At 41.9% G+C, this 72,089-nt stretch overlaps 2 protein-coding genes across 2 annotated transcripts in view; both read right to left on the reverse strand.

Moving 5' to 3' along the window:
- Positions 1–25,943: 25,943 nt before the first annotated feature.
- On the reverse strand, positions 25,944–48,924 carry CDH17 (cadherin 17). The gene is made up of 17 exons (XM_033082555.1): positions 47,169–48,924; positions 44,400–44,498; positions 43,599–43,736; positions 41,812–41,950; positions 40,451–40,609; positions 39,591–39,790; positions 38,401–38,532; positions 37,681–37,831; positions 36,774–36,989; positions 35,458–35,534; positions 34,001–34,192; positions 32,874–33,118; positions 31,022–31,152; positions 29,887–30,123; positions 27,890–28,006; positions 27,667–27,783; positions 25,944–26,749 (listed from the first exon to the last, which is right to left on the reverse strand). The coding sequence occupies exons 1-17, from the start codon at positions 47,211–47,213 to the stop codon at positions 26,643–26,645; spliced, it is 2,502 nt and encodes an 833-aa protein (XP_032938446.1). The 5' UTR covers positions 47,214–48,924; the 3' UTR covers positions 25,944–26,642.
- A 20,570-nt stretch (positions 48,925–69,494) lies between these two features.
- Positions 69,495–72,089, reverse strand: part of GEM (GTP binding protein overexpressed in skeletal muscle) — an 8,304-nt gene continuing 5,709 nt past the window's right edge. Inside the window, exons 4-5 of the mRNA XM_033080954.2 lie at positions 71,598–71,802; positions 69,495–70,006 (exon numbers count right to left, since the gene is read on the reverse strand). Of these exons, the coding sequence (XP_032936845.1) occupies positions 69,729–70,006; positions 71,598–71,802 (483 nt within the window). The 3' untranslated portion in view covers positions 69,495–69,728. The remainder of the gene's footprint in view (positions 70,007–71,597; positions 71,803–72,089) is intronic.

A 72,089-nucleotide genomic window follows, 5' to 3' on the forward strand; every position in this document is an offset into this window, starting at 1 on the left:
GGCACCCAGGAGCTGGGCCCTGCCTTGCTGAGTGGCTGCAGGCATTTGGTACATCACCCCCAGGAATATTATTGTCTGTCAGATTTCTTTGGAGCTGCTTTTAATGATGGATGAAAATCAGAAGAAATTGGCACATTTTACTATACACCACCAAGCTAAGAATAATGTTTTAGTCCATTGCAATTGCAAGCACTGTTGCAAAAGAAAAATGCAAAGGACACATTCTTCCGACTACTTTTCTGTACCGGCACCTGCTGACCCAGAGTGTTTGGCCTCTGTGCTACCAAATCCTTTTGTCCCCAGCATCCAGCTTGCCTGACCCTGGGAGCAGACCCGAACCACATCATCTCCCAATGTGCCTGGTGTCCCTGGTGGGGACAGGCTGGTCCTGTCCAGCCTACATGTCTAGCCAGAGCCAACATCTCAGCCAACAATACATGGAAAATAGCATGAGCTGGACAGAGAGCTGTGCTTTAAAGTGGTGTTAAATAAATGTCCAAAGTGGTGCTTGCATGACTGCCCCCTTCAAGCTCCGTTCAAATTGGTTGTGTGTTGACAGTGGCAGGTCACTAGTTTCCATTGAGATTTCATTGTTGATCAGTGAATGTACAGACTAGCCACAGGGTAATTTCTTCTCCTTATTTAATCAAATGGAAACTTTCAATCCATTTTTGTGTTCACAGAACAGCCATTGCAGTTTATTTAAGTAGGTTAAATATAAACCAAAACCAAAAAACAGCCCAACAGCATAACAATACACTCCCTTTTATTTCTTGATAATAATTGGCAATAATTTATATTGTCTTTATTTTCCTTGGTCTTGTGACTTCTCAGAAGCATTTCCTATAGTGCCCATTGGCATGTGTTTGCTAGTGCACAAAGCTTTCTGATTTAAAGGCTTTGACTTGGTGCTGGGGCTCCAAGGGCAGCAGCTCAGCAATTGCAGCTCCAGCCCAGAGAGAAAAAAAGTGGCACTAACCTCTCCATGCTAAAATCAGGAACAAAACTCTGCTCTCCACGGATTTAAATGGAGCACAATGTGGACAGTTTTATTTTTTCACTAAATATAGACAGCACGTTCTGTCCTCCAGATGTACAGAAATAGGAAAGAAGAAGATGTAGGTTTTATACAGTGGGATTCACTTGAACATAGTGTGATGGAAGGAGGGTGGGGGTGGCTTTTCCAGGGGCACTGGGGAGCTCCCCATGTGGGTCATAGCCACAGTGTGCATCTCATAGGAGCACAGGTCAGGGACACTGTAGTGCATAAAGCATTTACAAAAATTGACTGCCTGGTGCTGTGGGTGACACTGGGATGCAGGTCCAGCAGGACCAGGCAGATCTGCACTAGATGTGCCTGGAAGGTTGGAAAAAATTCCTCTTTGTGGGAGAAGTTTGGGTTGGGAATTTTGTGTTGTTTTCTCATTTTCCCAGTCCCTGTAACAGCTATACACACATGGAAAATCAAAAGGAGGAAGTGAGGGAGCAGGAGGGATGTCATTTACTTGAGGAGCTCTGGAGAAGATTTCTGTCACCACCTGACATGGCTTGGCTCCCTGAGTTCTGTAAAACAGCAGAAATGGGAATAAACTCTTCCCAGCTAGTGAACACTGAGCCATTGCAGAATTAAAAGAAAGTCAAACAGCTCTCAAGAAGATGTGATTGTTTGATAAACAAGAACATTTTATGGTAATCTCTGTATTTACAAACACAAGGATGGGTCAAATGCCTGCTGTAGGAATTTTTTTTCTAGCAGATATTTCCTTTAAAGCCTAGCAGTTAGAAATGCTTGTGCTAAAAATAACTTGCAAAAGGGCTATATCCATTCATGACCTTTCTCTCACAAAATTAAGTATTTTGCAAATATTGCTGGTTTTTAGATCACTCTATTTTTGCAAGGCAATCTAAATGCCTTCATATCAAATCATAGCACCTGTAAATCTCAAAAACCACATAACTTTAGGCACATCTGGGAAAGATTTCAAATGTAATGTCTGATGCTGAAAACTCAAAGGCACCAAAACTGAAGAGGATGTCAAAGACATCTACTTGAGTAACTTTGGTGACAATATGTCCAAATGTACTTATACAAATGGATATGTGTTGACCATTTATGATATTATCCTTGTATACACCATTTGAACTAGCAAAATGTCATTAACAAATGCAAGAAAAATTTACAAAGCCATCATTGAAATATACTGACAGAATTTGATGTTACATCTGTAATCTGTGATTATTTTGATATACTTTGAAGATCAAATTATAACTAAGAAGGTAGATTTTAAAAATCTATCCTGATGGTTTGGGGAAAGTATTTCATTTCAGACATCCTGGCTAGGACAGGTTGCATGCTGCTTAGAGTTTTTCATTATTTTAGAAAAAATGCAGGCAGATGAAAGATAGGATCGAAAGGACAAGAAATATTCCTCTAACTACCATGGTCCACATGCCATAGTCTCACTTCACTCAAAATTCTCATTGTCTTCAGTTCTGCAGTAGAAATTTCATGGAACTGGTGGGAATTCTGCCGGACTATGTAAAAGCCAAGCCACCTCTGTAGTGCTTGCCTGTTTTGTTTGCATTATGTGTTTTAGAAAGTTAATGTTATTGATCTAAAAGACCTTTATAAAAAGTTGCCACTGTAAACAGATGTTGAGTTCAGCTCCGAATCTGTAGTGCACAATAGCCCATGACAATTAAAATTGAATATCCTCAAAGAATCAACAGTTTTGTGTAACACATTGGAAAAGTCCATTAATACAGAAAAACGCTGAACAAGACTAGACATAATGATCTTCTCAGATTTGACACAGTGCTTTTTTTGTTTAGAAAAAGCTATTTTGGATTACCCTGCCCTTTCACAATATTTTCTGCATCCAACTGTTAAGGTATTTGTTGTTAGTTCTAATGTTTTGCTGTGAGGATTCTGTGTATACTTTTAACAGTTTTGTTGTTAAACAACTATATCACAGTTTATATGAACAAGTTTAGGAGTTAAGTCTGAGTCTTGCTAGAGAGCTCTACAATAAGATTAATGGGATGAGTAAGATAAATGCTAATTTCAAAATTGCAAATTGCATGCTTTGATGCAGCTGATGACTCAAGAACATTACCACTCATTTTAATGTTGCGTGTAGGCAAAAAGAATTACTGTTCCAAATATAGAAACCTTGGGAAAATATCACCCATTTGAAAAGGGACCTACTGTATCAGGAGATTGATATCTATGTTTCCTACCTATGTTTCCATGGTAACACTGCCATTGTGTACAGACATGAGTATTCCCTGTTTGAGTAATGTTGCCTGGTGTTAACAGTGAGCAGGCAATGTGCCATCACATGCTGTGTTCCTCTCCACTCCAGATGTTCAATCATCATAATTAAAACAATATTTTAATGATAAAAATAATACAAATTATGATCACTAAGTTCCTAACAAGCTGCTTCTTATAAATGGTGTGATTTTGGTGAGATGCTGATTTTAGGAAGATTGCAAAGACAAGGATGAGGTTGATGACAAGAAGATGCAGTTATCATTCTTTTTAGGCCCATGTAGATGCTGTAGTACCTCCAACTTTGTCTGTAGTGCAAATTATTTGAAACAAGATTAATTTCTAAGGGTTAGAGAATAACTGATTTCCCATCCTCATTTATTCTTAGGTGTCTCTTCTTACAGGTATTCTGGTTATGATGGGGGCAGTGATTTTCAGCTTTAGATACAAGTATTGTAAAAATGTAGATTCAATATGCTACAGCTGAGTTCATTAATTCTTCTGCACAGTGATCAGAGGTCAACATTCTCTGTCCAACACCAGCCTCAGCTGCAAGAGAAGCAATGATATGGCAGATGTGCTATTATTGTCACCAACGTTTAGCTAACCATCACTTTCCAAAAAGAATTTGAAACTCAGCCATAAATTGCTTGGATATGTACAACAGAGAAATACAGTGAAAAGGGCGAGAGAGAAACATACCATTCTTCATCCTACTTGTAATCCTGCACAGCTTTCTCCACCTCCTTGTTACCTAATATAGTAGGGAGAGCTCAGCATCTCATGGCTGCTCCTGCCTCCTCCCCACAGCCCTCCAGACTCCTTAGCTCTCACAGCCTGAAAATACGATGCTTAAGAAGATACACCTGCCTGTCCTTTCTCTCTAGCGTGGCCAAACATTTTAAATGAGACTGGTTGATAAAGTGAGGCACTGTTGGTTTGTTAGGCACCACAAAACCTAGTTAATAACATTCAACCAGTATTCCATTGTATATTGGTGTTTCCTTTATGATCAAGAAGATCCGAATTACAGAAGACTTCTCCTTTGAAGAAGCCATTGCTTCCATATTGTCCTTTGTGAAAAGATGAGAACACACTAGTTTGATTGGCAAAAGCATAAAATCAGACAGAATGTACTTATCTGTGCCTGCTTTTTCAATAATCTTCTCCCTGTTGTTTTTCCCACTCATTAGGTAGTATAGAGATAACTTCCTATGAGGTTCTTTTCTTCATGGGAGGAGTGATCTCTTTTGCTGCTGTTCACCAAAGTCACAGGCACAGATTTTGTGGGGTTTTTTCAGTGCCACAGCTCAACATGTGTTTGATGGTCTTTAGTGACTTAAGAGAAAGGATCTCTTCACTAAACACATGGCCAAATCTGCATGGTTGAACAAGGTCAAAATCCAGAGCTTTGGATTCTGACCTGGCTCAGCTGTGCAGTGTCATTATAGCAGTGTCCATGAGCTGCAGGCGAGGGAACACAGAAATGGAATTTGTAGCTATGTTTACCTCATCACAAGGGAAAATACAAGGGAAAATAAAGCAACATTAAAAACAGATCTGGAATAAGTATATGAAAGAAGCACATGTAACAAAAAACCCCCACCAAACCAGAAGAAGGCTCACCAGCAAACAATGATCTTATCTATGAAAGGAAGCAATAGTCCCACAAGTGGTTTTATGCATCATGACACAGAGTTGACTTGGTGAAGCTCCAAGAGTTTATGTACAAACACTTACAGTAATGTACTCCCAAAATGTTTGCAAGGGTTTTGTTTGCACTTTTCACCTCGGCCACTTTTCACCTTGGCCACAGCACGTCCCCAGGAGGAGGGGAGCATGGCTGTGTGCCAGTGGCACTGGGGAGGCACTGGGAGCAGGCACAGGGGAGGCCAGCTGCCCAGAGAAGGATGCTGGCCTGAGATCCCTGACCTGACCCTGAGAAAGGAGTTGGTAAGTGAAAAGATACTACAATGGGGAGAAGGAAGCTACGAGTCATTGCAAGAGTGTTTTTGCCACAAGCTGAGGTCCTTTCCACTGACTCCTCTCCAGAAGAGAGCTCAGCATGACCTGAGCTGGGCAGAGTAAAGGGGAGTGGTGGGAGAAGTCTCAGACGCGAGGCACAAGGGAGTGTGTATGATTTGCTGTGGGATGAAGGACTTGTGCCAAGAAGGTCCAGTGACATATGGGAATGGAGCAACCCCAGGAAAGAAGCAGCAGCAAACTGGCCACAGGGTTGAATGCATTTAGAGATTTCTGTCCTATAGTTTTGGGGTTTACAAACTAGTTCATATTTCAGTGCCCTGGTATTTGATTCTGAGATGGAAGAGAAAGTCCTTCACTAGCCTGACTACCCCACTGGCTTTTCCTTGGAGGCCCACAGTGGTACAAAGTCCTAAAGAGTGAAAAAGGTGATTGTACTCTTTGACTTTTCTAGCTTGCCTTGAGACTGCACAGGACTTCAACTCAAACAGGATGAAAGGCTTGGTATCTGGTTATAGGATTCCCAAAGTTAATATCTTCTGCTGTCTGAGACACAGGAAAGGGGAAGCTCTCGTCTCTCTGCCCTGTCATGGTACCAGAGAGCCAGGGGAGGAAACTCTCTGTTCCTATTCCACCACAGTCTGGTGCAGAGGTAGGCATGACTTTCACCAATAATTGATAAAACAGTGGCTGAACCATAAAATTTATCTCAACAACCTTGGTTGCTCCTTCTGAAATATATAGAATTATCAATCATATTATGATAAAGCACTTAAGTACAGCAGCATCCCCAGACACATCTTGGGCAGCATTGCAACTGGCTTTGTACAAACATTAACTTAAGCATTGCCTGACCCACAGGCTCCTATTTTAAGTAGATCTGAAGAAATAGAAAGAAAAACAGAGGCACACAGATGAAGTGATTTATTTTCCCTGGCCTGTAGTGATCTAAGGTTCAATGCCCTAGTAACAGAGTGCCTCCTTTTAAAGAATGAGTAACATGCAGGAAGATGCTTCTCACATGTTTTTTCAAGCAACAAATCACAGTAAATTAAGCTTCACACTGGTGCATGTATGCAAACCTTTAATTAAATTCCAAAACACATTTTGTTTACAAAAGTCTTTACATGCTTAATTTTCTTAGGGTTTCGGGGGTTTTTCTGTTAAAAATCATTCACACTCAAAATATTTATTTTCTCTTTAATGGAAAATTGTGAAGTCACAGCACTGAGTGAAGATCAGCAAGCAAATCTTTCTAAACTGCCATACCCTGTGAATAGAGGCCATGGTGCTGGACCAGAAGGTTGAACTGCTTTGCAGAAGATTTTGCAAGGAAAAAGGTCTCTGCATCAGTCCCAAGAAGCCCAGACGTGGATGTTGCAGTCAGTGGAGAAGGAACTGGGAAATACATTTTTTTTCACATGTATGCCACACTGACAGAAACCAGTACTCAAATGTACAGCTCCAATGCCACCCTGAGGCTGGGATACCTTAGGATGGCTGGTACAGCACAGCTCACAATGGGCCTTGCTGCCCTTTAAGTCTCCTGAGAAATGGGCCAGAGGGAGGCACAAATGGGAGGGAGATGTTCTGCACCAACACATACAGCCATGTGTCAGCCCCTGGGAGCTCAGAGCATTGGCACAAAACACCCCTAGTGCCAGTATCAGTGTCTGTATTTGGGCATCAGTGAAGTTTGTTGTCCCACTGGCTATTTTCTATTTAGCTTTACAACATGACAGTTCTGGCCAGGCCATTGTTCCCACTGTTATTTTTCCACCAGCTGCATGTTGAAAATTGCTCCTCACTATTACACTGAGCCAGAGAACTTCACAGCTGATACAAATCCCATGAATAAAAAATCAGACTAGAAAGAGCAGAAATTGTAGTGTGGTATCATAAAAGACTCACACCAGAGAATGAGCTGTGAGTTAATCCCAGCAGCAATTTCCCTTTGGAGCTCCTGTGGAGAGCACTTTCCACTGTGCACAGTGCACACATGATGGACAGATAAAATTTCAGCCTCATTGCAAATTCTGGGGAAGGTCCTTGATGATCTTGGTGACGCTGAGGTTCTTTGCTCTTTTGGGGGTCGGTATGGTTGGATGATACACGGATAACTGCACGTGCTTTTCATTTTAGTGCACCCCCTGGAGATTTTTGTGTAATGAATGCTTAAAGCACAGCATCACTGAGAGACAGCATCTCCTGATTTGAGGGCAGCTGCTGAGCTGAGGCACATTGCAGTGCAGTTCGTTACAAAGCACCCAGGAGAAATCACCAAAAAAAGGCCAGGAAACTTTAAATTTGGCATTAGACAAACAGAAATGGGCATAATAAACTTTTCAGAGCTATCTCACTTTTTCAGAAGGATGAAACAGCAAGTCAGTGATGACAGGACATTAACTGAACAACTAAAAGAGGCCTTTTTCAGTGGAGCTCATCTATGAAATGCTGGCTGTGCTGTACACAGCCTATGACCTGATGCTGACCCCAAGCACAGATCAGTACTACTGCTTTTCTGTGGAAATCACGTTCTAAATATCAAAAGGAGCGTGAGGACAAGAAAAAAATAGAAATTAATTTACTCCACTCATGGCTGGATGTTTTTTAATGACATGAGCAGGGTGTTATAAACCAGGAATGATCTGATGGTGCTCAGCAATGATTCATCTGTTCAGCAGAGATTACAAACAAAAGAGACCTCTGGCTTTGTTGCTGTTGCTGGCCAGTGCCAGGATAAACAGTGATGTCCATTGACACAAAGAAAAGAAATATGTAAAGAGAAGGATTTGCAAAACAGGCTCTCTGCCTTCCTCTACTGAATATTGCTGTCAACAGTTCTGGGTGCAAAAACCCCTATGGATTACCTCTGTGCTGTGCTGCTGCTGTGTCATTGCGAGTGGTGGCAACACACACACGGTGCAGACTTGAAATCAGGTGCAGATACTAAAGCCTGGTTTGGTCTGCTGAGGGCTCCTGTCAGTCTGTAAAACCCCAAGCTCTGCCTCTTCTGCCTCCCTGGTGCTGATGTTTTTCCTTTCATGGGTGATGTTTATGGAAAACTACTGACTCCTTCCCATTGTGCAGGTGCAAGCTCTTCTTGGAGGAGGCCATCAGCGACAAAAAGAGACATCACTTATTCTAATTGGGTTGTAACATCCCCAAGGCACAGACCAGGGACTGTCCCTGTGATCCTGGGAGCTCTAACAAAATCCAAAGCTCTGGTGGGAATGGTATCTCTGGTGCTTGGAGAAGAGGCAGCACTGGCACAAAGGAGTGCCTGTGGTGTGACACTGATCATGATATGTTGTTTTATGAAGCTTTGCTTTATTCAGGCGTGTTTCTTGGGTTTCTCTCTGAAACACGGACTCAAGGAAAAATGCTACGATAAACATACCAATTATAAGGGATAAATATTGAAAAGATTTAAAGATTTCTGTTGGCAGAGAAAGCACCTGCCAATTTTAAACAATTAGAGGGATAAGAGACGATTCTGCTCACATTGTTAAATAGAACCACAAGTTGATTACTGAACAGCTCTCTTGGTTTTAAGCAGCTACAGACCCATAAATATTTCTGCCAAGGCTTGTCATCTCCACAGCAGTTACCACTGCTGCTCAGCCCAGCAGCAGTTCCACGAAGGTTTGCAAGGGCAGTGTTTGTGCCATCCAGCCAAGCTCAGGGAAGGAGCTACATGACAGCATTTGTTCTTTCCACTCAGTGAGATTTGCAAAGTAGCCACTGCTCTTGTCAGGGCAGTCACCCACTGTCCATCCCATGCTGGATGGGATCCTGTCCAGTTCATGGCATGGCTCACTGTGCTGAGCTGTGTACTGAGCTGGTGAGACACCCAACCCAATCCTGACCCCCCCTTAATGTCATCATAATCTGAAGCCAAATAGTAGCTGAGCTCCAAGTGTTGTTTAGCTGTGTTTAAATTTTCCATAATAGACATTCTAAAACAAGCTCCCGCTTTCAATGCAGAGTTAAAGATCATTCAGGAGTCACTTGGGGACACTAAGTGGGCATTGTGTCCCTCCTCCCAGCCCCTCAGCTCCTTGGGATGAACACAGTTCTGCACTATGGATGATTTTTCCACTGCATTTACTGGAATGGCCCTGTCATCTACCACTGCCCAGGCACTCTGTTAATAAACTCAAGTAACGCTAATAAATCTTTCTAGAGTTGTGAAGCCAGCTTCTCAGGATGATATGAAATAAATGATGCACTCAGAGCACCAGAAACCTAGAGCTGCTATGTGCAATACCTATTTTCCTGACCTACTCATGTACACAGCTTACATTTAACCACCTTGGCTGCTCCTCCTCAGAAAACCCTGTCAGTGCAGAAGCAATTTTAAAAATTGCTCAACCCACCTCAGGACTGTCAAGATGAAACACAACAAAACATGTTGCTCCAGCTGGGCTACTCCCACTGCCCACAGTGAGGGTGTGAGGATGGGGTCTGTGGTTTGATCCTGCCCCATTGCACTAGTCCTGCAGAGAGGGAGGTGGCAGCTGCCCTGAAAACTGCTGCAGGGTCTTGGTGGAGAAAGGGTTAATGTGAAAAAGCGGAGAGTACACACAGCAATGTGCAGAACAGCAGAAGATAAGTTCTTTCTGCTCCTTTTTCTACTGAACAGAGGTTTTTTTGGGGGGTAACTGAACAATACTGGAAAAAGATATTGGGAATAAAGAAAAGGATGTGAATGGCAACATAAGAACTAGTAATTTTTTTTTTCCCGTGAAAGAACTGTTTTTTCAGTTAAACAATGTCATTCATGTTAAAACTGAAAATTTACATGGAAACATTTTATTTTGGAAAAGGAAAACCTTCAGAAGTTTCTCAGGAAAATGAAGTATTTCAATTGGTTTGGTGGGAGTTTTTTGGGGGTGTTGGTTTTTTGTTTGTTTTTTGGTGTTTCTTTTTGTGGTTTTGTTTGCTTATGTTTTTGTCTGTTTTGTTTTCTGGGTTTTTTTAAATTTCAACAGTCAATTTTAAAAATGCAGTGTTTTTCTTTTACTTCAGGATAATATTTTTTCAAAATATTTGAGGTTTTTCTTAGTGAAAATGCAAAAGTCAATGTGAAATATTCTTATTGACAAAAAAAAAATGGTGCGTTTTCAGCATTTTCATTTACTTTGTGAAAATTTAATGGTGCTCTGTTTCAATTAGATAAAGAAATTCCCCAAAACAAATATTCTGAATCTGTTCTTAAGCTGACTCCTGCTTCAGGATGGGATAAAAAAAGAAATTTGATTTGAGTTTAATTTTAACCTGTGTTCCAGCACTGTGCCCAGGTGGCCAAGAAGGCCAATGGCATCCTGGCCTGTACCAGCAATGGTGTGGCCAGCAGGAGCAGGCAGGGATTGTCCCCCTGTGCTGGGCACTGGTGAGGTCACATCTCAGTGCTGTGTCCAGTTCTGGCCCCTCAGTTCAGGAAGGACATTGAGGAGCTGGAGCGTGTCCAGAGAAGGGCAATGGAGCTGGGGAAGGGTCTGGAGCACAAATCCTGTGAGGAGCAGCTGGGGGAGCTGGGGGTGTTCAGCCTGGAGAAAATGAGGCTCAGGAGTGACAATATTGCTCTCCACAACCACCTGAAAGGAGGATGGAGTCAGGTGGGGGTTGGCCTCTTCTCCCAGGTGACAAGTGACAGGACAAGAGGAAATGGCCTCAAGTTGTGTCAGGGGAGGTTTAGACTGAATATTATGAAACATTTTTCACAGAAAGGGTTATCAAGCATCAGACCAGACTATCCAGGAAAGTGATGGAGTCACCATTCCTGAAGGTATTTTAAAGACATGTAGATGTGGAATTTAGAAACATGGTTCTGTGGTGGACTTGGCAGTGCCAGGTTAACAGTTGGACTGCATGGTCTTAAAGGTCTTTTCCAACCTATATTTTACCATTTTTCTATGATTCCATGTTCCTGAATGCACCTAGGTGTGTTTTAAGTTTAGCGCCTGCTTTGCCAGCAAACTGAAATCTTCTGTAATTCTGTGCCTTCTGTTTCTCCTCTCACCCAGCTCCTGGATGGGTGCTGTCTGGGTGAGTACTTCACATCTTTCTCACTCAGCCTTCTTGTTTCTTTCCTCTTGTTTTCTTTTTCCTTTAGTTGCTATCCCAGATTTCTAGTTGCGATTCCCCTGCTTCCTCTCATGTCATATAATCTTTGACACTTTGACAAGTATTGGTTTGTCTTCTTGTTTTCCTTTGTAAGGCCTGGGCCCAGTGAATCTCAAGTTATTCACACATCTGCAGGTAATGTGAAACATGAGTATATGACTCCTAAGGTCCTGTGTCTGGAGTGGGCACTGGAGCAAAGCCAAGGCTTTTGGACACATCCATTGCTGTGCAAGATGAGGAATACACAGCTGCCTGGTTCCCATCAGCCCTGATGTATATTTATTTGCTTTAAAAGGCACAAACTCTTAGGGAGATGAAATGGAAGAAAAGCAGTGACATATAAAGAAAGAAAAATATTTGCTTCCTGTGCAGATTAGCTTCATCCAAGCTTAGACTTCAAAAAGATTTTGTAACTTTTAAACAAAGCAGTTCTCCTAATCACATGTCTATGATAAAATGATGGTAGCACCTAATCCACTGTGGGCACTAACTTTAGACTGGTTTTGGTATAATTCACTCATGGTACTACTGAAGATATTTACTGTTACAAGGAAAATACATTGTAAAATTATGCACAGCTTATAGTTTTATTATATAATGTATGCAACTATGATTTTTCTGTAACTTTTTCTGTAACAGACAAACTTCCACTGCAAGAAGGTGGTGCTGTGAAGTCTCTAAGGGAATACAGGTTTCTGGCAGTCCCAAAAAAGGGAGGACAGTATGTGTTCCCCCACTGTGGAATGATGTCAGTGGTGCATGCAGTGTTATAGCATAATCACAGGAAATATTTAATATCAGTGGATAAAGCCTAACAGCCAGGTTGACATGGAGAGCTTCTCAGTCAAATGGGAGGAATGAACTGTACTGCTAAAGCTGAACGGAGGTGAGGGGCACTGCTGGCTGCAGAAGGTTGCATTTCCACAAATACAGCATTTAATTCAAGGTCTAGGGAGAGCTGCAGAGCTCTGGTTAAAGCAGGCTGACTGCTCACATGAAGGGATTCTTGTGGTGTTCATGCCACCAGCAGCAAGGGCCTGCCTCCTCCTCTAGGAACACACAGGACCACGAAGCACAGTGTCCTGCCTCTCAGCAGCCCTGTAGGGTGCAATCCTTCATTGCAGGGATCCTGCTGCATGTATACCCGGCAAATTTCTTGTTCCAGTGCTAGTACTGGGATGACATGCCAGTCTTGGTCTTCTGAGTCATAAAAGCCAAATTCTATCATCTACATTAATGTTGTTTGTAACTAGTTTAGATTTCCATCTTATGCCACTTTCCCTTATATAGATATTTTTCTTCCCTTGGTGTTTACTCTTTCTTGATATATTTTTAGAAACCTTTTGTATTCCTTTTCTCTTCCCTGCTAAGCAGGCGCCGGTCCCTCCTGCAGGAGAGTCTCCATTAGTCTGGTCATTGTCTCATTTGCTCCTGTTTCAATTAATCCTTCTTGACAGGGGATGCCTGGGAATGACAGCAGTGTTTCAGATACTGTTCTCCCAGTGTGAGACACCAATATTCATAATTTGCTGGTTTCACATATTTGCTTTTCTCGTGGCTGTGTGGCAGCACTGGTTCACACTCATCTAACATCATATCATTAATAGTGGGCTTGCCCCCAAGCCATTCCCATCTGTTGTTTCAGAATCAGCAAAATCATTGTTGATCCCCAAGTGATAGTGCCCTTCACAGTATTAATGTTCAACACATTCCTACTACCTATTTCTCAAGGTGACCTTTTATTCCTTTGTGATACTCTAGTTCTGCATTGTGTTGGCAATCACAGACTCCTTGTGTCTCTAGAAAAGGCCATTGGAAAAATACAGTATTTGCTGAAGCCTCAGAGGAAAATATTTAATTAGATGAAACCAAGTCTGATTTTGTTAAATCCTAACAAGGTACTTCAACCCGGTATTTTCCTTTTCAATATGATCTGCTTTACCTTCTCACTGTGAAAACCTGGTATAATTTTTGATCCCATTTCTATCCTCTACCTTCTGGAGTTATATTAAGCATTTCCCATCTGACAGTGTATCAAAATACCAGCTGACACTCAGTGGAATTAGATCAGTTGGGTTCTAGTTTTTGGTTGCTTTTGGTAGTTTTTGTTGTGGTGGGGGTTTTTTTGTTTGGTTTTTTTTTGTTTTTGTGGGGGTTTTTTGTTGGTTTTTTTTTTATTTTTTGTTTTGTTTTGTTTTTCCAGGGGAAATTCATTCTTCTATCAGCCTGGGATAATTTAACTTTGTAAGCCCATGTGTCTTTCTTCCTGTTCAGCAATTATTTTTGTGTCTTGAATTATTCTTTCTTTTTAGTTATGTTTGTTCTTTAAACCCATGCCTACACCTGAAGTCAGGAGTACTGGTCCTGCCCCAGTACACTACTTTTTCCTTCCTGAAATATCATATTTGCTGTTCTCTACTCATAATTGCAACATTTTTAACTTGATACCAAAACTGTGGCTACCAAAACTTTGGTTCACTGTAACTAATTCTTCTAGAATTTAGGAGACACAAGACCATTATTAGAGTACCTGAAGTTTTGTTTACACCTCAAATGCTATAATTTCCTTTAGTTGCCTTGTTTGTTTCCAACTTTATTCCATTTTTCTTACTGCAAACTAAGTCAATGTATGAATTGAATTTTTAAGTTATTTAGTTCTTACTCCATTGTGGCTCCACTTCGTCTTTCCTTGCTATTTTTCCTTATTATACTACTGAAAATTGTTTTATTTTTCATTTTCATTGCAACATCTAAAATTATGGGTTTTGACTTATTCTTGCTTTACATCTCCATATCTTCATGTACAAAACTTGGTTTTATTTGCTCCTAAGAATTTGTTTGTGGTCTTTAAGGATCACAGATTTATATGCTCATAAGTATTTGTATTCTGTAAAGACTATTCCTAATGTCTTCTTTGAGAGGATACTCAGTCAATTAAGTCTGGAGCACTTTGTATCTCAGTAAGTTGGTCTGTCCCTACAAGTAGTTTTAGAATCTTTGACTTAAAGAAATACCAAGATTAATCCTCATTCTGGTCTCTGAGTTTTTCAGTTCAGTCAGCTTCACCCTTTTTCTTTTTTTAAATCAAAGTTCATTATTTAGTGCTTGTAAATTTACTTCATTGACCTATATTTGACAGTCTTTCCAGAAAATATGAATGTTTTATATTATACCTAAAGTTATATTTTATGACCACCCCTTTTACAATTTCCTCCTATTTATGGAAGTCAAGTCTAAAATAATATTGCTTTTGTTTGTTCAGCAGCTTTTTGAACGTATCTCCTATAGTATCTCCTAGTATATCTAGGAGCAGCTAAGATCCAGTTCTTCAAGCTGAACTTGGGAAGTTTGTGATTACACCACTTTGAGTCACTACATCCTAAACACTGATTCAGTTTGATGACTAAGACAAACACTGAAGGTCTGCTACCTGCTCTCAGCTCCATTTCTGGAGAGTGTATCTTTTCTGTCTCGCTCTATTTTTGATCAATGTAATTGCTTTTCTGTTTTTCAGTGTAACCATATCCTCTTCATTGCTTTATTTCTGCTTTGTACTCCTGCATAAACTTTTTCTTTTACTCTTCCTTCCTCACTGTTTGTTTTCCTCTCTCTATGCCACACTTCTGCTCCCTTCTCACACGACAGTCCCCTGTCCATACTCAGTGTTACTACTTGCCCATGGGTGCTCTGTTCCATCAGCCACATCAGGTGCATAAATAGTTGCTGCCAGGTTACTCCTCTTGCAATTTATGCCATCTTTCCCATCACATCCATTCCTGGAGTGTCTTGGTTTGAAAAACAGGTGTCTGCTAAGAAAGGCAGGAGCCTCTCTTGAAATGGAAAATGCAAACCCCCTCCCTCCAAATTATTATAATTTTGAAATTAAGGGTTGCTCAAGCAAAGATATGGGAATAGGAATAAGAGTTCTTTACTAGGAAAATTAAAATAGAAATACAGTACTACAAAGAAACAAACTCCAAACCCTGACAAAGTCAGAGTACAACCTGACACCCCGTCAGGCAGGGTGTTGGTAGCAGTCCCATTAAATGGTGTTTGCATCCTCCTGCAGTGACAGATGTGATTCAGTTGAAGGAGTGGTCCTGGAGAAGGTGCAGTTTTCCTGCAAAGGTCCAATGATGTGTGGAAAGGTCCAGTTTTCCTCTGGAATCCAGTGGGTAAAGGCTGCTTTAGTGTTCCAAATCTCAATTTTTATCTAGGTAGAAAATGTTTAGCTCCTTCCCCTGGCTGGAGCATCTCCCAATGTGGAATGATGTAATTTTATCAGTCATGCAGTGGGACTTGATGGCCCACTAACAGAAGATCTCTTCCTGGAGGAAGTATGGGTTGTGGAAAAGACAACGTTGACTGCCCCACCTGGTTTTAACAGATGGTCCATTAGCAAAGGATATCTCCCATGGAGATAGAATACGTACTTTTGGTCACATCCTGTACTGCAACCTAAGACATGGAGATTGCTCTAGTCCTGCTCTAAAAAATTAATTTAAATTGCCATAATTGAATTTCTTCATCCTTACTTTTTTTTCTTCACAGTTGCAGAGAACTCTAAATACCCATTTTATAGCCTTTATTAATTGTTTTCCTCTTGTGTGGCCCAGTCTAGTCAGCCAAAGGAAATGCTTTCCACTCCCTGTGTATTACAGCTAAGTTGCATGACCCTAGAGCTGCCCTCAGCATCCTCACATGTCCTGTAGGTAGTGACAGATCCGGGAATGTGAGGAGTTTTCTTCTTGCAGCCTCTCCTGATTCCAATGCAGCTGTTGTTTAATGCCATACCATTACCACAGCCAAGACACTTGACACCATGCCCACACTAGAATGCTCCTGGGCCTGGGCTTAGAAAGCTAGAGACACTAATCAAAACATTATTTTGGGGGATGGGGATACATTGCAGTTATTCTGCCAAATCTTGGAGTAGCTGATGCATTACCATGCATAATATCATGTGGTTCTATTGAGTTAACAGCATTAAAGGCATATTTTTCCTACTCCATGAACAAGAAAATACCATTCCTTGCTGGTGCACCCAGTTATGTTCTGGAGTTTGTTAGTGAAAGGTGAAGCTCATACTAAGGGCAAGTCCAAGCTTTTGTCAGTGATGTAGACAATGGGATTCTGCATTCTTCAGAAATAAAGTATTTCAAGTATAGCAGGAAGCAGTACAATTTAAACTGGCTTTCAAGGAACACACCTGCATTTATAAGAACAATGAATGGAAGACCATATTCTACACCTCATACACAAATTTTGGTGTCTTTAAATACCCAAGTGTCTTGGAATGCTTCAGTAATTTCAAGTGTTTCAAATTTTTTTCCATAGTGTTTTAGCATTAGATTGCTGTATAGCAGCATAATACAATAATCACCTATTTTCTTGTAAAACTAGAGTAATCTTTGCATTCCCTTTGCACTGGGATGTATTTTAAAATGTAATCTGTCTATCTAATCCAAAATAAGTGACAGAATAGTGGTATGAGTGGTATAAGTGGTATTTCTGCATAGTGCCTTCCAAGACACCATAGACATTCTTCTTCTGGATCATTGTTTTGATACTGGGAGCTTGGATGCTACTCCAATCAACTAAAACATACTGTCTGCATTTTTAATGTGTGTTACCAGTTCATCAAGGGCTTTTCAAGTGAGTAACCCCTCTAGCTGTAGTCTGCCAAATGGAGATTTAATGTTTTGGGGAAGTCCATTTTGCCATGAGCAGCCAAAGCAGATGATCACCTCACCCCTACACGTACACACTGAAACGCATCAGAACTCTTCTTGTGGGAACAGATTCCTCTTACACTGCAGTTAAATCTGAGCTCTCAAAGCAACAAGCAGGATGGTCCTTGTTCTCCTCAGTGTTTAGATCTCTTTAACTTATCAGGCAAATAATCAAAACATCAAGACAGATGCTGAGTAAAGGGAAAATGCAAGTTGCACTATTCTGAGACCTCCCAGTTTCAACAGTGAAAAAATGTGCAATTTACAGAGGTCATTCTGCTGGAATTATCCTGGTAAGAGAGTTCCAGTAAAACTCCTAGTAGAGATCTGCCATATCTTGGAAGACTAAAACAGCTACCAGGAATTTAAATTAAGACTCGAAGGCTGCTTTGTTATAATCCGGTGAGCTTTAATCCTGTATGTACAAATTGCATTAGAAATCCTGGAACATGCACAATTTCAGATGGCCAGACATACATACAAGAGATCTGAATATCTCTTGACTCATGTAACACCTGAGATCAGACCAATCCACAAAAGCCTGCAGCACTCCATTCCATCCAAACATCAGTCTCCCTGTCTTCAGAAATCATCTTTGAGCTGCCTTCCTCACAAGACCATAGCTGATGACACCATCCTTGGAAATGGATGGCTGCATGCAAGGATTCCCCACCACCCTTTAGGGCACCAGGTTCCATATAGTGCTGGTCAGACTAATTTCAGGCTGATTTCGTCTACCTGGTGGTAAATCCTTAGTCTTCTAAATGTCATTGTCAAATCTCTCTACATTGTTCTGTCAGCTAGTCCTGTGCTGGAAATCAGTGTAAGGTGACACCACCATCTTCTGAAACTTCCTCATGTGATGTGCTGTATAGCTAACCCTTGGCCAGGCTTGCTCAGGACAATGCCTCCATGTCTTCATTTTCCAGGGTACTTCTTTGGCTTGGGATTTTCCCTTCTTCCATTCTGAACTTATTGGATGCATCTGAATCCCCAACAAAGCGCAGCTGATCCACCACCGTGCCAAGGAAGTTTGCCAAGAGTATTTGCATTGCTTCTCTTTTAAAGCCCTTAATTTTTCAGCTGACGTCTGAGTGTTGGAAGTCCTCAAAACACAGATCAACTTGTCACTGTTATCTGAGCCTGTTTTCAGCTAAAGCACTGATGCTGTTTTCTTGCCTAGCAATACAAGGCTCCAGGAAAGACTGCCCCATTACACTGCTGAACCCTTTTCTGTTTGCTCACATCTCATTTTCCTCTCCCATTAGTCATGGTCATGACTCTCTCTATACAACCATGCCATCTCCCATGGTCATGATGGCTTTATAGTTGAAGCCCAGAGGCTAGTGAACGCATAGTGGTGCACCCTGAGAAACAGTAATGCCACTGGCAGGCTGGTTATAGTCATTCTGCTGTAACATTATGTAATGACAAAAAAATGGCTCAAGAAGTGGCACAGGAAACAGCATGATGGCAGAGAACTGCAGTCTCCCATACATGTTAGTTTTAACAGGGGTGTTTCTTGTGGAAGTGTTTTATGGAAACTCTTCTTTGCTAAGACTACCTCCAGCTAACATTTCCACATGCAAACCTGCACACTTTAAAAGCACCGTCAGACTGTATTTGAGTCGTACCTCTTTGTATTCCTCCTGTTGTGTGCTTTGGTGGCACCTTTAGACACCTCTGAGGGAGAGGGAAGCCCTGTTTCATACTGCAGTGTTGGAAAATTAGGCTTCACAGTGGGTACTGGCAAGAAGACAATTTTCAGATGAATATTTTGTGTAGTTGCAGTAACGATGGTGGCTAATTTCTGAAAATAAGCCATAGGTCTTATTGTAGGAATTTTTAATTCTCTGCACCATGGTAAGACACTGGTATGCAGCGCAGCAGAAAGCTAGCAAAGTTTGTTTAAGGCTCTCAGTAATATGAAAGCTGGTTTAAAACACTGGTTTAATAGCCAAAAGTCAGAGGGGCTGAGAGATTTCCTAGCAGCAAATGAAACACTGCAAAAGGAAATGAATGTGCTTTGTGCATATGCAGGAATGCACATCAAAGGCAGACCAAGGCTGGGTGATAGGTCCTTGCAATCAACCAGGCTCTGGAGATCACTAGTATCAATAATATTTAATATCCAGGGTATCTTTTGCTCCCAATATTCTGGGAAAATGCTATCATCACAGCTCTGCTGTGATAACACCTATCCAAGCTTCTGGGAAAACAGCTCTTTCCTCTTCCCTGAAATCTGAACATCCTTTATGTGGCACCCACTGAGTCACTCGGCATCTCAGTGTCTCTGGCCAAGCTCAGCCTCTCCCTCCCTCAGTCCCTGGCATTAATGTTTTCCCAGGCAGGGCTCTTCTCACTCCAGGGTGCCCTGCTGGGGCGCCTTGGCCACCCCTGCTCTGCCCCTGGTGCTCATTGCTGATTATGCCAGACATTTGCTTAGTCTGTACAGAGCTGTCTTTGTCATCAGAGCTGGGATATCATCCATACAAACAGCCTGGAAGGAGCTGGGTGGTGCCTGCAGCTCGTGGGTGGCAGGCTCTGCCTGAGCCAGCAGCCCAGGGAGGGCTCTCCAGGGCATGTCCACAGCCCTGTGCAGGTGATGGAATTCCAGGAGTTGACTTGAAAGGCATTTCTTTTCAGGTCTGGCTTTTGCAGATGAGGCATGCACCTGGCAGAGAAGGCACCTGCTTACAGCTTCCAGGAGCTGTGCCTTAAAAAATGGCACTCACATGGGCTGATGAAGGCAAAGCAAAGAAATATAGACCAATACAAGGAGAGGACATAATAGCATGCCCTAGCTTGTGGTATTCAGAGTTCTGCTGTGCCTGGGGCCATCCTCTCCTGCACCATCAGAGGGCTCTGGAAAGGCAAGAGACATTAGCAAGTGACAAAACTACAAGCCCAGCATCCAGGTTGTTCCTAAAATACAAGGTATTTGTGACTAAATTACTTGTTAGGACAAAATGGTTTATTGATGCTCAAACCCACATATTCAAAAGAATGAGTAAAAACAGTCACTGCCTAGGCTTCACTTGTGTCCCCTTCTCTTTTCCTTCTTATTTAAACTAATTAGTTAAAATAATTCATTTCACTTTCTTTTGCCCTCAGGCCCCTGATGTAAGCACATAGGAATATGCCCTGTTTCTTATATATTCATCCAGTCTGCTAGCCCACACTGACAGCCTGACTTACACTGAAATAATAAACCCCTCTTAGCTGTGCCTCACTTAAAAGAAGTGTACTGTGCATCATGGAAAAAAAAAGAAAAGGAGCCCAGCAAAACCCTTAACAACTGGGACCTAAGACAATAAACGTAAGGCTCTAAAAATTAGACTTGGCAAAAGTCTAATGCAGATAAAATCAATAAGGAAAGGATAAGAATATATTAACACAAAATATTTCCTGGGGAAATGGAAAAAGTTTCATAAGAGTAGATCTTAACATCAACAAAGTTATTCAAAGGGCAAGAAAAAGATCTGTGGCCTTTCAGATGTTGGCTAAAAATGAAAGAAAAACAGGCGCCTTCTCAGTCAGGTCTGGCAGCAGCAGCCACCAGCAAAAGGAGCTCCAGAGGGGTGGCAGCTGGAAATCACTCAGCTTCTGAAGTCCCTGGCTCTTTGCTGCCTCTAATCCTTCTGTGGCCACCAGATCCAGAAGGATGGATGTGCAACCTGAAGTTCACTCACATCCTTCCAGGTGGGAAAGACAGTGATGGTTCCAAGGAGCTGCAAAGCCTTCAGGCCTGTCCATTCATTCAGGTCTTCAGCTGGGGCTCAGAGTACACTTCTGCTCTCTTTTTTTGGTTGTCTTCTTGGTGCTCCTGTTCCTTCTACCTGCTGCTGCTCCCACCATTACCTCTACTGGTAACCCTTTGCTGTCCAGACTGAATGGGTGAAAGCAACACAGCAGCAGCTATGCCAGTCCCCACCTCTTGTTAGTCTGCTCAGCTGGCTGGGACAAGTTATTTCAGAAGAACTTCTTCAGTTGTAACTAAGGTACATCAAGTCAGTAAATCTTTACTGGCATCAGTCTGGTACTACTATCCTCCATGGCTTTTCCACAATGGCCTTTCTGTGCTGAGTGAGCACAGACAGGTCACTTTGCTGGGAAAGGACAAGCAGCACAGAGGGATGGGATAAACCCTCTGCGAACCTCACATGAGGAAATGTCTTGTGGATTCAATTGCTGAGTCACTGCAGCTTTGCCAAACAAAAGAAATAATTCAAATGAGTGTATGTAGCTCTGCAGTGAAGGCCTCAGGGTGTGAAATATTCAAAGAGGTGCTTCTGGCAGGTGGAGAAACAACAGGAGGTGTGTGCCTCTGCTGACTGCCAGCAGCTGGACCACAGGTCTTTTCACTTGGTGATGGGATTAATGCACCAGAGGGATCTCCCTGGTCTCCACATTCCACCTTCTATTCTTTGTGCTCACTTCTGAGAGCCAGAAACCACGTGCAAGATCTACACCTCCCTAGAGGATTTTCATGTTAATGTTAGTCCTGAGGAATAGTGAACTGGAAAAGGAGGTTGTAGAATCACATTTCTTGACCATATTCAGCATTATGGAATGATTCAGGAATGGTGAGATGGTGCTTGCTTAACCCTACTTTTTGATACTGATGTCATAACCAGACGTAAGTGGGCAATAAAAGTTGTCATCTTCTTAGCTGCAAACACAAGACACTTCTTGCCCTCGAGCTCATCCGTGGCAGAATATCTTTTTGCAGCTGTACCCATCACCCATCTCTGGCCCCAAAGCTGTAAACAGAACAGGCTCAAGCAGTTTGTCTCCCTGTGCTCTACAGTCTTTCACTATCAGTGGAGGAACATGCTGTCCAGCAATGAGTTCAAAGAGCTGCTGCTGGTTTGCCTTTAATCTTCTGGTTTTCTTTTGGAATACACAATCAAAAACCTAGAGGCATTTTTCCTGGCTTAGGGTCCTTTAGCATGATCATGCTGTCCATCTTGCTGAATGTTTCTCTGGTATTTTACTGTGCTAATAGATACTCATGCACATCATTGTAACCCTTTGGACACAGCCTGTGCTGCTTCATTTTTCTGGGCTCTGTCCATAGAGGATCACAGAATTACAGAATATTTTAAGCTAAAAGGATGGTCCCTTTCTGTGGCACAGATTTGTAACTCTGAGACTTTGTCTGGCAATTGAAGCGGCAAATTTCTGAGTCTTCTGTTCAAGACCTAACGTCAATCAAGAGAGAAGAACTTCTCTGGGTGGGGGAATGGCATTGGAATCCCATTTAAAGACTGAGGGCAAGATCTCTGGTGTCTAGAAACAGTGGTAACTCTGTGGATTACATCTGTTCCTTGCCCCAGTTTGTATAAGCGATCAGCTAATTTCAGCTCCCAGTTCTGGCACATCTGTGGAAAATAACACTAGGAATAAATGTGTTTATTTATTTCAAAATAAACTCTTCTCAAACTCCTAGAGAGGTGCATTTAGGATTAGCTGCCACACAGACGGACTGGGAGAGGACCCATCTGCTTTATCCAAAAACCAGTTGTTCTTCATCATCCAGTTTCCTAATCCCACCTAAATTCCCTCTCTTCTCCTCCACATGGTGCTTGCCTATCCAACAGCACAGCTCACTGCAGAGCCATTTTTTGGGTGAAAACACATTTCTCCCTGCATTCCCCAGGCCTGGGGGAATGTCTGTCCCCCGACATGTGCCAGTGGCTGCATGGCACAGCCATCCCAGCCATGCTGCTGGCACTCACCCTCCCCACCCATCCCCATCCCCATTCCCATCCCAGCCTTGCCGCTGGCACTCACCCTCCCCACCCATCCCTGTGCCACCAGCTTCTGCCTCACCTTTATCCCCATTAACAGGCACAACAGTACTACATGTGGTGGATACAGCCTTGTACCTTTGATTGTATAAGGGCTGATGAACTCTCTTCCAAAATGCAAAACGCGGATTCAGGACACATTCCCCCCATCTCCCCCCGCCAAAAAAAAACCAAAAAAGCTGCTGTTCCGTGGCATTTGTTCTATAAACTCAGATAAAAATCTTGTTCTTACTTTTCAAGTTTATATTTACAAAGGGTGGAAAAAGAGGCATAATGACAGTTTAATTAATGTATGCCATCAATTCTGGAGATAATCAAAAGCCTGATAAGTCTCTAATCTTGTAAAGAAGAATTAGAAAGCACTGAAACATCTTTTGCGATCTGTAAACCTTTTAATGAGATGCTGCATGCTTGAAGGAGGACCCATGGAAAGGAGCAGTGCCAAGGACATATTCTCAGCAGATTTCATCACTGGACTTCTTGTGTGATATTATTCTTGGCAAAAATTGGAGTCCAAAGTCATCAATGTTGTTTACAAAATTTTTGTTCCTATCAATGTATAAAACTATTCTAAGAATTTGTGGCTATAAATTAGGAGAGCATTCACATCTCTACCCTTTTCTTGTATCATATATTTAAAGCACTGTTTAAAGGGTCTCTAATGCTTGTAGACCTTACTAATTTCTTCATAGTTATTTCTGCAGGTGTGAAAATCCTGCCAGTATACAATTTCTATTATTCAAGGAAGGGAAAAAAAAACCCAAAAAACCAAAACCAACCAGAATTAATAGAAGACTATATTTCCAAGGTATTTAAAAAGTAATAATGGGGCCAACTTCAGAGCACTATTTTTTTTAAATCTGTAGAAAATTCTTGTTTCAATGCTGCCTATAGTTTTATATATGTTTATGTTTATACTTTTATATGTAAAGTGCAGTATATGTATTGTCAGTTATTACCAGTAAGTGTCAATGAAACAACTTTGGAGGATGCAGTGACTAACAGACATTGTCCAGATTTTGAAGAGCTCAAAAAGGAGTGCTCATTCTTGAACTGGAGCAAAAGTGTCACACACAAGAGCAAAATGTCCTAATGTCTGCCACTCCTGCAGGGACCTGGGAACCAGCTGGAGCTGGTGGGAAGGAATAATAATAAGTATTGCTTCTCTTCCTCTCTAGAGACCCAAAGAAAACTGAATTTGTCCTCTGGAAAGGAGGCTGGGGGCAGCAGTCTGCCGCAGCGAGAGAGTTAAGGCTGGGTGAGAACTTTTGTCTGGCTCCCAAAAAAGACTGAACCAATGAAGGAGCCAGAGAAGGACTGGGCTAAATAAATCCTGGAGGGTTGGGGGAGAAGTCCTGGCAGGCAGGCAGGAGCGGGGTGAAAAAAATGAAAATATTTGTGTCAGGGTTGGAAATAAGGTTTCTTTTTTTTTTTTTTTTTTTTTTTCTTTTTTTTTTTCTTTTTATTTTGTTGCAGTTTGAACTGGACAAGAAGCACTAAGAAGCAGTGGCTGCCAGCACAGGTTAGCGAGCAGCTGCACTGCTTGGGTACACACGTGCAAGCACGAACATCCTGAGCCCCTTGAGCACAGGTGCTTTTGGCAGCTGGGCTGGGGAAGGGGGCAGAGGAGGGGTGAGGCACTCGGGATGCTGCACGCCCTGCCTGGGCTCTGTGCAGGGCTGTCGAGGGGCCAGTGCAGCAGCAAGTGTGCTCAGCCCCTAGGGATGGCACCCCAGGGCAGATGCCAGAGAGGGAACACCCCGGGGTGGTTTCCTTCAGACTCTCCTGCCACATGGGATCAACATTCAGTAAATACCTGTAGGAGGGCTGATCCCAATGCACGGAGACTGAAAATGCGTTTAAGACCCTAAGGAGGGGGAACTTTTTTCTTGTCTGAGGAGCTGTGCTTTTCCCCAGTCTGTGGGCAGGTGGGAGAGGTGCAATGAATTACCCCATGGGAGAGAACAAGAAACAGAGTCAATATTAGGCTGGGGACTGGGACAAGATCCTGCTGTCAAACCAGTCCTGAATGTAGGTAAATGAGGAAAGAAATTTTTTGACCCTTCTCCAGAAAAGAAATTATTCAAAATAAAAGATGCGCTTGAGTAAACTCAGGAAACACAAAGAGAGAGGTCAGGGAGACAGAGCAAAGTGGAACTTCTGCACATTTTCCCCATGTTCAGATAAAGCCGTGTTGGTATACACAAGTACAACGACTGCTGAACTTTGGCTCCTTTATTTATAAAACAATATACTAATCTTAATCCCTGGACACTCTGACGTAACTGAATGTCATACTTTCCAAACATAATGGATTACATTCCCATCATAAAATAAATACATTCCAGCAGTGAGCCCCCCAGCAAATAACAGAGCTCCAACAGCTGGGGAAGCTGGGGCAGGAGGTACAACAATTGGGTTATGTTGCTGAAGCCCAAAAGCAAAGTTTTTGCTGGCAGCATTCTAGGAAAACCTATTATAAATGCAATGCTACCAAAAAAGTGCTCTTTTCTTTCTAGTTCTGTGCTGCATACAAAAGCCATTAAAAAAATCCTGGGTAAACAAATATACTCTTTTCCATATGACCTTTTCTTGAATGTCTTCAAAAGTATATTGTCTTTTCAGTTTAACACAATATTTGTCAGCTTTTATTTATAGCTTAAAGAAAAGCCTTCCTCAAACTGTCACCAAAAATGTCCTTCTATAGGCATGCTCTCAGGAGAAAGGCTTTTTTCTTGGAGTGTCACCCTGAGTTCAAATACATTTTACTGTAACAAAGATAGAAGTGGCTCCAGCAATGATTGCATCTTGAGTCAGCTGGACACATATCACTCTGGCCTAAGAGCCATTTTTAATCTGTGTATTATGTGAAAGTAAGGGTTAAATACAATAGAGAACCAAGCAGCAATGGTTTCCTCTCATGCTCTCTATCATTTTTTATTTCTTTTATAAAATAAGCAGGGACTAAATTCTTTAAAGAACATTTTTATTCTTATCTGCTGTATAGGGGGCAAAAACAGTATTTGCAGCAGTATGATAAAACAGTGTATTACCCGCATGACTCAGCATAGGGAAACTTTAACTTGGAAACTGTAATGAAAGGCCATGGTGCTTCACAAACTGATTTTACTCTGTGGAGTATCAAAAAAGAAAAATTGAAATGTCACATTGATAGTACAAATTCAGCATAATGGAAGCAGGCATGAGCCAGGGCAGATTAAAGATTACAGCAAATTTGGGATCTCCTTTACTGAGAGTCAGAGAGATTCCTACAAGTTCAGGGGGTATCTTCAAATGTAGCACAGAACTTTATCCCCCAATCTGCTCTTCAGTGACTCACTGAGTTGGAAAGAGACAAATATGGGCAGGTTGACAAAATGTAGTCCTCTGTTAAGTCCGTATTTACTTCAGCTGTCACATGAAGGAGACTGGTCCCAGGTATAGTCCCTGAAGGAGCTCAGCATTTGGTGTTGCCGTGAGTTAACACTTCAGACAAAGTTGATATGCTTATTAAAGGCTGCTGCTGAGGGTTACATACGTTTATGTTTTGTGGCTAAATAGTATTATGTACAAAAATGAGGCCAAACCCCCGAGAGTCTACTTTTGCATGGTTTTATGCTGTTTGTGATAGTACACCTCTGGGTTTTGGAAGCTTCACAGTTCACTCATTCACAACCCAAAGGGAGGTTCTGTCTCTTGATGAAACAGTCATTAAGTCAGTCTGTTCAGTTCAGCATTATCTTTTGCATCTTTGGGCTGGCTCTTTCCTTTTTTCTCTTTTTGCTTCATGTGCCAAAACACACCCGCTAAAATGGCACCTGAAAAACAGAGAGTGTTTGTCTGTAAAGGGAAAAGAAAACTTTCTGAAAAGATGTTCCAGCAAGGGCCTTTTCACTGCTCTGTAGTATCCACAGTGCTTTGCCTCTTGAGCAAAAGCAAATAGCTTTGAGTAAGGGCTGTGCAGCAGGGGACCAAGAGCATGGACCCAAGGCACTGCTGGGCAGGATCAGATACTTGGGGCTCAGAGGCCTTCATCCCAAAGGAAAAGTTTTCCTCTAGGATCTAACCAGATGGCAAAGTGTCTATTTTAGCCCCCCCTCCCTCTGAGCAAGGATTTGTCATGTTTGTCTTGAGATGCAGTCCCTCTTTCATATACATATATATTTTTTTAAAATATGTATTCATATATATATATACATGTATATATACATGTATATATAATGTATACATGTATATATACATGTATATATAATGCATAATTTGAGCTTTTAAAATCATTAAGATCTTGATACACTGCATACAAATTTATTTCCTCTTTATCCATGTTAGAATGAATATAAATGATGTAAACCTGCAAAGCTGAAATAGGTGATAGATATAGATATCATAAGTAGGAAGCTTCACTATTGTCACTATAATCTGGATGCCCAAGACAAAGCTCAAATCCCCTCCCTGACAGGCATAGGGCAGTAAGTAGCAATGAAATGACATTATGCTACAAGTTCAGCAGTTTCTTGTGTCCTAGCTGGCTTTTGTGCTGTTGGATGTTTTTCTCACAACCAAAAACTTAGAAGTTTGCAGCCATCATGATACACAATCAAGGGATCTTCCCTCTTCCACTCATTCTGCAACAGACATGACAAATCTTCACCCAACAAGTGAATTAGCGTCAGAAATGCAGCAGCAGCACCACATCTCAGAGATCTGACTTCAAATCAGCCAAGAATTCGCTTACCAATGACGATCAGGACCGCAAGTAGAATTCCAATTGCCAGCCCAACGCTTGGCCGGGAGTGCTGACGGTCTATTTCAATAAAACATGAATTTTCACTGGAACACTTGCAGATGCTTACTGCAAAAGGAAATGCCATGAGGTTAATGAGAAGTTTAGTAGTCACATTTGGTTATTTATGAATGCAAATACTGTCTTGAAGCTAGTAGTTCTGTGCATAGAATACCTTTAAGATTCACTTTGTTTTCCAAAGGTGGCTTTCCATTGTCATTAAGTATTATTGGAACATCATACACCTTCTCTTCAAAGTTAGCATGTTTTGGGGACAGGTAAGCATGAGTAGCTGCAAGCAGAAAATGGGACATTCATGTAAGCACAAGAAAGATAGTTCAACATTCACACCAGCTGCAAGTGTTCTTTTTTTTAAGGCTGCTTTGCACATGATAGTAATTCCTGTTTTCCTCTGTATCTTCCAAGATCTCACTGGTTTGCAGAATTAAGTGAAAAGGGACTATCTAGAAGCCTAGTCTGGCTTCAGCATAATATGACTATAAAATTTCCTTCCTAATTTGTACCCCAGGCCAAATGTGATCTTGGGTAGTGCTACACTGAGAACATGCTATCTAGACCAGGATAGTCCCCTATACTCAAAGAGATCATAACCAGCTTAAATTGTTCCCAGCTTAAATGAAGGACAGACCATCCTTCTAGCGAATTTACCCTGTCACATCTAAGACTCTTTAAAAACTGGAAAAGGTAATAAATAGCCATTTGGATCAGTTCAAAGGTCTGTTGATGTCTTGTCTCCAGAATAAATGGAGATTACGATGAAAAAGCAAGCATGTATTTTATTTTCTCCTAATGCCCTCTCACCCTTTAAAGATTTTCAGCTCAGGGACTTCTGGAGCAAGATGTAATTTCTTGCTTTGAACTTGTAGAAAATTTCTGCATAGACAAGTTCCCAAGTCAACTACCTCCTCATTCTATCTGTACTGGAAATAACTCCAGAAGCTTCACTTAAGAGTCCCAGGTTTGTGCAATGGAAGAGAGAGCAAAGGATGAACCCTTTGCCATCCTGACCATAGAATTCATAATTTTATATCTCTCTATTGTATTTTTTCCCTACTGTCTTCCAAGATAAAAAGTAGTAGCTTACTTTGCTGCCCCTATACACTCCCTTTTATCAAGCCACTGTATAACTCTGATTACCCTTGCCATCCTATCTAAACCTGTTTCCTGTTATACTGCATTTTTATGGAGATAGTCTGGAGTTCAAAACTTGAAGAAATTATGGATTGATACAGGAGCATAATGATGTACTCAGATTTCTTCTCTGGTTTCCTTGTAATCCTCAATATTTGATCTGTTTCTCTGAATACTGCTGATCAACTGACCTCACATTTCCATGGAGCTGCTTACAGGTCTCCTTCCTGACTCATAATGGCCAGGTCAGCACCCATGATTTCAAAAGTGAATTTGGGAGTCCAGGGTTCACTAGCACCTGTGAATTTTATTGTTCAACCAACTCAGTCTTGGAAGACTGTTCTGAAATTCTTCACACTTAGTTCCTACTCAAATAACTTTGTACAATGAGTAAACTTTGCCTCCTCATTGCACACCCATATGTATTGAGTTATGCAGATCCCAGCAAAAAACCTTTGGAAAACCACATATGAACTCCCTTCACTGCAAGAGCTGACTGTTTACTCCAAGTCCTGAATTTTAAATTATTATTTATTCTTTCATAACTTAAAATTTGTGGCAACCCAGCTTTCTCTAGTGGGACAATTCATCAAAAATGTTTTATTATTTCAGACAGGCTCTATCAGCCAAGCGCTTATTCATGTGCTTACTGTCCCCTTCAAAACGTCCATTCACTATGTGAGGCAGGACTTCATTTAGTACATGAAATGTCAGAAAATGTGCAGTTTGCAAACTGCTCTATTTCTTCTTCAGCAGTGATTTGTGTTAGTTAAACACATATATATTTCATACTTGCATGCTTCCCTCAAAAATACTAATGAAATTATAGCTTGCAACATATTAGGTTTTATCTCTTTCAAAAAATAGTTAATGACTTTGGTGTTCTCAACAACCCATTTTTTTCTCTATGGAACACTGGTTATGAAATTATAAGAGTGAAAAGGAATTCTGTAATTCTTCATATTCACCAGAGTACCAAGTGAGCCCCATATCATTGTAAGAATGGCTGTATTAGCTTACCATTGTATTTTGAGATTTCCCAGTTATTTCTTGCATTCATCTCATTCGCAAGGGAAAAAGTAAATCTTGAATAAAAAAATTGTTCATCAGCATCAATAGCTTGAATAAGAGTTCTCTCTCCTCCACTGACTGGGTAGCAGAAGAAGGTGGGATTATCCGTAGCTATTTGTGGATGGTTGTCATTCACATCACTTAAGTGTAGAACCAAGAACGCTTTGGATTTCTGAGCTGCGTTTTCTGTTGAGTTTAACAGAATGCAAAGTTACATGCACATCTTGGATTTACACTCTGGGCTGTTGCACTTGCAGCTGTCACAGAGGTACATTGTCAGACAGGCAGTGAGAGGTGGTGTTCTGTCTGAAGGTTGCAGAAACAAGGTCTCAGGAAGTCCTGAGGGATTTGTGGTGGCTGCCACTACTTTTTAACAACCATGGTTAATTTACCACCAGCTCATGTTAACTACAGGAAGGGAAAGAAGGCAGATCATATCTAATAATCTGTCATATCCATCATGTCTGGCAAGCAGTCACATCCACGGTCACCAGTGTTCTTTGGAGCACTCTTAAGAATGACATGCCTTGAGTTTCTCTCCCCTCTTCTATATACAGGAAATGCAATCCAAAATGGAAAGATTTTAATGACTGGAACTAGAAATCCTAATATATTTCAGACTTGAGAGAGCATTAGTTTTAATTATAATAAAATGAAATTCTGTAGAAGGCTACAAACTACTCTCCAAGTATGTTTTCAGGAAGCCTAACCATACCTAGGATAAAGACCAAAATCTTCATAGCTGTAGAGAAAAAAGTAGCAGAAAATATTAATACTGAAAACAGTGAAAAAAATTGAATTTTCTCTATATGTCATGTGGTTCCAGCAAATATAAGACTATGCCTGACTTCTGAAAGATATTTTAATCCTTGTTATCTACAGCATCAAGATTTCTGCAAGAAATTTAAATTCTTAAGAAATATATACTTCTAAGGATACACCACAGGATATATATCCTGTATATATTACATGTTCCAGTACTTTTCATGGGTTTAGTCACAGTAGAAATGATAATTCCTCATAAAAGATAAGGACAGGGCATTCTTCCGTGTGTATGTATATATTTAGTTGTTTCATCACTTACTTTGCTCTGTTGCAACAACCTCTATTGAGTACACTTCTTCTGTTTCTCGATCCAAAAGGGAAGCAGTGTATACCTGCCCAGTGGCTGAATCAATTTTCAGCCATTTTCTCGCATCACCTTCCAAGGAGTATCTTTGGAAAGAAATAGGGGGGGAAAAAATCACATATACCATTCCAAATTGGGATCAAATTCCGACAAAGCAAATACTTCTTTGTTGATTTTATGCAAGAAGTTTGATTACAGTTGTACTCAAAGAGAGAGTTCTTGGAAGAGTTGAAGTGCTACAGTACTACAGCCAACCAGGAGACACAGACAGGAGAAGAGAGGCCAAAATCATGCAGAATAAGAGTAAGAGCAGAACTCCAGAAATGCCATGGCTACTGCAGCCTGTGCGCTTGCAATTCCAGTTTCCTTCTAAATGGGGAACCTGGGATGGCACTGAGCTTTTAGTCCAGGAGTGGGATCTGTCCAAACCCCATGTCCATCTCACTCCATGATATTTCCCACATCTTGGTTTTGATGGGGGCCCAAGCCAAGGGCTGGGAGGCAGAGGGCAGGCACCCTATTGTGCATGGAGAAGGACCAGGACCTCAAGGAGAGCTATGGTGAATATCTTCTGCCAGTCTGGAGCAGCCTGTAACTACCATTGGGGCAGACTTGGAACAGGGAGTGCTTTAAGCATCACCACATCATTGCATTTATATAATTTTTTTTAAAAATCAATGTCCCTGGGTATTTACTTATACAAATTTAATCACAAACATATGACCCAGTTAAAGCACAGGTACTTGTTTGAGCAGAAGTGACCCGACCTTCTCATTCAATGTTTTTGTTCTTTCAGTACCCTTTACAGTAGAAACAACATACTTGTACATCTTCTACTTTTTTTACTTTTTATTTTATGCCCTCTAACCTATTTTTAGCAGAAATGTGGTTTATGTATATCTGAATTCCTGTCATGTGTCTCTGTCATCATCCCCCAAAGCTTCTGGACTACGTGGCTCACTTTCAAACTGCTTTGACAGAAGGCCAAACATGATAAGTTCCCAAAAGCTTGGGACAAGTAGAAAGCCAGATGAGAAATCTCTGGGAATAAGAATCCACAGGAGGTCTAAAAGCCATATTGTGCAATTCCATTAACCACTTGGTGATTTGCTGAATTTTAGTTAAATTTCAAGAACTGTTATTTTGAGTCAATCTGTTCAGCATTCCAGCTGGGAATTGTACAGCAGAAGTCACAAATAATTCTTCTATCTGACTCTACTGTGTAAGGTACATTTACACCATGCAATAAGCACAGGAGTTGTCCTGCACAGGGCTTTGCATACACAATAGAAAGAAGTGTGTCGTCTCTGACATCTAGGAAAAAAAATGAATTATTTTTTTCAATTGTAGATTTGAGGTCATGTATTTTGGTGGAGAAAAAGTTGAGGTTGTGTATTTTGGTGGTTTCCTGTGTGACATGAAAAGCAGCTACTCTCCTCAGGGGTACACAGTATATGCTTCATTTTTTTTGATAAAGGCATTATGGACATGGAACCTTGTTGTTCTCAGTCCAGCTCTACCTTTTTCCTGGAGATATAAATTAGCCTGCTTCCCTTGTGGTTTCCTTTTCAAGGCTGATGTTTGTCACAGTACAAAGAGAAATTCGGTCAGAAAAGCACTACCCCAGCAGTCTGCTGCAGGTGAGTCGCTGCCCCCTCCCCCCATCCACCTTCTACTAGGAGATGAGACTTCTGTAAAAACAGTATTTTTCCATATGACAAGTATTGGTCATATTTTCTTGCACCTCCTTTAGAAGAATTTTTGAGACCCTAAATTCAATTAATTAATCACAGCCACTCCTTTTTACCGTACAGAATCCCCTTCAGGATCATAGGCCTCCACCGTCATGACCAAGGTATTGACAGGAATGTCTTCAGACACTTCTGTTTTGAAAACTGGCTTCTGGAAAACAGGTGGCTCATCCACATTTGTCACAAGAACATTAAATGCGGCAAGAGAGCTTGAGTTGTACTCCACACCTGACACCAATGGTTCGGGGTTTGTGGCGTTGATCACCAGGTTGTACTCAGGCATTGTTTCAAAATCAAGAGCCTGGATAAATTAGAAAAAGAAAAGGTTCTTGAAGCAATGGCCTTGCTGCTGTGGGGACCTCCAGTGAGAAACTACAAAGTCCCCCTCTTCTCAAGGAGGAGATTGCATTCCAAACACAGGCAAAATAAGGGAGAGCTGTCAGCAGAAAATGATACTGGGAATAGTCAATTTAAATGAAACCATATGCCTGTTTAGAGGCCTCCTCAGCAACTGCATTTTCTAATAATGTTGCCACCTGCCCAACAAAGTTTAATAACAATATCCTGTTTACAGAAATAGTATTTATAGCTCTGTATGAAAAGCCCTCAAACGACCTCTGGGTGCCAAAAGTCATGCAAGGGTTGTTACACCACAGAGTTTCTCACAACTGCATCCTTGGGAAAAAAATGAGGCTGAGGCTGATCCTGATCCTGTTCATCCACCAAACATTCCTCTGCCTGCACTTGGCCTGGTGGCAGCACACAAACTGGATGCACACTGTTTGGCACCCCTTGGAAAATGAGTGACAGGTTTTCTGGACCCATAGTCCAAGCACCTTCAAGAAGGCAAATTTCAAAGGGAGACCAATTTTACTATTGAAATTGATGGATGCAGCAAAAAGTGTTCCTTATATTCCTGTTTCCAGCATTCAGCATATGGGCTGTATCATATGGGGGCTGGTAGTGGTGGTGGGTGGTGAGGGCACAGCAAAGGCAGGAGGATAGGTGTGTGTGAGCACAGAACAGGGACACAGCCTGACTCCAAAAGTGGAGCCTCTGTACCGTGCTTAGGGTGTGCCCGCCCCACCACCAGTCAACACCCTCCCCAAATCAGTACCAGGGCAGTAACTGTGTGTGACAAATAAGTAATACTAAAGAAGAAAAATAAAATCCATTTATTCACCTTGTTAATCTTGACGAAGCCTCGGTTTGTTTCAGCGTCTGTCTCTATGATGAACGTGTTGTTTGGATCGCCTTCCTTCATTTGGTAAATGATGAGGGAGCTCCCTGTGGCAGGCTCATCTCTATCAGTAGCTTGAATTTCTAATATCACGGTTCCTATTGGGGTATTTTCTGCCAAAGTCACACTGCCATACTGAAGAGAGAGAGGTGTCATTGAAACATGACATACCAAAGCACCATTTGTGGATAAAAACTTCAGCATAGCCACAAACTTGTGACCCACATGCACGAATGTATTTTAACCCACAGCAGCCACATGAAGGAGGGAAGCTTTTCAGCCACACATTTGTTATAGGTGATGGGATCAATGTCAGTGTCACTAGTACAGCACCAGCCCCAAATCTTTAGCTTCTGTGCCAAAACCAGCCTATGATCGCACAGTAGGGACAGTACAGCCTCTCTGTACCCTGTGAGCACCCTGGCCACTCACTGTTAAACATCTGATTGCTTCATGCACCACAGGCTGTTGCCACATTGGCATCTGCTGACTCTTTAATGTGTGCCCTTGCCCAGAAGCCTCACCTTGAGACCAGGACTGAGACCTCGAGGTGAGACAGTGTGAAACCTGCTGTGCAGGCACCTTGTCTGCATGTGACTGTGCTGCCAGTGCCATCAACAGAGAGCTGGGCAATGCAGTCTGCAAGGCCCAAAACCCAACACAGCTTCCCTGAAAGGACAACTATACCTGAGAGGTCAGACATGTCTCCTGAGCCCAGCACCTACACGACCTGCAGGAATGGTGGGAGCTGGGACACCTCTGTGTATGTACATCAGCCACTCCAGTGTCTGCAGGGGGCTTGGGGCATCAGGCAGAAGTCACAAAATGTCTGCAGATCTCTGCCAGATACCAGCACCACCACCAGAGAAAAGGCAAGAGCCTGACACCCATCCTGGAATCAGGTATGTGTTTGGGCATGGGTCTCTGGGCCGCTGTTTCTGGCCAAACCACATAGGGCTTTGGATTCCCATTCACCCTCTGGCTCTTTCGGGTGCACTAGTGCTGTGTTTGGAAAGGTACTTGGGAGATGCCAGCTTTTTTTTTCCCCTTAGCTGTTTGATTAATTTTAAAGCCTTTTCATCCCCCTTTCCCTTCAGAACTTATATTTCTGGAATAAATTGCTTTAATAAAATAATTTCCTTCTATACACATTATTTTCCACTGAGCAAATTACCTTAAATTTCATAATTAGCTGTTATTCTGTCCCATTGCTCACTGTCTAGATAGAGCTTATATGCAGACTTGCAGCAATATTTTGCCTTTATTTCCCCGAGTGGGTTACTCTGTTACTTGTTTTGTAAATGTCTAACTTCCCATTGACATTCTACAGACATTAAAGATATGTTCAAACACTTGTGAAAAGTTATTGTAACATACAAAATGGTGTTAAAAATACTCACATCTGACTTTTCAAAGATGGGAATTTGATCATTGATGTCGATGACATGTATTTCCACATCACAGATTGTTTGGAATTCTGCATGGAAAGAGACAAACAACGTCACACAGCCTTTCTACCAAAAATAACTCTCCTCCAGAAAGGTTCACTGTGAGCAAAAGCAAGCCCTACCAGATTGCCCAATCTAAGCACTAAGCTGAAAAAAAGCACTTTTCTCAGATATCTCTTAGTCAATGACAACCTCAGCATCTTACCATTGATCTTCCCAATTTCTTCAGCACCATACCATCCTGTTTTATTTCCCTCACTTTTTAAAACCTTATCTGTTCACCAGGATAAGGACAACTATGAATTGTGTTAGCCATCTCAATGTCACTTTTCCATGTCAAAAAGTAAGCCCTGGGTTGTTTTCCTCTTGGTCATGAGGCAGCACCCTCAGTTTTGTTACAGCCAGACTTAAACTTCAGATCCATGTGAATCTAATCACTACCTGAGCAGGGGTACCCATAGCAATGGCAGGTTGTGATTTTTAAAAGCATAATACAGCCATATATAGATGGATTTTAGTGTTTTAATGAACATACTTCATGAGCTGGGAAGTTAAGGAAAATTCCAAACAACATTGTTCTCATGGAATCCAAATAAGCATCCAAAAAAAAAAATCACCAGCTTGTCCCTCTGGAAGGTTTTCCAACATCTGCTAAAATGATGCCATTTCATTTACAGACATGTCACACTGCTTTCTTTACATGCCAGTTCCTTCATGCACAAGTTTTGCCTGACTGTAGGGATTCCAGCACAAAGCTTTAGGCTTTGGTATGGAGTTTGATTTCCTTTCCCTTCAGTGAATCACAAAGGATTCTTGGCAATTTACATAAGGGACAGGATTATTTTTGAAGTTTAATTTCAGATTCATTTTCTTTTAACGTTTTAAAATATTATCTGGACTGTCTGAGCAGCTGTGTTTAATTTCTTGATTATTTTTTCAGTTAAGTCCCTTTGAAAGAACTGGGGGAAAACCACAATTATGATCTCTTCATTTTTTCCCCCTGTGGAAGGAAACCTCTTACTGAAGTACTTGTTAACAAGTTCCCAATTTAGCCAAACTCTGTCCTAGAGCTGGTTCCCTTCCATGCTTGTGTTATGAATCATGATTAATCTCCCTGCATCTCAAGAATAGGGCAAGAACCACGCCAGAGCAAGACAACTCTCAGTGCTACTGCCTGTTCAGCAAATCCTCCTTGTCTCCCCACATCCTTGGGACATTGAACACAAGTCATGCCAGTGAGAACAGAGTTAACAGCAGGCATTACATACGTTGATCTGTCACCAGGACCTTCAAGTTGTACTTGGCTGATTCACGCTTGCTTAAGGAACGGCCAGCTAATTGCAAAGTCCCAGTGTCTTGCTGAATATAGAAGAGATTCTTTGAGGGATTTTCAGGTTCCTGACTTTGGATGTGGTACCGCAGACGAGAGTTAGGGGTGTTCTCTTGATCCATGTCCGTAGCAAGCACGGTGCCAATATTACTTCCTGTAGCAGAGCAGAGATTGGAGTCAGACAGATAATGCAGTGGTCTCATTTCTCCACAGAAGTACACAGTGACAACAGTGATACCAGAGCAAAGAGTAGAGGGTAAATAAAAACAAAGGTGCATGGAAAACACTTCAATGGACACAATCATTTCACTTCTGGGAGTTTTTCCTTTAGCATTCTAACATACTGGTTTGGGGTTGGGGCAGTCCAAAAGACTGTAACAGCAGACTCTTCAGTCCTGAAACCAAATGACTGATGTCAAGACATTGGGCAGACTTTGGTAATGGTCCATTGAAGTCAAAGGCATTATGTTGGAGGAGCAGCTGGATGAGGAAAAATGGGCTCATACAACTTTAGGAACAGTATTTCTTGGATTGGCAATAAAAGAGGTGTTTTTCTTTACACACTCTAAGCAGCTATCCAAATCTGTGGAAAAATGCAGTTGTATATTCTAAATAAAACAGAATTTTTAAAATAGATGTTTTGAGTCTGTCCTTCTCAGGTTCTTGAAATCCTTTCCACAGGAATTATTGCAGGGGAAACAGGAATGCTATTTGCACATGAACATATTTCCCTGGGACAGACATGTTTTAATCTTTGGGATCAGAATTTCCAGCTTCATTCACACACAGTTGGAAACAACAGGACTACAAACAGGTATACAAATTAACAGAAATTCTTTTCTTACCTCCCTGTTCATTTTCTTGAACTTCAAGTACAGTGAGGTCCTGCTGGCACACAGGGGGATTATCATTTATGTCTTCCACAATAACTTGAATTTGCAAAGGCTTTTCTACCAGTTCTCCTGTGCTATCTTTTGACACCACAAAGAATGTATACTGCAACAAAAATATAACAGTTAGATGGTTTAAATGTCCACTGTGACAATATTTTGCATTTCAGTATGTAACTATGGGAATATGAAATATCCTCTCATGAGTTTGTTCAGTATTTTCTCTCTGTTTAAATCAGAACTCCTGCATTACCTCATAGTTTCTGAGGCCTGAGTTCTCAAAAGGTTTTAAAATCTGTGGTCTTCAAGGTCTGAAGTAGATCTGAAACTCCAGACCTCCTGCACTCCACACTTCCCACCTCTTACTCGTGCACCTACAGCCCTGCCATAGCTGGTCCATCTGCACTTTGTACACATGCTGTGGGCAGTGACTGCTGCTGCCAGACCCACTCCAGGGTGACAGCCTGAAGGCTGTTTACAGTATGGTAGGTGGATGAACTTTCACATCTATCACATCATTTCTACACAAAAGTGACAAGAAGAGAAACTTTTATCTATTCTCCTCTTCCCCATCCCCCTTCCTTTCTACTGATCTCTCTCATATTTACTCCCACACCAATAATTAGCTTCCTGCTGTAATTTCTGCCATCACTGAAGTTTTCTGTGTTTACTTACAGTATCCTTTTCTTCCCTGTCCAAGGGTTGAGTCACATAAACATCCCCATCCTTACTGATGGAAAATGGGAGCCTTGGCAGCTTTTCTTTTTCAAAAATATCATAAATCACACCTGGTTCATTTGACTGCACCTAAAAAAACATCAGAAGCAACCAAACCAAAAAATAAGTGCATACACACTCTTTACATTCATCAAAGCTGATGAGGAAGGTGCTTTTCTGGGGTGCCACACATTTAAAATGAAATGAAGTACACAGCCTGGCAAATTAATGGAGTCAGCATTAACATTTATGTTCTATATAGCAGCAACTCCATTTCATTTTCCTGTAGGCAAAATCAACATGCCATTGGCTACCACATGAAATTTATATACAAGTGACCCCAAAAAGAGTGAACCCTTACATGTTAGTCTTCCTTCTGCCTGTTTTCATTCAGGACTTCCTTGGAAACTGAGGCCAGTGGGAATAGCACCAAGTCAGTTACTCTTATGAACAGGATCACATGCCATATTCAAGGGATGACAGCATTGGGGCTGTCAATGCCAAGGCATTTTTCAAAGTCAAATATTTCTGAAAGGCTGTTGGCCTGTTAGTTAATATGTACTGATGTGTACACTGCTATTGGCCTGCAGTTATCAGTAAAATATTTTGTGCTTGAATCGTGAAAAGAGGAATGCAGTGAGAATGCAGGATATGAAAGAGAGCATTTCATCCTTTCAGGTACTTTTGATGTAGCAGCTGTGCTGCATGATACAAAACTGGTCACAGCAGGTGTCCCTGAGTGTGGGGGACTGCCCACAGCAGGACTGTTGTGGAGCTGGTCCCCTGCCCTGCTCTTCTGTAGCTGGAAGAAGCCAACCTCAAAATTATCTCCAACAAACTCTTGTTTTGCTCAAAGCCTGAAGGAACCATGACTGAATTTTGCTCCCAAACTGAAAGGCAAAGTCCAGTCACTCTAGTGTTTGTATTGACTGTATCTCAGTCACCTTCAAACTATTAACTTTCATTCTAAGATAAAGTCAATGAGACCTCCATTAACAATCATTTCCAAAGGATGCCATATTGAAAAAATATCTGGGAGGTGTCAAAGTCATTCTGGTGTTGAGTTCAGGGGAGCACCTTCAGTTAGTTGTGAGGAAACAACTGTGTGGCACAAGGAGAAGCTCAGGGAGTGTGGTCAAGGACCCAACCTTGGTGATGTTGACAGGGTGGACCTCGGTTGAGTTTTCTTTGATGTAGATGGTGGAGGGAGCTTTCCACAGGCTCTCCATCACAGTGATGACCACATCAACACTGTTAGCAAAAGCATTTGTTGTCGTCCCTCCCATGTCCTTCACGGAGACAACAAGTGTGAAGGTGTCCTGCTTTAGAGGATCCAAGTAATAAGAGCCTAGGGACAGAGCAAAGAGTCGAGAGAAATGACACAGAGGCTGTGGGGGCTGTTCATCTCCCATTGCCTCCTGCATGCACAATGGTTCTTTAGCTGCTTCAGACTTCTTCCTCAGAGGGTCCTTTGGGACAAACCTCAGCAAGCCACTTCCTCTGGGTTCTCTGAATGATGCAGCACAGCATTATGTGGATGGAATCATGAGGCCTCTGTGCTGTGGTCTCATTTTGTGCATCACTGAACAGCCCTCTCCCCAGTCAGGCACCTGTTCAGCCCAGCAGAACAGAGGGTGTTTCTAAATCATTGCAATTTAGTTGGGATCACATGTCCAGCTGAGTTTTCTCTGCATTTTTCATGTTACTGCTTTTGGGTTTCTAGATTTCAAGGCAGAAAATTAATTCCAAGATATGACACAGTGTAGGCCTGAAGGCCAAAAGGTCCATCTCTCTTTTCAGCGTACTTTTAGATCTCAATCTCCTTTACTGCTAGCTTCCCTTGAATTTGCTGGGACAAAAAACAAGTTCCCCAAAACCAGGCCTTTAGTAGAGTGTGTCCCACTGACTACATTTATTCAGAATGAAGCATCAGGCCTGTGTTGTTTTCTTACTATGCACACCCCAGAACTGAAGCTTGCTCGTTGCAAAAAAGAATATTTTCACATACCTGTCTTGGTTGGTGAGATTGCTCCAGTTACATTATCAATCTGGAAAAGCATTTCTTCAAAATATTTGGGAAAATGATGTAAAATGCTGTATGACAGCTGTGCATGGAGAGTTGAAGGATCATCACGGTCAGTGGCATAGACATACATGAAGGGCTTGCCTGTTTGGATTGGAGAAGAAACAGTGCTGAGAGGAGAGACTGAACACATAATCCATTTGAGCAGAGCTCCCAAACCAGGAAAGCAACTTCTGGGGAGCTACCATTGCTCCATGATGCATCTCTCATGGGAAGCAGAGGTTACACTGCTGTATGCCACCCCAGGTCAGCCCTCCACCAGCTCTTCTCAGTAGGGTCACAATAGGTGTGGTGACCAGTTGATGAAGAAGGTGACAGAGTTAAATCAGCAGATAGCTCTCTATCACACAAGAGTGCCTGAACCCAGAATTCAGCTCACTGGGATCTCTCCTTAAGGCCACTTTGCAGTTTCTTACACAAATCAGTTAAACCCAAAGAACATATGACAAAAGTGGCATATGGCCTGTGACACAGATATAATAAAAGAACAATCATACAGTGAAAAAAAAAAAGGAAATACACAGTAATGTAACTCAACTTTTACCTTTTGAGCACCAGTGCAGCATTCAAAATCTGTTTGACTTGAGTGCAGTTAAGAATACAGTAATATGTTTCAAAATTATTTTCTGACCCCATGGAGGTTTATATACATATTCTTTAGCAAAAGTTTCTTCTTGAGTCCACAGGCACAGCAAGAATAGCTCTGTGAGTCCTTTGTTTTATTTCCAAGATGTAAGTCTCAAACTGCTCTTTGATACTTGCATGACTCTTGGACTGGATCACTGCAATCCATAATCTAAGACTCTCTTCTAAATGCTAAGGTTCAACCCATTCCGAGAAGCATCAGTCATGTTGTAAGCACACACCCTGTATCTACCCTGGCACTTTCTTTCACTGGAATGTAAAGATTCAGATAGTCTTACCATTCTCTTTGTGTACAGTCCTTGGTAGCCTTTAAACGTTAAACCCCTCCTAGCATAAGGGGTTTATTTTTTTTTCCAGAGGAATGGAGAGAGCAGCAATATTTGCCTGTTAAGTGATACTTGCAAAGAATAAGTAATAGAAATTATTTCTGATTGCACTCATCCCTTTACACTGTGTAGTGATCACTTCTTTGCCCTTTCATTATATTACAGAGGTTTTCATCCTTATTTTGTACAGTTCTGCAGGAAGAAAAATCAATCCTTTTCCAATATTTTTTTGTATAGCAACCACTTCACCTTCCTGCTTAATTTACCTACCTTCCTATTAACGATAATATTGAATTTAATTATGGTGGTAATTACCTGGACGAGAGTTCTGCCTCACTACTCCAGAGTACTTTGTCTGGTTAAATTCTGGTGGGTTGTCATTGATATCCTCCACATGTATTGTAACAGTATACGGACCATCCACTGTGCTTCCACTTCCATTCACACTTTCCACCTGATTAGAAAAAAAAAAAAAAAGAAGACCAGCAAAAAAATATTTTCATGCAATAAGCTAAAAGGTGAAAATTAACACGAGGATGTCAGATGCCAGGTCACTCTTACTGTGATGTAAATCTGGTGAGAGCCATCACTGGGTAGCTCCACATATAAGAACAAATTTGCCACTGTAGCATCCTGAGATAAATTTGCCACAGTAGATAATGCAAACAAAACAAAATAACTACTCCTACTTCTGATGACAGCTCTCAGAGGACAATTTCCCTCTTCCAGTTTCAGCAGACTCTTTGTACTTTTGCACAGCTTAGAATTCATGTTTTTCTTTAAACAGAAATATATACTTTCTAACAAACAAGTAGAAAATTGAACATGATGTAGCATTTATAATTAATTGCTATTATAAATATAAATCAGATAAATAATCTCATATAAGGGTTAGCAAAGAAAAATTAATTTTTTCTATTGACTTTTTTTCAAACAATTTCTATTCCAGCCTTCTTTAAAGCACCAAGTATATACTTTATCTGTCACACTTCATTTTATTTGCACATAATAGATAAAATCACGATTTATGCCTAACCAAGCAAAATTTTTTTGTTCTGTCATCACTTCTTGTCTATAAATGATTCACATGCCTAGGGTTATTAACTTCTGGGACTAGAAAACTGCCCTCTCTAATTCCAATCCAAGGTTGCTTTAGAGCTGAGAACATGAAACCACGAAACCTGAAGTGCTAGACTTTAGAAAGACAGCTAAGTCTGGCTAAAAAAATCATCATGCACTTTGTCTGTTCAGATACTGATCCTCTCATGATCTTCTCAGCTGCTAGTGCCTCAGAAAAAGACACCACCATTTTTGACATGGTTTAAGAGGACAAGGCTGTACTGAGACCCAAAGACTGCCTATCCCCTGCTCCATTCTCAACAGTGTTCACACCAGTGAGATCCTCATGAAAAGGGTAAAATAGCAGCACAAGCTCACAAAGCTTTTTCCTCTCTTAGAGTCCAACATCTGCCAAACAGCTTTCTGCTCTTACCTGTCAGAGGTTAGATCTGTGCCTCTCTGCCTAAATATCTTTTATTCACACTGTTTGACAGAGTCACAGAATATTCTGAGCTGGAAGTGACCCACAAGGATCATCAAGTCAAACCCTGAGGTGAATGGCCCATACAGGGATCAAACTTTGGCATATTAGCACCATGCTCTAACCAAGACAATCTCAGTTTGCCATCATGTATATTATAAGCTTTCTAAATAATTGTAATAGTTTGTTTTTCCACTCCAGATATGGAATTCACCCTATCAGCCTTCAGGGATAACAAGAGAAGCTCATTCATGAGGCCAGATTTTACTTTCAATCAAGTATTCCCCTCCTATTAGGAGAGTTAAAGAGTTGGTATTGACATCCCAATTTTGGTTTTCTCAGCTTAGCCTCCCTCTGCTAAGGAGTATTTTCCTGGTCAGTTTTTGAGAAACACAAAAATGTATGTCTTCCAGCAAATCTTGATATTAAAAATGAAAAGCTGCCTGTAAACATAGGCAAAATAAAGGATTCAAAATTTCAACAGATTTCTCTTAATATCATGTTTACCAAGAGGGGGTGGATGTGAATACTTATCCCTTCCTATTTTTCATTGAGTTTTTACCTGCAGCTTGTGCACTTGTTTGGTCTCCCAGTCCAGAGAGCCGTTGATATACAGGATGCCTGACTTTGCCTCAATGTCAATAATTCCATCTTTTTCACCAGACGTTCTGAAACTCACAGCAGGTGGCTCAAGGGTGAACTACAATGGCAAAAATGAAACAGGGAAAAATAATTATTTTTTCCATTTCACCATAATAAAAATAATTTCATGCTTTTGTGACTTTAAACATCTATTGCCAACAATGTGTTTGGCTGGGAGAATGATATTCCAAGAGTCTGCTCAAACAAGTCTGTTCTTTTCTGATCCTTAACAGAGGAGTTTTCACATTATTTCCTGAATGCTGCAAGAAATGCAGTTTGTTTCCAAAGCAAATGTCTGCTTAGGACAGGCTTTGTCTGAGCACGGGAATGGAAAAAAATGACACACATCCTCCATTTGCCTGGGAGCTGGATCTGTCCTTCTGTGGTTATGGCTTTGGGAGGAAAACCTCAGAGTCAAAGGAAAATGATGACACAAGTTACATGGAAAGAAATTCTCCAGGAATGTTGATTTTATTAATCCCTGTCTTAGGATATCCTAAGACAGGGATTAATGTGTTTAAAATTGTGTTTGAGAGGGGGTTGTCTCCTGCTCTTTGCATGAAGACTCTTGAATTCCCAGAGAGAGGAATTAAAAATTAGTTTCAGACCCTCTTGGGGGACTGTTCTTCCCACCAGCACAGAGACAACACTTCATATGTGGTCTCTGTGTGCTGGCTGTGGGGTTTTTGACCAGAGAGGATAACACAAGATGCTTGATTACCTGGTGAAGGATGCGTGGACCCCCTCCTTCTTGAACAAAGAAGTCCATGTCCTTCAGAGGGCCACTCACACTCAGGCCCTCCAGATTAAGCCATGTAGCCTGTGAGAAAGAGAGAGAGGGGGTTGGAGGCAAGCAGCAGAGGAGGTGTCTGCTGCCACCCCACACAAACAGCAGCTCCCCACCACTGAGCCTCCTGCAAGCTTTCTTGGTGTAGTATACTGGCAGAGATACTTCCAGGTTCTTTTCCAGAACATCTCCAGGTTCTTTAGTACATACTTTTTTAAAGCAGTGGGATTTACTAATTAATTAGAGAACAAAGGCTTGTGCCCTGCCCTTTTCTGACCACTACACAATTAAATGAGATTGGATCTACCTTTAAGAGCAAACAGGAGAAGAAAGAGATGAATGTATACTGAGAGCAAAAAGGAATTTATAAAATCGTTGCTGGATGTCTTCTGTGTCCCCAGCAGGACCATCCATGACCCATCTAGGAGCCACAAAGCCTTGTGAAAACAAGTGTTTCTAGAAACCAAACATCACACCTGAAGATGGGGAGGAGCTGTGGCTGCACCCTTTGTAATTTCCCCAGTAGATCAAATATTTTTGCATAGGAATGAGGTGGGCCTCCCTGGGTCCCTGCTCCAACCCCCTCAGTGCCACAACCATCTAGGCAAGCCACTTGAGCCCTGTGCCTCCACATCAATTGCATGTGAATGCAAACCACAGAGAGAGTAAACATGTCCTTCTGATCTTTGGCTTTTACCTGATGGCAAAAATGCCATGTAAATCTGTGTCAGAATCTGTTTTCTTCCTAATGGCTAGCAATGACTTAACATCATTTTTTTTTCTGCCAAATTCTTATGAATTTTATAACCACACATTCCCCAGTGTTTAAAGACCTCCACACTCCTACCCTAACATTTCAGGGCTGTTCTGGCTTCTGAACAAAAAAACCAAAGCAAAAATGAGTCTCTCAGGGCAGGCTTTGGACTCAAGACAATTCACACTATGGTTCAGATAATCAACCTGTTTCTTCAAAGGCAAGACCAAGCTTCCCCAAATCCCTTCTCTTCACCACCCATCTTGACAACACTGAGGATCTGCCTGTCAGAATTAGGGCTCCATTATTTGGCTGCACAAGTACAGTTTCTTTTCTTCCATAGTAAACATTAATTTTTTTTGCTTTACAGATTTAGAGTACCATTGCCACCCTGTCCATCACACCACAGAGTTGACTGTGTGTTTTTTGCTGCCTGACTTTTCCTCTGGATTTGATCCTATTGCTGCTGGGACAGTTATTCAATTTCTCACAGAAAAGCACAGTCTGCATATTACCAAGGGAAAGCTTAATTCTGCCTATGACAAAAACATAGCTAAGTTCAGCACAATTCACCCTAAAGCACTGCTCTGTGTGTGTGTGTCACAAGTAGTGTTTCAGTAATTCCATATTGTTCTAAATAACAGCCAGAGATGCTGTCCTGCTCGCCTGCAAGGCTTTGTGACTCCTTTTCAAAACAGGAAAAGCAGAGAGCTGGGGGAAGAGAGGGAAGGACGCTATTGAACACTAGTGCCAGCAGAATAATATCAACAAATGCAATCTGATAGCTGCCATCCTGGAAAATGCACTTTGCAGCTACCTTTCAAGATTTTTGCAAAATGCTGACTGCTGGCCTCAGCCAGGGACCAGATGTCAGGACCCTGAATCTGACCCGCTATAGTTATTCCCATGTCACACAGATTGGCACAGCCTGGCTCCTGGACGATTTTCCTGGGGCCATTTTGTGTACAGATTTTGCTTTATCATGTTCCCTGCCATGGAGGAACAAAGGCTGATGCTGTAAAACCCAACAAGTTCAAAGTGCAGCCTATGAAGCAAGTGAGCGATATCACTTCTGTCGATTAAAATTACTTTATGTGGACCATAAATATTTCCAGTCATATTTCTACAGCATGAATCACTATTCAGGAGCTTGAAGAGGAAAGAGGCTTTATCTCTTGGTCCACATCCACTGGCATCTCTTCTGAAGATGGCTAAAATGCCTGCAGAGTGACTTCATGGGGGCTGCCATTGCCACAAGCAGCAGTTTGTGAAATGGGAAGGGAAAAGGAGGTGCTCACTGTGGCACCCCTCAAGGTCTCCATATTCTGAGGCATTTTTTACTGAACTTGAATTTGATACATTTTTTCAATCTTTTCGCTTAATTTCAATTATGAAGTTGAAGTCACCACTGCTGTAGCCTTTACAAACCTCAGTAAACTATTGAATTTAATGCATAAAGAGCATAATTAATACCTTTCAATGCTGAAAAGGATTCACAGGAACCAAATAATGAGGATACATAATTATTATGCATAATTTAAACTATGAGCCATTATATGTCTTAGAATTTAGTATGTCAGCATATGTATGGATTGTAATGCAGAACACATGATACTGATGTTTTCACTCTTCACTGATTTGTTGCAGTATGTTTAAATAATTTCTACTAGGAAATTCACGTATTGGAAACAGTGATATCTAAAGAGGAAGTAGAAGAGGCAAAACAAGTAAATTGGTGCCTTCTAGGCTTTTTCAAGGTTTTTTTCCTGAGGGCTGAGATGTCTTCTTAGCTTGCTGTGGGGTCACACGCACGGGGACACAGTCCCACACCCAGAGTGACAGCCGCTGTGCTGGCTGCAGGCTGGCACACCCAAGGATTAGAGCTCCAAGCCTCGCAGGCAACCTTTGCCATTTGCTCCCAGATAAACAAAGGAAAAGCTGTAACTCACCGAGTGAATGAGAAGCAGAAATTGAAGTCCACACAGCTTAAGCATACTGGAATGTGCTTTGCTTCCTGCAAAGAGATGACAGTCACTTCAGCCCCAGAGAGTTGGCCCAGTCTATTTGCAAACGAAGACAACAGCTGAGTTTTCCTGAAGCTGCAGGGAGAGAGCTGAGGAGTGAGCCCCAAAGGAGCAGGTGCAGCTCTGCCCACGGGAGGTGGGACCACTGGTACCCCTGGGCTGCCAAGGAAGGCTGTGCCCATCAGGTCGTGCCTAATGGTGCAAGAGATGCAACATGTGAGAGCCCCCAAGAGTTGTCGAAAATTGAACCCGGCACAAAAACTCCAGACATGCAAACACATTGTTACCGTGATTCTGTACCACAAAGCTATTTCCGTTTCTGCTTTGCTGAAAGCAATGAGACATTCACAGGAAATGCTACAGCCACAGGACTAAAGTCTTGCAGAGACCATCCTGACGTTTCTGCCTTCTGGTTCCAAAAAAACAATTGTTTCTGGCAATTGCAGAGGTAAAGGAAGTCTATGATGTCTGCACCCCCTAAAACAACATGGCTACTGGAAACAAAATTGCCAAGGAGGACTCTCTGCTTCAATTTTCAAAGAAATGTTGAGCACACACTTCCAAAATTTATGTTACATACTCCTGCAAACTAGACGGCTTTCTCGAAATGCAATCTTACTTCCTCCTGCCTCTAGATTTTAACAAAGAGGATGAGGCTCAGTCTGGAAAGAGGTGAAGCTGGCGTACTGTGCTTCCATCTTCAGAGGTGCTTCATGTTCTATGGTTCACACCTACAGGAATCCTTCCCCAGCTCTGTCCCAGGGAGGCCCCCAATGGGGAGAACACAGTGGGGAAGCACAGCTGCCTCCAGATACCTTCCTGCTTTTGCTTCCCATCATCCCATTTCCTCCTCTCCTTTTCTTTCCTCAACGGCTGAACAAAAAGGAGGTCTGTAAATATAGAAATTGCTACCCAGACTGTTTTTTTCTCCAGCACTCATTCTAGGACGTGTCACAGGACTTTATCTTCCAAATCCCATTCTGAGCTGTATTATATATACTGTGTGTGCAATTACACCCTTTGAAAGTACTGTGCTCTTTTCTTGGGCTGGTGATAACTGTGTGGCTACTGGAAGAAAATAATACAACAGGCTTTTGAAACCAGAAGTGATCAGGAAAATCATTAAATTTGTGAGGAGACAAGGGCTGAAAGAGACCTCTACAGATGCTTGGCTGTGATGCCTCCTTACTGGGTCCTTCACAGACCTCCTAAAGCCAGAGGAGGTGGCACAGGAGAAAGACACTTGGAACCTCCTGGAAGGATGCTTCAAACCAAAGCTGTTGCTGATATTCTGGCTATACCATCAATGAAAATTCTTTTAGTTTCTCTGCTTGTACAACCTCTCCCCTCCCCTCCCTTCCCCTCCTGCCACTCTCTTCTGGATATATTGGCCAGTTCCAGCTGCACTGAGTAACCATGTGGGAACTTCAAAAAACTAATTCCTTATTAATTTGGAGTGGAAGATGGACAGAGTACCCAAGGTGCTCCCTTTGCATCCTGTAAGGCTGCAGTCTGTGCCCAGGGGCTCCCTGTAGGGTTTTCCTGCCCCTCTGGAGGAGACATGGCTGGAGGGGCCCCTTTGCCAACCAGTAGTGGAGGAAGACCAGGGAGCTAAAAGTACTGGGGGAGAAAAAACTACAGTAATTTCACGATTACAAGTTGCACTGACTATAAGCTGCATCTCCGGGTGTCGGCAACATTTTGTTCTTTGTCCATACACAAGCCGCACCCGAGTATAAGCCGCTCTGTCATTCACAGCGAGGACCCGCGTGCAACAAAGTTGCCAAATAGTAACAGAATCGCAGGATGGCGGGGTTTACTGGCTCGGCTAGGGCCATGAGGGCTCGGCCCGCTTGGGGCTGCCGACAGGGCCAGGTGGCCCAGCTCGGCGCTGTCGCTCAGCGGGGCCACTCGGGGCCGGCCACTGCTGCTGCTGGGCTTGGTCACCCTGGCTCAGCGCTGCCCTGCGGTGGCAGGAGGGAACGGGAGCCCCCCCGCTCCCATGGTGGCAGGCTGCAGGGCCAGCAGGAGGGAGCCCCCGCCTCCCCCCCAGGCCATGGGGATGGCAGGAGGGAGTCCCCCACCTCCCTCTGCCCTCCCATGCTGCCGGCACGCAGCCCACCTCCACCCACCACACAACAGAGTAACCAATTTGTAACAATCGCGCAATCCCGGGTTTTACTGGCAGGTGCTTGGCTCGGTATCTCGGCTGCACTTCCGGGGTTGGAAATTTCAGAAAAATTTTCACATATTAGCCACTCCTGAGTGTAAGCCACATTTCCACGGTGGGAGCAAAATTTTAGTCAAAATGGTGTGGCTTATAATTGTGAAATTACTGTATATGGGGTGGTCTGGGGTACCATGGTCTGGATTCAGGGAAAAGGAAGGAGCAAGACGTACCAGGGAGAGAATAAAGTTTCAGGGACACATCCAGCCCTACTTACGGGGACAGAAAATACTGGAAAATTAATTGCTAAGTGTGGCTGTGTCAAGGTCAGGTTCTCCTGTCCAGATCTGACTACCAAATGCAGCCATGGAAATGCAGCCATTTCACAGTTTGTACGACAAGTGCCTTTGATGTTCCCTTCCCTTTGAACATAAACATAATTTCCTTATGTCATTACATTTATGGTGCCTATTGCAAGTCTTGATCAGTCTTAAAACATTTATTTTCGGATGGAAACTGTTACCAAGTCTCATGAACCATCTCACTGCCAAGGACCGAAGCCCCAAAATCCATACTCATCCTGTCACTCAGAAGAGAGTTCCAATATATATACATTCATATAAAAATTTTCAGCAACAGGCAGTTTCAAGATTAGAATAGCATCATCTTAACAAAAAGCAGCTTGAGATCTGGGCTGAGGACTGGAGCCATATTTTCTCCTTCATTTCTTAGCCTTGTCTCAGTGCTATATCCTAGTAATCCCCCATGCTTCCCATGACTGAAGAGAAATCTCTAGGATAACCATCATTCAAATATTCCAGTGACTTTCAATAATAAACATTCAGAGAAAAAAGAATATTCCCGGAGATTAAAGATCAGTAACAATCACAAGTATTTGGTTCCATGGAAAAAAAAACATTATTTTCTTTAGATGATTGATTTCAGATGTTCAAATTCAGCAAAGAGAAAACAGAGGAAATTGATCCAAATCAAATATTAACCAGACTAAGTCTTAGCACAGCAACCATCCATTTTACGGGGACAGCTGAGATCCTAACACTGCCTGAAAATCCTTTAGCAAAACCCTCGCTTCAGCTTTTAAAATCTCTCTGTGAAATGACAGTTAGATCATCCTTACCTGTAACATGAAAAGCTTATTTTGCTCTAAAAATGGTTCTTTCTTTCTTTCAGCTGTGGGAATCACCTTTGCACAGGTTGGTGATGTCTGTCTGTGCTTACTGAGTTTATAGTTCCTCAGAGTTGCCCTCAGAGATTCAGCAGCTCAAACATTAACTGCATGGGCAATTATTGATTGTAATGATAGGTGTGGTATGAAACAGCACCTGTAAGAAAGCAAGGTAACTCCAAGGAAATTTACAGTCCTCGATATTTCTTCAATCCTTTGGGATTTTCTTTCTGATTTAATTTTTTCAGTCAGGCTGTGAGAAAAGGACATGCTGGGCATGGGTTGGAGCCATAGGGGAAAGACAGCTTTCCTGTAAGAGAGCAGGTGGAGAGGGGAGGGCATGGCTTTGGGTGCAGAGCATGCTTACCTAGTTACAGGAATAATTCACATTCAGAAGACAAGAATTTGGACATAAAGGTGGCTTTTTTTTTTACAGCAGATCCTTTCATGGAAAGGACCCAGCCAAGTTATGAAAAGTCCTCTTATTGGAAAGTTCAAATTCTGTGTGAGCTCTGCTAAAAATTTACTTTGGGTAACTTTGGACAAATCCCTCTGTCTGCCCTTTTCCAGATATTTATCGCATAATGGATGCCATCATTCCTTTCCCTTGTGTGCCATCCTTCATGTCTGTTTGTGTTTGCAGCCTTTCAAGGGAACTCGTCCCCCACTAGTCTCTGCATCACAGTTGCAGTAAAGGGAACTGAAATCAATTGGGCTGTAAAGGACAATGGTAAATAATAAATAAAACATATTTGGAAAAATGCATACGTTTGGGTTTTTTTTTAATTGCAGTTCTTAAAATGTTATGCTTTTTGTATTTCACTTTTTATTTGAGAAGTTTTGGACAGGCTTATTTTATTCTCTTGAGAAACGATACTTTTCATCCAGGTTCTAACTTCTGCTTTCAATTTCCTCAGTCTGTCAGATTGTCCTTGAACACTGGTAAATTATTTGTGCAGCACATTATTTTCTGAATTACGCATTTAAAGAAAAGTGTTGAGAATTGATTGCATCTCTAAGATGTACAGTTCTGGGAAAAGTTAGGCCTTCTGTTTGTGTTTCAGATTACATTTTTCCCTCGAAATCAGTGTTTGTTTCTCCAGGAAAAACCCTCCAGGCTATGCTTTCAGCATGCTTTAAAACACAAGTGTTCTCAGAATGATTCAGACTTTCTCAAAGCTGTCTGCTAGCAGCAAGTTATCTTTAGAGCACAACTCAAAACTGGTTTTGAATAAAGCATTAAAACTCGTTGCTGATGATTTCTAAATAAATATAATGAAGGGAGGGAGGGAAATTAACTTTCTTGGAAATATGTTGATTTTAAGTGACCTACATGCAGATTAACTGGGTACTAGTTGGATATGAATGAGCAGCACTTTCAACAGGAAGCAGTAATTTTTAAACAGCGAGACTTCACGCATCAGAACCGAATTCATATACACAAATTCCTGATGACAGTTTTCATCCTCCTTCAAATGACAAGTGCAGAGTAACTCAAGTTGTGATGTCAGAAGTGCAATCCCTATAAACAACTCAAGCATTTGTCTTTCAAGTGCTAGTGTCTTTGCTTGGAAGCTCCATTACTAGGAAGTGCAGCGCATTACAAAGTACAAATGCACAAAGGTACCTAGCAAGCCTAATTGAATGTCCTCATTATTTAGTCAGAGGTGAGCCTGTCATACCCAGGATCTTTCTCTGGCTGAAAGAGTTTCCCAGGCACAGAGAAACAGCTTGCAGGTTGCAGCTGCACAAGAGAAAAAAAAAAACTCTCCCATGTCAAACACATTACAAAGTCCAGAAGCACTTAAGGCTTTACAACAGTCATAACATGGTGCCACAGATAAAATCACAGAAGAAACTCAGCAGTGAGACTGGGTCCTTGCGCCAGCTGTTTCTCTGAGTAAATCCAACGAAAAAAAGGCAAACGTCCAGGTGTTTATTGTGTGAATCATTGGTCAACGAGTCAGTTTTTCCAGAAACAACTCTTCTCATATCATTAGTCACATCCTTTTCACCCTTCCCATTTATCAGCTTTGTCTTTTCTCCCTCACTTCTTTTTAGTTTTTCCTTTTTGTCTTTTTACTTTTACTCCTGGTTTCAACTCAGCTGATATACCTCTTCTACTTCCCAAACTAGCTGGAACTGCCTGACCTCAGCTTCTTCCCCTTCCTGTTTGTTTAGAAAATGTTTCTTTTATGGATCTATTAGGGTATGATAATTTCACAACATAATTAATGTGTGTCAAAATGAGATAGTACCACCAGAAGAAAAAGAAGTATAGAAAAGTAATGCTGAAAACAAACTTCAATTTCTACTGACCTTGTTCCTTCGCTTCTCATGAAGCAGAATCACCTATACCTGCAAATAAAAATGCAAATAATGACCAGTTTTAGTTTCCATAGCTAACCCACTGTGTCCCTTTCAGCATCTGCTCATTCACATGGATGTTCTCTGTACACTGCTCAGTCACTCCACCTTTGCTGATGACCTGTGCCCCCATATTCTCATAAAGGTGAGACTTTACAACACTGCTGAGGAAAGGTTTCTACAAAAACTATCTCCCAAACAATGTACCTCTTACCAATGAACTTATAATTTATTTTCATGTGACCTTCATTGCACTGATAGTTGCACTGACATAATTATGATTTTGTATGTATTTGCCTACTCTGTATACTCAGTTTAGTAGTGTAACCTACTCATAATTGTCTGAGTTTCTTTCTGAGACTGAGAACACTGATGAGCTCTGATTTAGCGAAGATTAGCTCTGATTTAGTTTATTCTTACTAACCTTCCTAATACTACTCTTGCTTTGGAGTATATGTCATTCACTCCATTTATAGAGAGACTTGATCATTCCTGCTAATGCTTTTCTTTGGTTTATTTCTTATTAAATTCTTCTTATCAATAATCTTATTTTATAGAAGTCTGCTTTTTTCAAGTCCATTGTAATTTTTTTACATTTCTCTCTTTTCCCTTGTGAGGACTGTGGATTCTTATCATGGTACAATTAGCAAAACTGATATCATTGCTATGCACTTCAAAATAAGTATATGCATCCCCATCAACATTTCCTTTTTTTTTTTTTTCTGACAGTTCTATTTTCTGGAAAATTCTTTGTGAAATACTTTACCCTCCTACACAAACAATTCAGTCTTAAATTATTCAGCCAAATCTCTGTAGTTCTCATAATCCTGAGAATAGATTAGGTGTTAAAGGACCACATATTCCTTCCATTTAAGGTATTCTTCAAACCTTCCTTTGACATCTCTCACTCTCTTTTGGTAACTTTGCCCTTTCTATTGTTCATACTCTAGTTAACATTGAGATAATTTGTCTTTATACAATGGTGTGAGAATTGTGCTGGGGAGAGGGTACCTAGACAAAAAAGCACAAACCAAGGAAAGCAGATGAACACCTTTTTGTGAGCAATCATCCTAAACAAGAGACATCCTGGTAAATGGCATAAGGGGGAGAGGTAAACCATGCAGGCATGTGTGGGGATAGGACCAAAGCATGGCACTGACTGTTTGGCAAGCTCTGCCCAAAAGAAGGAAGGCAGAGGTACCCAGTAGTTCACAGTACTAATGCTTGATGGCCAGAGTGAGTGAAGCTACACCATTTGTGTGGCCCTGCTCTCCTGCCCAGGAGACACAGATTATTGACTGGCCTATGCATGCTGTGCCTTGGATGATGAAAACCTTGCCTGTATGTATCATCCCTGTTCCCAGAACTGCTCCTCAGTTTTGACCTGCTAATCTTAATTCTCAGTTGGATCAGTTCTCCTGTCTGAGGTAGCAGAAAAGGGATGACCAGGAACTCAGGAGAGGCACCTAAAAAGGTTCCTCCACACTGTCTTAGAAGCAGAGACTTTCCTGCTTGCTTCCTTCCTTGCAGCAGTCATTATGAATTGCCCATCTGCTGGAAGACATGGGCTCTATTTTTTCTCAGGGAAGCTCACATACAATTTTCACCCCACTGAGGGGCACAGTCCTTCCCTGTTGGTGCTGCTGTGTATCTCCAGCTTTTGTGTTTGGCTGTCCTCAGGATACTCCATGTCCATTGCATTGGTGTCATGCTCCCAGGCACTGCTGTGTCTCAGCCTAGCCACCACCTCCAGCAGCACTTTACCCACATGGCACCTCATTCTTGGCTTGCAAGGACAGTGATGCCAACTTGCAGCTCACCAGAGCTCAGACAGATATCTCCTAGGCTGGTTTCATTTGTGGGTAGATGTGGCTACTCTCAAAGCAGGAGGGAGCTGGATCAGGAGCACATCTGACCAATGGACAGCAGGGTCCCACCTTCATTCCCAGATCTCCCTGAAGGGCTTGGTCAGCCCCATCCCTGCAGAAGTTGTCACACCTGTGGCTCTGTCAGGCTGTGTCCCAGGTGTGGCAGTGTGAGCTCTCCCGCTGCACACAGGCAGACTGCACTCCCCTGCCTTCTTCACCCCTGGCACAAGAGAAGTTCCCCAGTTTGCTGCTGCCTGGCCCTGGCCCCTGTTAGCTGCTGAGCTAATGCTGTGAACTCCTCAGCTATTAAACTTGCACAGGTCAAGATGATAGATTTCAGTTTTCCTTTTTCTTCTTGCAAGCAATGACATAATGGAACCAAGTGGCTCTTCTGGAATAAACAATGCATATTCTAGAGATTACTTGTGTTTACTCTACATGCAAGACCTCCAGGGACGATTAAAACTTGAGCTCCATACTGTAGCATGGAGATATTCTCTTTCTTTCATGATGCTGATGTCCTGTAACATGATGTCTTAGGGTGGCATATGCATTACGACTTATAAATTGCTTATAATTTTTCCTCATAAATGCAAAAGAAACCATTTTTTTACCTCTTGCATTCATAACTCAATACCTATATGGACATGCCCAAATTTGCACAGCTCAAAATATATAGCGCTGTGTCAAAGCTAAAAAGAAAATGCAAGTCTTTCCTCATCTATAGTCCTTTTACAAAGCTTGATAGGACATGTATTATGACATGAAATAAGCATCAAGCTGGCAGACTGATGCTTCTCTTTTTATTCACACATATATGTAAATGCAGATAGTTTTAGAGGAGTCCGTCATCTGGATGTATGTGCCCACCTGTAGGACACTGAAACAGGCATGATGAAACAGAGTAGTCTCTAGGGCTTTGTTCATCACTGTGATCACAGACTCTGCTGCCTGAACCATTACATTTAGCAATCACTGCATGAAAATCAGAAATGAGCTCAGGAGCAGAGCCCAGAAGCCCAGAAACTCAAACTGAAGCAGGACTTAGGTGCTCTTAATTGTCGTTCTCTTTTCAGAAATCACAGCCAGGCAATCCTCAGATCTTGGGCAGGATCTGGCAGCTCTGGCTCCCAGGTGTAGGGACAAACACTTTCCTGCAGACATCCAAGCCCCAGAGCTGAGGCAGGTGCCCACACTCAGCCCTGTGCTAAGCCTTCCCTAGAAGGGAAGTCCCCAGTACTGCAGTTCACTGCTTCACCTCCTCGCCTTCTGGGTTTGCTCTCCTGAGGTTTTTTGCTGGCCCTGTGAGCCAAGTCAGGAATTAAAGGCTTAGAGCTTTGAGAATGAATTTTGCTCTGTGCTTGAGAAAAAGAGCCCAGCAGTATTTCAGCACTTTATTATATCTTTTTTCTTAATTTCTTAATTAAAATTAGTATTATAATACACATTTTGTGTATGTGATACATGGAATATGTTTATGGTGACTGACTTACAAAGTCAACTGAAATTCAGTGAACTATATAGACAAATCTGCAGTGCCTGGGCAGCTTGTGTCCCTCAGCTCAGAACCTGGAAAACTGGCCTTTGAATGAAAACGTTTCAAAAATCAACACAAATTACTGGAAACTGATGCTCTTTGTGTCCCTCCCTCCCTCCCAACCTCCCAGCTGTGAATACAGAATGAGTTTCTGTGCTCAGACTTACCTGGCTCTCTCTTTGGCACGACTGTGTAAAACCAGCAACATGAAAGAATATCACTCCAACACCCTCATCTCAACTCCTCTAAAGGACAGGATTTATTGTTGCCATGCTAGTACAAACTTCAGAAATGCAGAGCTTGACCAGTGAAGACAAAACTGGCCAAGGTTTATAGTTTATAACCAACCAGCTTGTTATCCTGGGATAGGTTAAAAAAAGATGTTTTTTACCTGAGCAGAGATAAGTCAGATGTGGCTCGTTTTCCCCTTGGTTTCAGCTCTTCCCTTCCCCATGCAGACAATATTCATACTGACACTGTTTTACATCACAGGGTGGAACTTTCAAGGCCTGATAAGAAACCAGGTGTTTCCTTGAGCACAGGACTTCTGATGAATACTTGTACCAGCAAAATGATCGTGAGAAGAGCAGCAAACTTCAGCTCATCAGGAATTCTTGCTGGTTATTGAGTTCCCAGAGTATGTCTCCTTAAATAATATCTGCATTTCAAACCCTGAATCAGCTTCCTTGAAGCCTTTTACAGGGGTAGGAATAGACAACAAGGGCCTGAATATTCACATTGATTTAAACATGCAATGAAAGTACTTTATGTCCAAATACCAAACTTGGGGTTCATTTTAGCACACATTCTTTTCAGAGGAGATTCCTGGTGGCCCTAAATGTGATTCTTGCTGCAAAAATTGCCACAAATCAGTTGTGTTACAATTTATCTCTGCAGGACCATGAGTTCTGGTTGCAGTTGTACCCTCCACTGAAAGTATTACAAACTCCCAAGGAAGTGACAAAATTGGAGTCAAACCTTCTAGGGCTTTGGCAATTTCACTTCAGACTTAAATTACATGGCTGACCTGATAAACATGAATTGATGCTGAGACTGATCTTTAGCTATTGGAAGGAATTCTATATTTGTTAGAAGCCAAGCCAATCATAAATAATCAAACTTATTTCAATTACCTACTTTGGTAATCAAGACTTAGTCACATGGGTGAGCCATTATAGAATAAGGCCTATGGTCTGCAAGACAGGAGGGTGCACATTTTGTGTTGCCACCACCTACAATGAACACTATTTAAAGAACTAATTCCTGTGCTTAGAATAGCAAATATTAAAAATACCACATAATTTTAATTTCTGCCAGTGATGGATGACCAGCTTTTTTTGGCACACCATACACAAGCTTGGACCTCAAGGGACTTTCAGTGGGACTTTCATTTCTGTGACTAAATAACAGTGGTATTGGGCTATCAGTGTATGTACTTTGTGTTCACTTCTGTACTTCCAAAGATTACAGTGCAGCCATTTTAGCTCTTTTTCTGTCTCCCTTGTGACTAACATGGGAAATGCCCCCCTGGACATACGCCTCTGCTTGACATTTATGGAAGCTCCATGACTTAATGCCCTCCATCATCTCCCACCTTAAAGCCTCAAGGGTGCATCTGTCTCATTACCTTTCAAGTTATAAGGGCGATTGGCAGGGTAAATTCCTCAGTTCAGAAATATCTCTGCCTTTTTGCATCTCAAAGTCAGTGTAGCCAGAGGATCAGCCATGAGAGTGCCCATGAGAGAGGTGCGGTGGTGCTGTGCCGAAATACAGCAGTGCTGGCCGTGGCTGCTGGTACCAATATCCATCCTAGACCCCAATGACCCTAGCCCAGCAAAGCTGAAACTAAATGCTGTGCATTCAGGGGTTAGTTTCATGCTCAAAGAAAATAGGACAGACTTCCTCTTGAGGAGCCCCAACACGAGGTCAGAAGTTTCACTTAGAGAGGGAAGCACAAAGCCACTTCCTTTTACCCTTGACTCCAGCAAGGTTTTGTGATTGGCGGGGCTTGGGTCAGAGCAGCACCTCATGTCTGCTGTCAGATTTACATTTCTTTCCTGTAGGCACTGCCCAGGCATATCACCAGCACAGGTACAGCAGGGCAGGGCTGAGCAAACAAGAGTCCTGGCTCCCAGCAGCCTCAGTGCCGCGAGTCGGAATCTCCTCCCAGTCCAAAGGGAGACCAGCACACTTTGTGGCACATCTATAAAACCAAAACCAGCCTGATGAAGAATACCGTGCCTGAACTTCTTGGTCCTAATGTGTCTTGTCAAAGCACTGAGTGGACACAGCAGTGAATGGGATATTGAATAAGTTGCATCAATTACTGTTTAACAATCCAGTTACATTTCTATAATGCATTATTGGAGTTCCAAATATTTTGTAGACTTGGATTAATCAAATTCTGCAAGTTCTATAAAAAAAAGCATCTCCTTTCCACAAAAGTGATACTGCCATCAGTTCCAGGAATTTAAAAAAAAAATATTCAGGCCTCAAAATACCATGGTGGTCTTAAAAAGGTCTTAATGAGAACAGCAATGTGAATGAATGAATGAATGAATGAATGAATGAATGAATGAATGAATGAATGAATATCATTTTATTCACCTTTTGCTGTGTGACCCTTAATGTTTCATTACAGTTATGGAGATTAGAGGGAGTTTTTTGAACAACAGAAACCTTCTCACATACTCATAAATTTGTAGAAGCTATCAAACAAAAATAAGACTGTTTCAACACTGCGTGCTTAGAAAATAAAAATATAACTTTGTCTGAACTTCCTATATACTTTTCAAATAAATTACGGAACTATTTGGAACTACAGAGATATTTATCTCCTATCTCTAACTAATCTAAAGCATAAAGAGTTTGTTATCAGTCTTTGAGTTATGTTCATGAAACAGTAGTTCTGGTAGTAGGTTTTTATGAATGAGGACGGGATATTGCTCTTTGTGGTACCTGTCTGCATTCCTTTAATAAAACCAGAGGGGTTTTTGTCCTTTGCTGCCCAAAATATGTTTGCTACATTCCTATATATTTTTAAAATATTTTTCTTTTACTTCAGTCGTTTCTGTGTTTTATAGTTCTTTGCTGGTTTTCTCTTAGAATCACAGAATCACAGAATGGGTAAGGCTGGAAGGGACCAGACCGCAGTGGGTTATCTGGTCCAACCTCCCTGCTCACCTGCAGTGAGGGAGACTCCACAATGTCTCTGCGCAATCTGTTCCAGTGCTTGGTCACTTGCACAGTAAAGAAGTTTTTCCTCATGTTCAGGTGGGACTTCCTGTGCATCAATTTCTGCCCATTGCCTCTTGTCCTATTGCTCAGCACCACGAGAAGAGTCTGGTCCATCCTCTTGACTCCCTCCCTTCAGAGTCTGATGGACACTGGTGAGGGCCCCTCTCAGTTGTCTCTTCTCAAGGCTGAACAGGCCCAGCTCTGTTTGGAGTTTTAAGAAAGGTGCTCCAGTCCCTTAACCATCATTACAGCCTTCAGATGAACCTGGAGTCTTAATCTATTTGCATCTTTAGGTTGTGGTACTTCACTACTTACAAATAAGTGTCTATTTTTTTTTTAAATATCCTGTATTTAAGATGTATGTCCATCACTTTTGCCCTTGTGGTGGGGACAGTAGGGGGACAGGCATTCCCCAGCCCTGTCCTCTGCACAGGCACTCCCATGTGGATGCTGCACCCTGCTCACCCCAGCCAGCTTTGTTGGAGGGAGGGTGTTCCCATTAAGACTCAGCTGCAATGGTATCAATTAACAAGATCAACTTGGCCAGACATTGACTCTTTTATTCATTCTCTCTTTAACTGAAGTTTTGTTTTAAAAATATCTTTTTGCTAACAACTGAATTTTCTTTACATAAAAAAAGATGGAATTTGTTTTAACTCAGAAGGAAAGAGACACGCACAAGCCTAAAATATTTGCATTTGATATTCTGGTTGTTTTTAAAAGCAGCCTTGAAAGAAGTAGCACGTTTTGACAATGGTATAGCATTTCAAGTGAAAATAAAAGCTGAAATGAAAGCTACAATGGGATTTTTACAGTTAATTCCTATAAAGTACTAATTACTCTTAGAATTTGTAACTTCATGTCTCTACAAGCTTTTGCTGAATTCAGTTTGGTGAGAATAACAGAAACAAATTTTTCTCTTCATTTTGTTTTTGTTCTTTTTTTCTTTTGCTGTTTATGGAGTCCTGTTTTAAATATGCCACATTTGTGCAGACTTCCTGCTACTCTTTAGGAGTGAATGTCAGTTTTAATGGATTTAGGTTTGTTCTTTTTTACTTTTTGCTACTATGGAAGTTATGTGTACATATTTTTGTATACATATGTTCTAGGTTGCCTACAGAAAGAAAAGCAATTTGTTGAGTAAGCACAAGTATAAGGGAATGTTATATAAATGTTAAATAAATCCTGTTTAAATAGCATATCTTTATTGTCTATGATAAATAATAAAGATTTTATTCATATAACATATAAATTAATATGTTCTTAATTTAGTTTTATGTACTTGCTTTTTATCTCATATGCATAATACAAACACTTCATATCTTTAGTACAATTCCATTATAGCTGTATAAAGGTACCTGTAGCACTGTTCTAAATTTTGTAACTGATTTTGTACTTATTACCCAATCTGGAAAAAAATTTTCTAATATTTTATCAGAGGTCTTCCAGAAATACATTTTCATGCCATTGGAGATCTCTGTAGGTGACTTTTGCTTCAGGGGTCAGCTTCTAGCTGAGCCTGTTGAGGATCTATGTGTAAATATTTGACTAAGGTTATTTTATTTCTGTAAATGTGGTTAATATTTCTGAAACTGCTTTAAATACATATTGCATATGGTATTTTATTTCTGTAGATGTGGTTAATATTTCTGAAACTTCTTGAAATATATATTGCATGCAGGCAACAATGTGACTTCTGAAGACAAGTGTAATTTTTTGTCTCGTGTTTCAAGGTCAAAATCTCAACACTATAAAACTCTACGTCTTACATGCATTCATTTGCCGTCATGCTAAATTAGGATTTTTTTTAATTAGAGAGGGAAGAGTTTGTTGATTTATCTGTATTGCAGTAAATGTTGGCAAAGATTTTGCCAAGGATAGACAGAATCACTGCAGTAATTGCACAGTGGCAGAGCCTGCACACTGTCTGTTCCTACAGTTCTGCACATGTAGCATACATCACTCTAGAGTGTTGTGACCACCCACGGGTGGACCAGGAACAAGGATTTTCCCTCCAGAAACCAGAGTTGTCACTGCTAGCTTGCACTTCAGCATTGCAGCAGGTGCCATCCACCGGGGATGCAGATGTTCTGCATAGTCCCTGTGGCACTTACAACAAGTCCTGCTTTCCAGGGAAAAGTATTTAAATCTTTTTGTACCTGATTTAAATTTGAAGTACTCTGGCCATTTGTCTCTCCTATGTAAATAGAAATTCTCAATCACTACACTGGTGAAATACTGCAAGTAGAAACTATAAAAGTAGTGGCCTTCAGACGTAGAGCTGGACCATAAATAAGGTTTGTCTGGACCTCTCCCAGCAGCAGGTCTGTAAGTCCTCAGCCTTCTAATGGCAGAGCCCATGTTTCTTATCATCCTCCTGTCCCTGCACAGCAATTGCACCATGCTCCATATGCAGCTGGCAGGGCTGGAGGTCACCTACTTCTTCCTGAGGAACATGATTCCCAAAGCACAGCAGGCAGCACTGAGTCCTGCACTGGCACTCAAAATGACATCTTTCAACCACATATGGCAGAAAAGAAGGCAGTACTGCTCTCAGCATGAGGAGAGCATGGGGAGATACATGTTTGTTAAACAGGCTGTCTAGAACTGGATCTGAACTCAAGCAATGGATTACAACTAAAATTAAGATGCCATCCTTGACACTGAGGTTGCTATAAATTCAGAAGGATCTTTTTCCGACCAAATTCTATTTACGAAATTACTTTTTCAGGTAAAATGTGAGTCAACTGGTGGATCTACATGCTATCACATGGACTGCAGATCTTTTTAATGGCTTTTGGAAATCTGGACCACAAATTATTAAAGACGTTACTTTTACAAACTAAATGGAAAATTACATTTGCACAGAAATTTTATTTTCCTTCATCCAACATACCTCCAGTTCTAAGCAGTTTAGAGAAAAGTCTGTGCTTATTCTCAACACAATCTTGTTTCTGTGTGCCAAAGTACAGAGGATTTCCAGGCCCCCACCCAGGGGAGATAAGAGCACACCTTAGAGGAAGTGGCAGATGGACCAGGTGAAACCATGACGTATTTCCCTCTCATGCAGCAGAACTATGTAACTTCTTACTCACAAGCGAAACTATGGATCCTTTTTTGGCACTTAGTGCTCTCTAGATTTGATAAGAAGGATACTGCCTGGTCCTCAGAATGAGTAACATCAGCCAGACTTGCTTGAGCAAAAATCTGCAAGCATATTTAGGTGCAGGCAGCTGTCTTCCTCCTCATTGCATGATGCAATCCCAAACACTGGCAGGGGTGACAGAGCTGCCCTTTACCAACTTGTCTTTTCAGGTTTCCATGTAAGATACATATCTACAAGGGCTTGATCTGATAATACTTATGAAAAAAAGCCTTGTTGCACTCAGCATGTGGAAGTTGTAACCTGTAACCAAACAGATGTATTGAAATCCCTAATTAGGACAAAAGCTGTGCATTACAAATTGGTAATTTTCAAAATACTGCATGAAAGAGATGCATTTGAATGGAGCATAGTTAACACAAAAACTGGTTTTGATGATGAAGGGTCTCATAAGACTGAGTGGGTAGAAAGATGGCAGGTGAGCAGTCACAGCTCACTGTGGCCTGAACACGGTGTGTAATGGCAGCCAAACATGTCAACAGACATGTCAACACACATGGGACATAGTCAGAAAATGGACTGAAAGCAGGAAAGAAAATTATGCTTTATCACTCTCTGACACAGGAAAGAGAACTGCATTTTATAATCTTTAAAATGTAGCATCTAGAGCAGAATGAACTGCAGCCTCTCTCTCTCTCTCTCTCTCTCTCTCTCTTGCAGAGCATTAAAGAACAGTGAAGGGCAAAAAAACCAGTTAGGTGGTTGAAGCAGCTGCCTTAAGGGAAACACTAACAGGTTTTGGACTTTTCAGTGTGGAGAGGAGAAGGCTGAGGGGGAAATGGCAGATAATTTCAGTTTCACAAAGCTAGTGGGGAAAGTGAGTGAAAAACTGCTGCTCACAAGGTCCCATAGGTGAAATTCTAAACAGCATCTCCTATTGCTACTTTGCCCTCTTTCCTCAGAAACAGCACAGAGTTTGGAAGCACCACAAGTCCAAAGCAGTAGGGTGTTTCTTCTCTCTGGGTCTGTAGATTGTATTTTGATTGTTATCCAGGGGCAGTCTGAAGTCCATAAACCAAGGAATATCAATTTGCTTTTCCAAGCTGCCCTGTCAACCTCTGTTCCCAGGGCTTGATCAGCTGGGCACACCACCCCAGCCCCAGCAGAGATGCCAGTGGAGCTGCCTCAGCCAAAGTCCATGTGCTGCACATCCTGGTGGGGCTGAGCAACTTCCAAATACTGCTGCTGGCAAAAATCCTACCATGTGTGCTAAGGGAGCATTCCAGCTCCAGTGGCTGACTTCTGAATGGAGCAAGGTGAGGAGGAGCAAATGCAGCCATTCATCACACAAGATTGCACCAAGAGAAGGAGGAAAACCTGAAAGACTGAGAATAAAGTTAAGAAGCAACTAAAAGGGGATTGTGGCAACAAAGCTTGAGAGCATCCCACTGGGTTCAAGGTGTGTAGAGAGGGAATTCATCCTGAGCAATGTGAGAGCAGAGCTGTGAATTGTATAAATACATACATGTTACTGAAAGCCACAGGTAGACACAAAAATAGCAGCCTGGCCGCGCCGAAGTTGTTGCGGTCCATTCTGAGCTCAGTGGAAGTTAGAGCAGAGAGCAATTCAGTGAAACACACACAGCATCAGAGAATGGGTGCACAGCTCAGTGGAGCTGCAGGGCCTTCCTCCAGAGGAGGAAACACCAAATTCCCCCTCATCCCTCATGGGAGGGCTACCAGCCCCCCTCAGGTGGGCAGTGCCAGGTCTGAGAGGATGTGGTGTCCCAGGCTTCCGCACCCACTAAGGGCAGGTGGGGAAAAAATGCTGGTCCTGTGCAGTTAGTACAGATACAGGGGCTGAAGTCAGGCATCCTTCAGTGTCTCCATGTGACAGTCTGAATTTGCTCATTGAAGTTCCCACCTGCCTTTCTCCTGTTGGCCCAAAGAGCAGCCAAAGGTCTTGTCTGGGCAACCTTTGTGTCTAACAGGAGGCTTTCGAGTGCACACATGCCGACTATCAGAAACAACTCCTATTTAGAAAGTAATTTCATTTCAAAATGACTCATGCATAAATTTCAAGACTTGGAGGAAGTGTGTGACTTAATCATTTTCTCAGGAAATTATTAACCATGTTCCAGGTAGCACTGTAAAAATTAGACACACAGGACTGGTGTGCTCTCTCGTGGGTGTGTTGTCCTCACTGTCTGACAGCAGGGAACCTGTTGCAGCAAAACTGCTAAAATCACAAGTGCTTTTCATAGTGAAATTCAGTGGCTCTGAAAAAGGCAAAAAAAAGAGCCCCATTACCTTGATGATATCACATCTGTGGTTGCAGAGGATAAATGCAGAAGTATTGCAGGCCCCTGTGTGTGGTGGTCACTGAGGCAGGAGTGGGGGTTGCTGCAACATCTGTGGGGGATTTCTGGAGTGACAGTGCCAGGAGGGGCAGGTGGGGAAGTTGTCAGGCTGTACAATAACATCATGGGTTCTCTGGTCATGCCATGTGCTGGGATTCACCCTTTTTCTTGCAGCCATGCCTACCCTGCATTGCATCCCCACACCTGGCCCATGGTCCCTTACGGAAGCAATGGCAGAAACAAGGCTGCTCCACAGCTTTCTGGAGCACAGTGAAGAGAATAACATGGTGCTCCCTTTTTTTAACTGCAGGGGGTCACATTTAGAGAATTAGAAGTCACCCTATAAACCTCCCATAGAGTCTGCCATGTTTTAAAGTGCTGGGTGTGTATGACCAGCAATGTGACATTTCAGCACGAGTTTAACACAAGATGCCACCTGTGTCTTGGGTCCTACTGCAAACCTACAGTTGTATGGGTCTTACAAGTGAAAAAACACAGAAATGTTTTGTCCTGCTCTCTCTGTCCTGTGCTACCACAACGAACCAGAACTGGTGGGGACTGCAGGCAAGGCAGACAGATCTCATTAAATATTATTTATCACACTTGGAAGCCACATCTGATAAAACCTGCAGTGTGCTGAACACCACCTCAGCCCACAGCATTTGCTCTCCTCCATGAGCAATGAGTTAGGACCAGCCCCAGAGCTCACTCTCATTCGTCTCCTGTGCTTGTGAGTCAGACACAGAAATTATTTACATGATTCATTATGCTCTACAGTCTTCAGAGGTGTTGTAAGAAATGAGTTGGAGGGTTCACTTTTGGACAGTAGGTAGTTTAGTCATCCAGGGACCTCATCAGTGCATTGTCTCTTCTCTGTGTGCCCCAGCTTTTTCTGAAAAGCCTTCCCAGGGAGAAAGCAGAGCTGTAGTAGATTGTAAAGACACAGAACTCTGCTTCCTTCCTCTGCAGCAGCCCTCTGTAGATCCCATTATCTTCCCCAGTACTGCTGCTGTAAGGACCCCTTTCTTCCATTTGTATCTGAACCCCAAAAAGCTCAGGAGAGAGAACTCAGGTCTTTATAGCTTTCCATGGGGTTGATGTTGAAAGGCTTGTATATGTGAGGGTCAAATCCACAGTGCATTGGTTTTATGGAAAATACCTTTCTTTTACTTGACTAAATTTTATCAATAATTCTCCCAAGTCCAAAATCCCGTAGCACCTTGCAAATCCACATAGTGCCATAATAACAAGTAATCGTGTTTTCTCCCAAAGCATAAGTAAACTTTTCTTCATGTAGTTCATCTGTCATGTTTAAAGATTACAGAGCTGGACATGCTCTGTAATTCCTCTTACAAATCAGATCTATCTTCTTGAAGAGAGCTTTTTATAGCAGCTATTTCACAATAATTGGCATTTTGTGTGTTCTTAGACCTTTTTTTCTGTACTTATTTTCTTTTATTTTATTTGGACTCTGTGAGTTTTGCCGTTTTGGCCTTGGTGTGCTCAGTGCTGTGACTCACGTATTCCACAGCCACTGCCAAATCTCCGGGTCCAGCATTGTAATTATCACATTAGGATCTGTCATTGTAGCCCTGACTTAATAAACAGCAGAACAGTGATTAGAATCGCTGATTGATCCATTCCACAGTGCTGGACATTCACATCTGAGGTGAGCAGAGGGACTGTTAAAGATATTAAAGACTTTAAATATCAGCATTCCAGAGTAAATTAGTCCTAATCAGTCACTCCAGGTACACTAGCTTTTATAAATAGTAAGAATTGCTGTATTTGGTAATCTGGTGATGATTGACTGAAACCATGACTCAGATTAATCTCATGAGCTGCAAGGGAAAACCCCAGCCCTCCCTCCACACCCAGCTCACTATGGCCATTAACATCAGAGCAGATGGTTTGGGTTCCTTCAGGTGGAACTCACCTTCCCTTCAGGAGTGCATCTCAGGCACTGCAGTCCTGGTGGACATTCAATCCACAGGACCAGACTAGACCAGGTTCAAAACAAGAAAAGCCCTGAAAAGTGCGAAGTGTAGATGCTCAGCACCAGCTCTCTCACTGCACATCCACAGGTGAGAAATAACACACTCTGGTGGTGTCTGAGCTGCAGGTCCATGGGGGAGATGCTGCTACTAGTGGATTTTCACACCGCAGCTTCCCCCATGCTCTGCCTGAAAACCTAAGGCACGCATGGAGCCTGCAGGGTGAACCAAAAAGGTCAGTGAGAGGTTGACTGGGGCATGTAAGGGGGAGGCAAATCTTTGAATTGTTTTGGTGCAGAGGCAGTACTGTGCTGCTCAGACCCCAGGAGATACTGCAGTGATGCCTGCTCGCTGTGAACAGGAAGGTCAGGTGGCATGCCATGCCCACTGCACAGCTCTTTGTGGCAGCTTGTGACATGGCCAAGGAATGGGCTACCTCACTGGCTTTTTCTTTGAAAAATATGTTTTAGAAGGAAATTCTGCTCTCCTGGAAGGAGTGGAAGGAGATGAGCAAGGATATGAAAACTTACTGGGCAATTCCAAATTTTTATCATACCATCAATGCATCCTGACATCATAATGATGTTATGAACATGGATGGCTTTTATTCCGAAGGGCTATGTGATCAACATGGACATTTTGCATTTCTTCAAAACCTGCTTAGTTTAGATTTGTAGCTTGACAGATATAGAATAGACTCAGGTAATGTGCTGCTTGCATACAGCTATACTTTCAGCTCATAAATATAATCTTAAAAATTAATTTGTGCAGTTTTGTTTTCATTTTTGAAATGGGTGAAAGGTTCTGAGAGTTTAAAAGTTCTGAAAACTAAATTCTCTGGACTGCTCTGGCTTGACCTTAGGTTGCATGCTGACAGCTCAAAAGCATTCATCCAAAATCCAGTAACATCTTGTTTGTGCTCGTTTCAAAAGGATTCTTTTTTCTGTTCTTGTCAACACTTTAGTCTAGATCAGAAATTTCCTTCCAGAGAGATCTTAATACCACACAAGCATTGATTCATTCTGCAATGGGATGTTTTACCCCTAGAGAACTGCTAGAAGTCATCTCCTCAGCAGAGGAAATTGTGGGCGAACACTCAGCATGCTCATTCCTGTCCAGAGCATTTGGTGAATGAAAACTGTGCAGCCCAAAATGGGGAATCCAAGTTTCACCTCTTTCGTGTTGCATGTTTGTGCATTCAGCATCAGGGAAGATGAGCTGCCAGGCTGGAGATGTGGCTTTTCTGAGTCACAGGGCCAAAATTGCAATGACTGTACCTCTGACCAGCATAGTCAAGAGGCAAATAGCAGAAATATGCCCAACAGCAAGTGAGGGTTAGGGCACAGCTACCTGTTTTCTGACCCTGAATGTTTCATTTCACTTCTGTTCCTCTTCAAAACTGGGGTAACAGCACTCATCTACATTTCTAAAGTTGTTACAGGCTAAAGGCCGAACACTTTGCTTGGAGTGATTTATTTCTAACTCTGTCACCACAACCCCATTTTATAGGAGGGATATTGTGCACTCATCTTTGAGGCTCCTGGTGCTTCCTGCCTTGAGATCCTAGGTTGCTATGGAGCCCGTGTTCAGAGATGTGAGGAATCATCACTGCACTTCTCGAGCAAACCTGCCCAGCATGCACAATCCTTTCTCTACTTGGAAACATTCTTAGGGATTTTATACTGAGGCTCAAAGGCAGTCATACATTTTATTTATTTTATTACAAGGCATGTAAAAACTTGCATATCTGAAAAAAGATATTAGATAGAAAACAGTAATAAAATTAACATTTTTATCTTAAGAAAATTGGTAATAAATACATTTCCCCTTGACATTAAAATGCTTGTTATTTTGCACAACAATAAATACAGCATAGCTCTGGCATAGAGAAAGGCCAAGGATGGATACAAGAAGTCCATGTGGTGGCATAAAAAAGCTCAGGTGATTTTTAAAGGTTTGGCATCCAGCACTTGATGCACTTTGATACAACTTGCACTTTAATTTTAATTTTACTATGATTTTTAAACAGACCCATAATATGAAAACATGATAGGAAAATTTGTTTGACTATAGGATTTTTCCTTTAAATATTTTCAAAATAAGAGATGTGTAAATTCACTGAAACTAATCCTGAAAATAAAGATAATTACCGAACAGGTGTCTTTGTGGTTATTCTACAAAAATGCTTTTTTTTTCAGCTGTGGGTGCTCAAGCCTGACCAGCCAACTGACAAGGGACCAATCTCCAGTCAGTTCCTCAATTCTTTACACAGTTTTAAAATAGAAGTATTAATAAGGAGAAAGAGTAAAGACAGTAGTATTCACTTCCCAAGTTAGGGAGTTTGAGGTTCTTACTCTAGTAGGTGAGAGGATAAAGAATGGGTGTATTCCAGAATAGTTCCCAGCATAATTTTGGGTCATTCTGGTCTATACTTTTCTTTTAAAACTACTGAGAAAAAAAAAAAAAAGAAAAAAGGAAAAAGAAAAAAAAAAAGGAAGAGATATTTCCATGCACTGTGCTGTTCTTATGCCAGCACATATCATCACAATCACAACTGTGAACCTAAGTCACTGATAGCCCAATCTAATATAGATTGATTGATTGTCCTTTGACAAAGTTAGATAGTGTCCACAAAATGCCACAAGCTCTGGCAGAGTCCAGTGTTCTTAAAGTACTGATAGGTCATGGCAAGACTTGGACTTGAGTTTGAAGGCCATGTTCTTGTTGTTCTTGGCAACTATTTTGCCCCAGAAGCGCCTGGCTTTCTTGGGGATGCTCTCTCTCCGCTTCTGCAGCGCCAGGCGCTTCTCGTTCTTTTCCTTGCTGTCCCTGCGGAGCCGGACCTGCCGCACGATGCCCTCGAACAGCTCCTTCACGTTGTGCTGCACCGCTGCCGAGGTCTCGATGAACTTGCAGTCGAACACGACGGCACAGGCTCGCCCCTCTGCAAAAACCACACGGTGCACACCTGGTTACATGGGGGCACAGGGAGGGGGCACCAGGGACAAGCTGCCACCTGCGAGGGACTCAGAGCCAGCAGGGAATTCCTCAAGCCTGATCTGGGCACAGATGAGTCTTTAATCAGCTGACACTGCCTGCCAGCCCATGATCTGCCCTGTCACAGCTGTCCCAGGGGAAGGGGGGTTAATCCCCTCCCAGGAAAGCCCAGTCCGTGCTGCTGGCTGTGAAGGCAGCACAGAGTGATGGACTTGAGCTGGGCACTGAAGGTTGGGAGGCCAGCAAGGCCAAGCTGGCCACCTTCAGTGCAGACTCCCTCAAGCTGCTCTGAAGGGTGATGGCACTCTGCAGGCACACAGCACAGCTCTGCAGGCAGGGCACCTTCCTCCTTCGTGGGCCATGGGTGTGAACCAGAGCACTGGAACTGGAGCAGTGAGAACAGACACATGTACAAAACCCTAATAAAGGGTGTCTATGGCTTTAGGGGTACATCTGAAATCATAGTTTTTATTCTCAATTACATGAGCCTAAGCTAAACCTGACAGCTTTCTTTCACACACAAGCCAGTTTATTGTCTTCTGGTTTGCTGTGAATTCACTGCCAGGGCCACTGAAGGGACATGGATTCACCTGCCATCTTTCTAAAGAACATGCAGGCTGGGCAAAAAGGAATGAGAGGGCAGCTCTGGGCTCCCCATGAACCCCTCAGTTTAAGCTCTTCACTTGGGGCAGCTGTGACAGGAGCCAGAGGAACTGCACACATCCACACAGAAAGCAAAGAAAATCTAGCTCAGATGGGAAACAGAAGAGCAGAACAGCTGCAGAGAGAAGGAAATGCTGAGCAGAACCCATGTTTCTGATGGGCCAAGACAAGAATGTCTAATGCACAGCTGTGTATTACAGTGTGTCAGCTCAGCCTTAGGGAAGACTCTCCAAGAAGAGATTTTACTGACTGCAGATGTTGAGAGCCAGCAGCAGTGTTCCCAACAGTCTCTCCATTCCTATTTATGGGCTTAGTGGTTATCCATTTGTGTGCAGCCAAGGAAAGGCTGATTTAGCATCCCAAAGCAAGGCAGTAAGGAGACCTTTTTTGAAAGGTTGCACAGTTTTTGCCCAGACTAGCAAAACAAAGATTGAGAGGGAATTTTAATTCATCAGGGAGGACAAGAGAACTGGTTATAAAGAAGAGAAAATTTGGCAGCAGAATAAAAGGGGCTAAACTTGTTATGCGTAAACATGCATTGGGAATACAAAGGGTTTCCAGCTACCAGAGAAATCACATATTGCAGTGGTCTTACACTAGGAGCTGGAAGGGAAGAAATCCCGTTTATGATGGTACTTAATAAATATAGAAGAGGGATTATCTGACATATAACAGTATCACCAAGGAAGGTTTAAGGACTTGGCAGACACTTTCCAGTCCTCTGCCCTCTTTCCCAGTCCTCTTTTATTTTATTACTCTTTTATTGCCCAGTCCTGATCACAATGTACTCCCTCAGCCAGAGCAGTGCAGTTTGTCCAAAAGCTACTAGACGACTTTTAATGTTTATCTCCGGTTTATGCTCATCATTTCCTTACCTGCCACTGAAACTTCACGGCACCTGACGAGGTCACTTTTGTTGCCAACCAGAATAATGGGGATATCTTCTTTCTGGCGTGCCCTGCGGAGCTGTATTCTGAGTTCAGAGGCCTTCTCAAAGCTCGCTCGGTCTGTGATGGAGTAGACAATCAAGTAGGCGTCTCCCACTTGCATGCAGTGGTCTCGAATCCATTCTCCCTCACGCTGTTCAAATTAAATGGTCAGACATCGTTATGCCCAGAGCAGATTTTACTTAGAAAGTAAAACATTAGAGAATCCAAATGCATTCCTGCTGTAAACTGTAATGGGTATGGTTTGAATCACAGTTATACTACAAGTAATTCCAATGTGGTGATGGTATGAATACTTCACCACAAAGGAGGGCAAAAACTTGCCCCAGATAATTTATTGTGCTGGCTTTAGGCTGGAATGAACACGGTCTGAAAAGAAAGCTTGAATGTTTTGCTTTATTGATAAAAAAAATGAAAACT

This window comes from Catharus ustulatus, chromosome 1 (assembly GCF_009819885.2).
Source record: "Catharus ustulatus isolate bCatUst1 chromosome 1, bCatUst1.pri.v2, whole genome shotgun sequence".
In the NCBI taxonomy this organism is placed as follows: Eukaryota; Metazoa; Chordata; class Aves; order Passeriformes; family Turdidae; genus Catharus; species Catharus ustulatus.

What these genes read in the sequence shown, in the direction of transcription:
- CDH17 (XM_033082555.1), bottom strand. Translation starts at nt 47,213, where the DNA reads ATGCTTAAGCTGTGTGGACTTCAATTTCTGCTTCTCATTCACTCG. An exon ending in AACAAGTGCACAAGCTGCAG is followed by an intron (nt 41,951 to 43,598) that starts GTAAAAACTCAA and finishes TTTTCTAATCAG; the next exon opens with GTGGAAAGTGTGAATGGAAG. An exon ending in ACAGGGAAGAAAAGGATACT is followed by an intron (nt 37,832 to 38,400) that starts GTAAGTAAACAC and finishes TTTTTGTTGCAG; the next exon opens with TATACATTCTTTGTGGTGTC.